This window comes from Somniosus microcephalus, unplaced genomic scaffold (assembly GCF_052327205.1).
Source record: "Somniosus microcephalus isolate GS21.2 unplaced genomic scaffold, FLI_Smic_1.0 unresolved_chr4, whole genome shotgun sequence".
NCBI classification, from domain to species: Eukaryota; Metazoa; Chordata; class Chondrichthyes; order Squaliformes; family Somniosidae; genus Somniosus; species Somniosus microcephalus.
Window position 1 is genome coordinate 21408201 of NW_028225182.1, and position 72089 is coordinate 21480289.

General features: G+C 54.0%; 1 protein-coding gene across 1 annotated transcript; it reads right to left on the bottom strand.

Moving 5' to 3' along the window:
• Positions 1-27919: 27919 nt before the first annotated feature.
• LOC147090029 (C-reactive protein-like) lies at positions 27920-52277 on the bottom strand. The gene is made up of 3 exons (XM_085977118.1): positions 52087-52277; positions 39841-39910; positions 27920-28665 (listed from the first exon to the last, which is right to left on the bottom strand). Exons 2-3 carry the CDS (start codon positions 39899-39901, stop codon positions 28070-28072), a joined length of 657 nt encoding a protein of 218 aa, XP_085833244.1. The 5' UTR covers positions 39902-39910; positions 52087-52277; the 3' UTR covers positions 27920-28069.
• Positions 52278-72089: the final 19812 nt, after the last annotated feature.

Consider the following 72089-nt stretch of genomic DNA (forward strand, 5'->3'; position numbering starts at 1 on the left):
GCTATCGGCCGTTCCGAGCCATCAGGGAATTTATGCGATAATACTGCTCCTACGCCATAAGGGGATGCATCGCACGCCAGTCTGATTGGCAGTGATGGGTTGTAATGAGCCAAAACTTCTTTGGATGTGATTAAGTCTTTGCATTTATGGAAGGCACGTTTACAGTCTTCGCTCTATTTCCAAATGATTCCTGTTTGTAGCAGTTCACTAAGAGGGTGTAGAAGAGTTGATAAGTTCGGTAAAAATTTATGATAGTAATTTATTAATCCCAGGAACGACCTTAATTGTGAAACATTTTCAGGTGCTGGGGCTTTTATGACCGCTTCAATTTTTTCAGGTGACTTATGCAACCCTTCCTTATTACTTATGTGGCCACAATATGATATTTGATTTTGGAAAAATTCGCACTTGGGGCGATTTGCTCGTAGGCCCCGTTCTCTCAGCCTAGTGAGCACCTGCTCCAAATTGGCAAGGTGCTCGTTGTCATTTTCTCCTGTTACAAGGATGTCGTCTAGGTAGCATTGAGTCCCCGGAATCCCTTGGAGGACTTGCTCCATAGCTCTTTGCCAGATAGCTGGAGCGGATGCTACTCCAAAAACCAGTCGATTGTACTGGTACAGACCTTTGTGTGTATATATCGTGAGATATTTTTTAGAGGCCTCTTCAACCTCCATCTGTAGATATGCCTGTGCCAAGTCAATTTTGGTGAAACGTTTCCCTCTGGATAGTGAGGCAAAAATATCTTCTATCCTCGGAAGAGGATACTGTACCGTGTGAAGGACCGGGTTTACAGTCACCTTGAAGTCTCCACAGATGCGAATTTTTCTCTGTTCTTCAGATTTATCATTATTCAATGCTTTCTTCATGACTGGAATGATGGGTGTTGCGCATTCGCTCCAATCTATTTTGGATAATACGCCTGCCTTTTCCAAATTCTCCAGCTCTGCCTCGACTGCTGGACGAACTGCGTATGGCAGCGGTCTTGCCTTAAAAAACTTGGGAATTGCTGTATCTTCCACTTTTATTGAGGCGGTGATGCCTTTCAAGGTTCCTAGTTTCTCTTGAAACACTTCTTTGGCGTTGACCAAGATGTCTTTTAATCGTTCAGGTATGACGTCATCATCGTTTTTTTTCTTACTGGTCACCATCAGTGCCTGAATGGAGTGCCAGTCTAAACGTATTTTTCTGATCCATTCACATCCCAACAGCGGTGGACCACCATCTTGTAGAATGTATAAATTCAACTTCTGTATTTCCTTGCCGTTGTATACAACAGGCACCCTTATTTTTCCTTTGGGGTATACTTTCTGCCCCGTATATGTTTTCAAGATAATGGATGTGTCTTTTAAAGGTATATGTGGAAATAGCCGTTCGTAATCCCGTCGATTTATGACGGTCAGAGCTGATCCTGTATCTAGCTCCATTTTAACTGGGGACCCTGCTATCGTGAGGGTAACCCAAATGGTCTGGTAATCATCTTTGGCAATTACATTATGCAATTTGAGACAGCTTAGTCTCTTGTTTTCGGAGTCGCTATCGCTCTCCTGGTCTTCGGAGCTACTGTCCGTTATCATTTGTACCTTTCTGTACTTTTCTTTATTGATTTTTTTTTTCCTGTCTGTGGACTTTTTTTGTCCGGATTGGCATACCTGTGCAATGTGTCCAATCTTTCCGCATTGCCTGCATGCTTTGTCCTTGAACCAGCAGTCCCTCTGGTCATGGGTGGATCTGCCACAGCGATAACATCTCTCGAAACCCTGTGTCATTTCATGGGTGCCGAAGTCTTGTGTCTTTTGTTGTATCTCTGCAGCTCCTCTTGCGGCTGCTTCGTATGATACAGCCATACTGAAAGCCTTGTCCAGTGTTAAATCTTTTTCAGAAAGCAGCCTTTTCTGTGTTCCTTCACTTAAGAGACCACAGACGAATTTGTCTCGAAGATAATCTGCTAGTCCTGCCCCGAGTTGGCAGTGTTTTGATAGCTTTCTTAATTCGGTGAGGTAATCAGCGTTACTTTCATTCTTGTGTTGATTTCTCTTGAAGAATTTGAATCGTTCCGCTATCAGCAGCGGTGTTGGGTTTAAGTGCTCCTGTAGGGTATCAACAATTTCTTTAAAATTCTTGTCCTTTGGTTTGGCTGAAGTGATTAAATTTCGTAACAGCCCGTATGTCTTTGCGCCCATTAGATTTAGCAGTACTGAAGCTTTTTTTTCATCTTCTATTCCATTTGCGGTGCAATATACCTCCACTCTTTCCACATATTTGGTCCAATCCTCTATCTCGTTATCAAAAGCATCAATATTGCCAGACTTAGGCATCCTAGAAATAAAATGGCGCTTCCCGCGCTTTTCTTTCTTTTCTGCAGAAAAGATATGGCGCTTCCCGCGCTTCCCCGCCGCTGCTGCCGATGACAACGCTGTTTCCCGCGGTTTCCATTCTTTTTATTTATTTATTTACAGTTGGAGACTCGTTCCCGCCGGACTCTCTCTCTAGGTCTGAACGCCGACCTGCTTGCAGCGCCGGAAGTCTCCCGAGTGCTCCTTCCCCGTCTGTTACTGCTTGCCTCTGCTTTCGCTGCTTGGCCTAGCTGTAGAGCCAGCCGCTGGAGCCCCAGCCCCATGCCCAGGAAGGATTATTGCAGTACCTGCCACCAGCTTGGCTAGCTGGTGAAACCACAGCTTTTTCTTTTTCTTGATTTTTCTTCAACTTTGGACACCAGAGGAATCGATGTCCTTGAGGTGCTGCCGAATTGCAGGTAAGTCCGTTTCCAATTCGTCGCCACTGTTGTGTCTGTGTGTTGATAGAGACACTGAAGACAGGAGTTGGTTTCATAGGTGTTTGCTAAACAAAGTCTGGAGGGGAACTAACTGATACAACACAATATACAGGCTTATATAGCCCGAGTGGCCATTACCGGCATTACAGTACACCTGGGGCTCTTAAAGGCACATACACTACAGACACCTCCCGGCACAGCGCCACCTACAGGAGGGTGAGACACCTCCCAAACAGCGCCAAAACCTACAGGAGGAGTGACATCCCGGGACAGCACCACCTACAGGAGGAGGAGAGACCGCCCGGGACAGCGCCACCTACAGGAGGAGGATTGTCCGCCCGGGACAGCACCACCTACGGTAGAAGGAGAGACCTTTCCGACAGCGGCACCTAAAGGGGAAGGAGACTCCTCCCTGGAGAGTGCCACCTACATGAGGAGGAGGGAACTCCCGGGACAACGCCACATACTGGAGTAGGAGAGACCTCCTGGACAACGCCACCTACAGGAGGAGGAGATGCCTCCACGTCAGCGCCTTCCACAGGGGAAGGAGAGTCCTCCGAGGACAGCGCCAACTACAAGTGGAGCAAAGACCTCCCCGGACAGCACCACATACAGGAGGAGGAGAGATCTCCTGGGCAAGCGCCACCTGCAGAAGGAGAGGCCTCCCGGGACAGCACCACCTACAGGAGGAGGAGAGACCTCCCGGGATAGCACCACATACAGGAGTGGGGGAGACCTACCGGAACAGCACCACATACAGAAGGAGGAGAGACCTCCAGGGACAGCGCCACCTACAGGAGGAGGAGACACCTCCCAGGACAGCGCCACCTACATGGGGCGGAGAGACCACCCAGGATAGCGCCCCCTACAGGGGGAGGAGGGACCTTCCAGACAGCGCCACCTAAAGGGGGATGTGAGTCCTCCTTGGACAGCACCGCCTACAGGAGGAGGAGAGAGGGACCGGGACAGTGCCATATCCAGTAGGAGGAGGCACCTCCCAGGACAGCACCACTGACAGGAGGAGGAGAGGCCTCCTGGCACAGCGCCACCTACAGTAGAAGGAGAGACCTTTCCGACAACGGCACCTAAAGGGGAAGGAGAGTCCTCTCTGGACAGCGCCACCTACAGGAGGAGGATGGAACTCCTGGGACAATGCCACACACTGGAGTAGGAGAGATCTCCTGGACAACGCCACCTACAGGAGGAGGAGATGCCTCCTGGGACAGCGCCACGTACAGGAGGAGAAACCTTCCGGACAGCGCCACCTATAAGAGGAGGAGACATGCCCCGGCCAGCGCAACCTACAGGAGGAGACGCCTCCCAGGACAGCGCCAGCTACAGGAGGACGAGAGACCACTCGGGACTGCGCCACCTACTGGAGGAGGAGGGACCACCCGAGACAACGCCACCTACAGGAGTAGGAGAGACTTTCCGGACAGCGCCACCTAAAGGGGGAGGAGAGGCCTCCCTGGACAGCGCTACCTACAGGAGGAGGAGGGAACTCCCGGGCCAGCACCAGCTGCTGAAGGAAACACCTCCAGGGACAGCGCCACCTACAGGAGGAGGAGAGACCTGGGGGACAGCTCCACCTAGAGGTGAAGGAGACACCTCCCGGGACTGTGCCACCTATTGAGGAGGAGAGGCCTCCCGGGACAGCGCCACCTACAGGAGGAGGACAGACCTCCTGGGAAAGCGCTACCTACAGGAGGAGGAGAGATATTCCGGACAGCGCCACGTAAAGGGGGAGGAGAGACCTCCAGGGACTGTGCCATCTGCTGAAGAGGAGAGACCTCCCGGGACAGTGCCACCTACAGGAGGTGGAGAGACCTCCCGGGACAGCGCCACCTACAGGAGGAGGAGAGAACTCCTGGGACAGCGCCACCTACAGGAGGAGAAGTCACCTCCCGGGACTGCACCATCTACAGGGGGAGGAGAGATCTTCCGGGACAGCGCCACCTATAGCAGGAGGAAAGACCTCCCAGGAATGCGAAACCTACAGGTGGAGCAGAGACCTCCCTTTATACCATGACCTACAGGAGGAGGAGAGACCTTCTGGGATAACGCCAACTATAGGTGGAGCAGATACCTCCCTGGACAACACCACCTACAGGAGAAGGAGTGACCTCCCGGACAATGCCATCTACACGAGAAGGAGAGATCTCCCAGCAAAGCGCCACCTACAGGAGGAGGAGAGACTTCACGGGACAGCGCCACCTACAGGAGGCCATGGTGTGGAGATGCCGGAGTTGGACTGGGGTGGACAAATGTAAGAAGTCACACAACACCAGGTTATAGTCCAACAGCTTTATTTGAAATCACAAGCTTTCGGAGCGCTACTCCTTCTTCAGGTGAAGTGGAGAAATGCATAAAGACACAACTTATATAGTCAGAGAATCATGTCAGATGTTTACAGGTAACCTTTCCAACTGCCATTTATCACACCTCGGCAGAGAGATAATCACAGCAGTCAAAGGTGAGGCTCCGGGAATTCTTCCACAAATCCCAATATGTCAGCAGCGAACCCAATGAGACAATCAATGATCCGGAACAGCAGACAGAGGGATCCGCAGTGCAGCAACCGAAGAAGAAAGAGTCAAATTGGACACCTCCGGAGGGTCGCTGCCCTAAGCTTGACATGTATGCTCAAGCTGTCAGGAGATGCATCAACGCCAGATTCATCAGCCGCACTCACAAGACAGTCCAGAATGTCACCCGAGCACAACGCAACGCCATCCACGCTCTCAAGACCAACCGCAACATCGTCATCAAACCAGCAGACAAAGGAGGTGCCATCGTCATACAGAACAGAACGGACTATTGCAAAGAAGTATACCGACAACTGGACAACCAGGAACACTACAAACAGTTACCCGCAGATCCGACCAAAGAACACACCCGCCAACTCAACAGACTGATCAAAACCTTCGATCCAGACCTTCAAAGCACCCTACATGCTCTCATCCCACGTACTCCCCGCGTGGGAGACTTCTACTGCCTCCCAAAGATACACAAAGCCAACACACCTGGACGTCCTATCGCATCAGGCAACGGAACCCTGTGTGAGAACCTCTCTGGATATGTCGAGGGCATCCTGAAACCCATCGTACAGGGAACCCCCAGCTTCTGTCGCGACACTACAGACTTCTTACAGAAGCTCAGCACCCACGGACCAGTTGAACCAGGAACACTCCTCGCCACGATGGACGTCTCGGCACTCTACACCAGTATCCCCCATGATGACGGCATCGCTGCGACAGCCTCAGTACTCAACACCAACAACAGCCAATCTCCAGACGCCATCCTACAACTCATCCACTTCATCCTTGACCACAATGTCTTCACCTTCGACAACCAGTTCTTTACCCAAACACATGGAACAGCCATGGGGACCAAATTTGCACCCCAATACGCAAACATCTTCATGCACAAGTTCGAGCAAGACTTCTTCGCTGCACAGGATCTCCAACCAACGCTATACACCAGATACATCGACGACATTTTCTTCCTATGGACCCACGGCGAAGAATCACTGAAAAGACTACACGATAACATCAACAATTTCCATCCCACCATCAAACTCACCATGGACTACTCCTCAGAATCAGTCTCATTCCTGGACACACGAATCTCCATCAAAGGCGGACACCTCAGCACTTCACTTTACCGCAAGCCCACGGACAACCTCACGATGCTTCACTTCTCCAGCTTCCACCCTAACCACGTTAAAGAAGCCATCCCCTATGGACAAGCCCTGCGAATACATAGGATCTGCTCAGACGAGGAGGAACGCGATGGACACCTACAGACACTGAAAGACGCCCTTGTAAGAACGGGATATGACGCTCGACTCGTCGATCGACAGTTCCGACGGGCCACAGCGAAAAATCGCATAGACCTCCTCAGAAGACAAACACGGGACACAACCAACAGAGTACCCTTCGTCGTCCAGTACTTCCCCGGAGCGGAGAAACTACGCCATGTTCTTCGCAGCCTTCAACATGTCATCGATGACGACGAACACCTCGCTAAGGCCATCCCTACGCCTCTACTACTCGCTTTCAAACAGCCGCCTAACCTCAAACAGAACATCGTTCGCAGCAAATTACCCAGCCTTCAGGAGAACAGCGACCACGACACCACACAACCCTGCCACAGCAACCTCTGCAAGACATACCAGATCATCAACACAGATACCATCATCACACGTGAGGACACCACCCACTAGGTACATGGTACATACTCATGTGACTCGGCCAAAGTTGTCTACCTCATACGTTGCAGGAAAGGATGCCCCGGAGCATGGTACATCGGCGAGACCATGCAGACACTGCGACAACGGATGAACGGACACCGCGCAACAATCACCAGGCAGGAGTGTTCCCTCCCAGTCGGGGAACACTTCAGCAGTCAAGGACATTCAGCCTCCGATCTTCGGGTAAGCATTCTCCAAGGTGGCATTCGAGACACACGACAACGCAAAATCGTCGAGCAGGAACTGATAGCCAAGTTCCGCACCCATGAGGACGGCCTAAACCGAGATCTTGGGTTGATGTCACGTTACATGTAACCCCACCTGATGCAGGGTCATCCAGACTCGAGTCGACATTGGCTTGTTCTCTCTACACAGATGCGGCCGGACCTGCTGTGATTTCCAGCCAAAAAAAATGTTTTTTGTCTGTTTTTTTGTTTTTCATACAGACCCCAGCATCTGCAATATTTGACCCCTTGTGACCCCACCTCATTGTTCTTTGATGTAATGTTTCCCTGACTGACCTGTTTGGACACCATTCACACCTTTGACTGCTGTGATTATCTCTCTGCCGAGGTGTGATAAATGGCAGTTGGAAAGGTTACCTGTAAACATCTGACATGATTCTCTGACTATATAAGCTGTGTCTTTATGCATTTCTCCACTTCACCTGAAGAAGGAGCAGCGCTCCGAAAGCTTGTGATTTCAAATAAAGCTGTTGGACTATAACCTGGTGTTGTGTGACTTCTTACATTTGACCTACAGGAGGAGAAGACACCTCCTGGGACAGCGTCATCTACAGGAGGAGGAGTGACCTTCCGGGACAGCACCACCTACAGGGGAAAGAGAGGCATCCCAGGACAGTGCCACCTACAGGAAGAGGAGAGGCATTCTGGACAGCACGAGGGAGGAGAATCCTCTGGGGACAGCGCCACATACAGAAGGAGCAGAGACGTCCTGGGATAGCTCCACATACAGGAGGAGCAGATACTTCCCTGGACAGCACCACCTGCAGGAGTAGAAGAGACGTCCCGGACAACGCCACCTACAGGAGGAGGAGAGAACTCCCGGGCCAGTGCCACCTACAGGAGGAGGAGAGTCCTCCCAGGACAGCAGCACATACAGCAGGAGGAGAGACCTCCTGGGACTGTGTCACCTACAGAAGGAGAGGCTTCCCCGACAGCGCCGCCTACAGGAGGAGAGACCTCCCGGGACAGTGCCACCTACAGGAGGAGGAGAACCTCCCGGGACAGCATCACCTACAGGGGGAGGAGAGCCCTCCCGGGGCAGCACCACCTACAGGAGGAGGAGAGTCCTCCTGGGACAGCGGCACATAAAGGAGGAGGAGACACCTCCCGGGACAGCACCACCTACAGGAGGAGGAGACACCTCCCGGGACAGCAACACCTACAGGATAAGGAGTTACCTCCAGGGACAGCGCCACCTACAGCAGGAGCAGAGACCTCCCAGGATAGCACCACCTACAGGAGGAGGAGACACTTCCCGGGACAGCAACACCTATAGGAGGAGGAGACACCTCTCGGGAGAGCGCCTACACCTGCAGCAGGAGGAGTGACCTCCAGGGACAGCGCCACCTACAGCAGGAGCAGAGACCTCCCTGGACAGCACCACCTACTGGAGGAGGAGACAGCGCCCGGGTCAGCATCACCTACAGGAGGAGGAGACAGCTCCCGGGACAGTGCCACCCACAGGAGGAGGAAAAAACTCCCGGGTCAGCGCCACCTACAGGAGGAGGAGACACCTCCCGAACAGCGCCAGCACCGACAGGAGGAGGAGACACCTCCCGAGTTGATGTCACCTACAGGAGGAGAAGTTACCTCCCAGGACAGCGGCACCTACAGGAGGAGGAGAAACCTTCCGGACAGCGCCACCAAAAGTGGGAGGAGAGTCCCCCCGGGATAGCGCCACCTACAGGAGGAGGAGAGACCGTCCGGGACAACGACACCTGCAGGAGGAGGAGAGGCCTCCCGGGCCGATGCCACCTACAGAAGGAAAGACTTCCCGGGATAGCGCCACCTACAAGAGGAGGATAGACATCCCGGGACAGCGCCAACACCTGTAGGAGGAGGAGACACCTCCCGGGACAGCGCCACCTAAAGGAGAAGACACCACTCGGGACAGCGCCACCTACAGGAGGAGGTGAGACCTTCCAGGACAGCGCCGCCTACAGGCAAAGGAGAGACCTCCCGGGACAGCGCCACCTACAGGAGGAGGAGAGACTGCCCGGGACAGCGCCACCTACAGGCGAAGGAGAGACCTCCCGGGACAGCGCCACCTACAGGAACAAAAGAGACCTCCCGGGACAGCGCCACCTACAGGAGGAGGAGAGACCTCCCAGTACAGCGCCACCTTTAGGAGGAGCAGAAACCTTCCTGGACAGCGCCAACGACAGGAGTAGGAATGACCTCCCGGACAACGCCACCTACAGGAGGTGGAGATGCCTCCCCGTCAGCGCCACCTACAGGGGGAGGAGAGCCATCCAGGGACAGCGCCACCTACTGGAGGAGGAGAGACCTCCTGGGACAGCACCAGCTACAGGAGGAGGAGAGACCTCCAGCGACAACGCGACCTATAGGAGGAGGAGAGGCCTCCCGGGACAGCGCCACCTACAGGAGGAGGAGACACCACCCGAACAGCGCCACCACCTAAAGGAGGAGGCACCTCTCGGGACAGCGCCACCTACAGGAGGAGGAGAGACCGCCCAGGACACCACCACCTACAGGAGGCAGAGAGGCCTCCCGGGCCAGAGCCACCTACAGAAGGAGAGACCTTCCAGGACAGTGCCACCTACAGCGCCACCTAGTGGAAGAGGAGAGACCGCCCGGGACAGCGCCACCTACTGGAGGAGGGGACACCTCCCAGTACAGTGCCACCTACAGGAGTAGGAGAGTCATCCCAGGACAGCGCCAACTACAGGAGATGGAGAGACCACCCAGGACAGCGCCAGCTACAGGATGATGAGAGACCTTCTGGCCAGCGCCACCTAAAGGGAGCGGAGAGGCCTCCCGGGACAGTGCCACCTAAGGAGGAGGAGCGACATCCTGGGCCAGCGCGACCTACAGAAGGAGAGAACTCCCAGAGAGCGCCATCTACAGGAGGAGGAGAGTCCTCCCGGGACAGCGCCACCTACAGGAGGAGGAGAGACCTCCCAGACAGCGCCAACTAAAGGGGGAGGAGAGTCCTCCCTGGACAACACAACCTACAGGAGGAGGAGATGCCTGCTGGGACAGCACCGCCTACAGAAAGAGGAGATTCCTCCCGGGACAGCGCCACCTACAGGAGGAGGAGTGACATCCCAGACAGCGCCACCTACAGGAGGAGGAGACACCTCTTGGGAGAGCGGCACCTAGCGGAGGAGGAGAGACCACCCGGGACAGCGCCACCTACTGGAGATGGGGACACCTCCTGAGGCAGTGCAAACTACAGGAGGAGGAGAGTCCTCCCGGGATGGCAGCAACTACAGGAGAAGCAGAGACCTCCCGAGACAGCACCAGCTACAGGAGGAGGAGAGACCCTCTGGCCAGTGCCACCTAAAGGGGGAGGAGAGTCCTCCCTGGACAGTGCCCCCTACAGGAAGAGGAGGGAACTCCCGGGACAATGCCACCTAGAGGAGGAGGAGAGGCCTCCCAGGATAGCACCACCTACAGGAGCAGGAGAGTCCTCCCGGGCCAGCCCCACCTACAGGAGGAGGAGTGACCTCCCGGGACAGTGCCTCCTACAGGAGGAGAGACCTCCCGGGAAAGCACCACCCACAGGAGGAGGAGAGGCCTCCCAGGACAGCACCACCTACAGCAGCAGGAGAGAGCTCCTGGGACAGCACCACCTACAGGATTAGGAGAGACCTCCCGGACAATGCCACCTACAGGAGGGAGAGATGCCTCCCCGTCAGAGCCACCTACAGCCGGAGGAGAGACCTCCAGGGACAGCGCCATCTACTCAAGGAGGAGAGATCTCCTGGGAAAGCACCACCAACAGGAGGAGGAGAGACATCCCGGTACAGCGCCACTTACAGGAGGAGAAGACACCTCCCGGGACAGCGCCACCTACAGGAGGGTGAGGCACCTCCCAGGACAGCGCCACCTACATGGGGAGGAGAGAGCACCCGGGAGTGCTCCTCCTACAGGTGGAGGAGGGGCCTTCCAGACAGCAGCACCTAAAGGGGGAGGTGAGTCCTCCCTGGACAGCACCACCTACATAAGGAGGAGGGAACTCATGGGACCATGCCACCTACAGGAGGAGGAGGGGCCTCCAGGGACAGCGCCACCTTCAGGAGTGTGAGACACCTCCTGAACAGCGCCACAACCGACAGGAGGAGGAGACACCTCTCGAGACAGCACCACCTACAGGAGGAGGAGAGACCGGCAGGGACAGCGCCACCTACAGGAGGAGGAGGCACCTCTGAGGACAGCGCCACTGACAGGAGGATAAGAGTCCTCCCGGGACAGCGCCACCTACAGTAGAACGAGTGACCGTTCCGACAGCGGCACCCAAAGAGGAAGGAGACTCCTCCCTGGACAGCGCCACCTACAGGAGGAGGATGGAACTCCTGGGACAACGCCATATACTTGAGTAGGAGAGACCTCCTGGACAACGCCACCTACGGGAGGAGGAGATGCCTCCCCGTCAGCGCCAACTACAGGGGGAGGAGTGTCCTGGCGGGACAGCTCCTCCCACAAGTGGAGCAAAGACCTCCCGGGACAGCGCCACCTCCAGGAGGAGGAGAGACCTTCCGGGATAGTGCCACCTACAGGAGGAGCAGATACCTCCTGGGACAGCGCCACGTACAGGAGCAGAATTCGCCCGGACAGCGCCACCTATACGAGGAGGAGCGACCTCCCAGGACATCGCCACCTACAGGAGGAGGAGACATGTCCCGGACAGCGCCACCTACAGGAGGAGGAGAGACCGCTCGGGACTGCGCCACCTACTGGAGGAGGAGAGTCCTCCTGGGACAGCGCTACCTACAGGAGAAGGAGGAACCACCCGAGACAGCGCCACCTAAAGGAGCAGGAGAGACCTTCCAGACAGCGCCACCTAAAGGGGGATGAGAGAACTCCCAGGACAGCGCCACCTACAGGAGGAGAAGTCACCTCCCGGGACTGCACAATCTAGAGGAGGAGGAGACACCTCCCGGAACAACACCACCTACAGGAGGAGCAGCGGCCTCCCACGACAGCACCATCTACAGGATTAGGAGAGACCTCCTGGGACACTACCACCTACAGGATTAGGAGAGACCTCCCGGACAATGCCACCTACAGGAGGGGGAGATGCCTCCCCGTCAGCGCCACCTACAGCGGGAGGAGAGTCCTCCCAGGACAGCGCCACCTAAAGGAGGAGGAGATGACTCCCAGCCAACGCCACCTACAGGAGGATGAGAGACCTCCTGGGACAGCGCCATCTACTCAAGGAGGAGATGCCTCCCCGTCAGCACTTTCTACAGGGGGAGGAGAGTCCTCCCGAGACAGCATCACCTACAAGTGGAGCAAAGGCCTCCCCGGACAGCACCACATACAGGAGGAGGAGAGATCTCCCGGGCAACCACCACCTACAGAAGGAGAGACCTCCCGGGACAGCACCACCTGCAGAAGGAGGAGAGACCTCCCGGGACAGCGCCACCTACAGGAGGAGGAGACACATCCCAGGCAGCGCCACCTACATGGGGAGGAGAGACCACCCAGGATTGTACCTCCTACTGGTGGACGAGGGACATTCCAGACAGCGCCACCTAAAGGGGGAGGAGAGACCACCCGGGATTGCGCCTCCAACAGGTGGAGGAGGGACCTTCCAGACAGCGCCACCTAAAGGGGGAGGTGGGACAGCACCACCTACAGGAGGAGTGAACACCCGGGACCATGCCACCTACAGGAGGAGGCGAGGCCTCCAGGGAGAGCGCCACCTACAGGAGGGTGAGACACCTCCTGAACAGTGCCACAACCAACGGGAGGAGGAGACACCTTTTCGGACAGCACCACCTACACGAGGAGGAAAGATCGACCAGGACAGCGTTGCCTACAGAAGGAGGAGGCACCTCCCAGGACAGGGCCACTGACAGGAGGAGGAGCGACATTCCGGGACAGCGCCACCTACAGGAGGAGGGGATGCCTGCCGGGACAGCACTGCCTACAGAAAGAGGAGAGTCTTCCCAGGACAGCGCCACCTACAGGAGGAGGAGAGACCTCCCAGACAGCGCCACCTACAGGAGGAGGAGACATCTCTTGGGACAGCACCACCGAGCGGAGGAGGAGAGACCACCGAGGACAGGGCCACCTACTGGAGGAGGGTACACCTCCCGGGGCAGTGCCAATTACAGGAGGAGGAGAGTCCTCCCGGGACAGCACCAACTACAGGAGAAAGAGAGACCTCCCGGGACAGCAGCAGCAACAGGAGGAGGAGAGACATTCTGGCCAGGGCCACCTAAAGGGGGAGGTGAGTCCTCCCTGGACCATGCCCCCTACAGGAAGAGGAGGGAACTCCCGGGACAATGCCACCTAGAGGAGGAGGAGAGGCCTCCCAGGACAGCACCACCTACAGGAGCAGGAGAGTCCTCCCGGGCCAGCCCCACCTATAGGAGGAGGAGAGACTTCCCGGGAGATCAGCACCTACTGGAGGAGGCCTCCCAGGACAACGCCACCTACAGGAGGAGGAGGACCTCCTGGAACAGTGCCACCTACAGGAGTAGGAGAGAACTCCCAGACAGTACTGCCTACTGGAGGAGGAGAGACCTCCCGGGACAGCGCCACCTTTAGCGGGAGGAGAGACATCCAGGGACAGTGCCATCTACTCGAGGAAGAGAGATCTCCTGGGAAAGCACCACCGATAGGAGGAGGAGAGACCTCCCGGGACAGCATCACCTACAGGAGGAGGAGCGGCCTCCCATGACAGCACCACCTACAGGATTAGGAGAGACCTCCTGGGACACTACCACCTACAGGATTAGGAGAGACCTCCAAGACAATGCCACCTACAGGAGGGGGAGATGCCTCCCCATCAGCGCCACCTACAGCGGGAGGAGAGTCCTCCCAGGACAGCGCCACCTACAGGAGGAGGAGATGCCTCCCAGTCAGTGCCACCTACAGGAGGAGGAGAGACCTCCTGGGACAGCGCCATCTACTTGAGGAGGCGATGCCTCCCCATCAGCACTTTCTACATGGGGAGGAGAGTCCTCACGAGTCAGCATCACCTACAAGTGGAGCAAAGGCCTCCCCGGACAGCACCACATACAGGAGGAGGAGAGATCTCCCGGGCAAGCGCCACCAACAGAAGGAGAGACCTCCCGGGACGGCACCACCTACAGAAGGAGGAGAGACCTCCCGGGACCGCGCCACCTACAGGAGGAGGAGACACCTCCCAGGCAGCGCCACCGACATGGGGAGGAGACACCACTCAGAATTGTGCCTCCTACTGGTGGTGAAGGGACCTTCCAGACAGCGCCACCTAAAGGGGGAGGAGAGACCACCCGGGATTGCGCCTCCTACAGGTGGAGGAGGGACCTTCCAGACAGCGCCACCTAAAGGAGGAGGAGAGGCCTCCAGGGACAGCACCACCTACAGGAGGCTGAGACACCTCCTGAACAGTGCCACAACCAACAGGAGGAGGAGACACCTTTCGGGACAGCACCACCTACACGAGGAGGAGAGACCGACCAGGACAGCGTCACCTACAGAAGGAGGAGGCACCTCCCAGGACAGGGCCACTGACAGCAGGAGGAGAGACATTCCAGGACAGCGCCACCTACAGGAGGAGGAGAGGCCTGCCGGGACAGCACCGCCTACAGAAAGAGGAGAGTCCTCCCGGACAGCGCCACCGACAGGAGGAGGAGAGACCTCCCCGTCAGCGCCACCTACAGCGGGAGGAGAGTCCTCCCAGGACAGCGCCATCTAAAGGAGGAGGAGATGACTCCCAGCCAGCGCCACCTACAGGAGGATGAGAGACCTCCTGGGACAGCGCCATCTACTCAAGGAGGAGATGCCTCCCCGTCAGCACTTTCTACAGGGGGAGGAGAGTCCTCCCGAGACAGCATCACCTACAAGTGGAGCAAAGGCCTCCCCGGACAGCACCACATACAGGAGGAGGAGAGATCTCCCGGGCAACCACCACCTACAGAAGGAGAGACCTCCCGGGACAGCACCACCTACAGAAGGAGGAGAGACCTCCCGGGACAGCGCCACCTACAGGAGGAGGAGACACATCCCAGGCAGTGCCACCTACATGGGGAGGAGAGACCACCCAGGATTGTACCTCCTACTGGTGGACGAGGGACATTCCAGACAGCGCCACCTAAAGGGGGAGGAGAGACCACCCGGGATTGCACCTCCAACAGGTGGAGGAGGGACCTTCCAGACAGCGCCACCTAAAGGGGGAGGTGGGACAGCACCACCTACAGGAGGAGTGAACACCCGGGACCATGCCACCTACAGGAGGAGGCGAGGCCTCCAGGGAGAGCGCCACCTACAGGAGGGTGAGACACCTCCTGAACAGTGCCACAACCAACGGGAGGAGGAGACACCTTTTGGGACAGCACCACCTACACGAGGAGGAAAGATCGACCAGGACAGCGTCGCCTACAGAAGGAGGAGGCACCTCCCAGGACAGGGCCACTGACAGGAGGAGGAGCGACATTCCGGGACAGCGCCACCTACAGGAGGAGGAGATGCCTGCCGGGACAGCACTGCCTACAGAAAGAGGAGAGTCTTCCCGGGACAGCGCCACCTACAGGAGGAGGAGAGACCTCCCGGACAGCGCCACCTACAGGAGGAGGAGACACCTCCCAGGCAGCGCCACCTACATGGGGAGGAGACACCACCCAGAACTGCACCTCCTACTGGTGGTGGAGGGACCTTCCAGACAGCGCCACCTAAAGGAGGAGGTGAGTCCTCCCTGGACAGCATCACCTACAGGAGGAGGAGGGAACACCCGGGAACATGCCACCTACAGGAGGAGGAGAGGCCTCCAGGGACAGCGCCACCTACAGGAGGCTGAGACACCTCCTGAACAGCGCCACAACCAACAGGAGGAGGAGACACCTTTCGGGACAGCGCCACCTACACGAGGAGGAGAGAATGACCAGGACAGCATCACCTACAGAAGGAGGAGGCACCTCCCAGGACAGGGCCACTGACAGCAGGAGGAGAGACATTCCAGGACAGCGCCACCTACAGGAGGAGGAGAGGCCTGCTGGGACAGCACCACCTACAGAAAGAGGAGAGTCCTCCCGGTACAGCGCCACCTACAGGAGGAGGAGACACCTCCCGGACAGCGCCACCTACAGGAGGAGGAGACACCTCTTGGGACAGCGCCACCTAGCGGAGGAGGAGAGACCACCCGGGACAGCGCCACCTACTGGAGGAGGGGACACCTCCCAGACAGCACCAACTACAGGAGAAGGAGAGACCTCCCGGGACAGCAGCAGCTACAGGAGGAGGAGAGACATTCTGGCCAGTGCCACCTAAAGGGGGAGGTGAGTCCTCCCTGAACCGTGCCCCCTACAGGAAGAGGCGGGAACTCCCGGGACAATGCCACCTAGAGGAGGAGGAGAGGCCTCCCAGACAGTACCACCGACAGGAGGAGGAGAGATTTCCCGGGACAGTGCCACCTACAGGCGAAGGAGAGACCTCCCAGGACAGTGCCTCCTACAGAAGGAGGAGAGACCTCCCGGGACAGCGCCACCTACAGGAGGAGGAACGGCCTCCCACGACAGCACCACCTACAGGAGCAGGAGAGACCTCCTGGGACACCACCACCTACAGGATTAGGAGAGACCTCCCGGACAATGCCACCTACAGGAGGAGGAGATGCCTCCCCGTCAGCGCCACCTACAGCGAGAGGGGAGTCCTCCCAGGACAGCGCCACCTACAGGAGAAGGAGATGCCTCCCAGTCAGCGCCACCTACAGGAGGAGGAGAGACCTCCTGGGACAGCGCCATCTACGCGAGGAGGAGAGATCTCCAGGGAAAGCGCCACCGACAGGAGGAGGAGAGAGATCCCGGGACAGCGCCACCTACAGGAGAAGGAGAGACCTTTCCGACAGTGGCACCTAAAGGGGAAGGAGACTCCTCCCTGGACAGTGCCACCTACAGGAGGAGGAGAGAACTCTGAGGACAACGCCACATACTGGAGTAGGAGAGACCTCCTGGACAAAGCCACCTACAGGAGGAGGAAACACCTCCCAGGACAGCGCACCCTACAGGAGGAGGAGAGACCTCCTGCGACAGCGTGACCTACAGGAGGAGGTGTGATCTCCAGGGAGAGCACCACCTACAGCAGGAGCAGAAACCTCCCTCGACAGTGCCTCCCACAGGAGAAGGAGTGTCCTCCCAGGACAGCGCCACCTACAGTAGAAGGAGAGACCTTTCCGACAACGGCACCTAAAGGGGAAGGAGACTCCTCCCTGGAGAGTGCCACCTACAGGAGGAGGAGGGAACTCCTGGGATAACGCCACATTCAGGAGTAGGAGAGACATCCTGGACACCGCCACCTACAGGAGGAGGAGATGCCTCCCCATCAGCACCTTCTACAGGGGGAGGAGAGTCCTGCCGGGACAGTACCACCAACAAGTGGAGCAAAGGCCTCCCCGCACAGCACCACATACAGGAGGAGAGATCTCCCGGGCAAGCGCCACCTACAGAAGGAGAGACCTCCAGGGACAGCACCACCTACAGGAGGAGGAGAGACCTCCCGGAATAGCACCACCTACAGGAGTGGGGGAGACCTCCCGGGACAGCACCACCTACAGTTGTAGCAGAGACCACCCGGACAGTGCCACCTACAGGAGGAGGAGACACCTCCCAGGCAGCGCCACCTACATGGCGAAGAGAGACCACCCGGGATTGCGCCTCCTACAGGTGGAGGAGGGACATTCCAGACAGCGCCAGTTAAAGGGGGAGGTGAGTCCTCCCTGGACAGCACCATCTACAGGAGGAGGAGGGAACTCCCGGGACCATGCCACCTACAGGAGGAGGAGAGGCCTCCAGGGACAGCGCCACCTACAGGAGGGTGAGACACCTCCTGAACAGCACCACAACCTACAGGAGGAGGAGACACTTCTCAGGACAGCGCCACCTACAGGAGGAGGAGTGACCGACCAGGACAGCACCAACTACAGGAGGAGGAGGCACCTCCCAGGACAGCGCCACTGACAGGAGGAGGAGAGACATTCCGGGACAGCATCACCTACAGGAGGAGGAGACACCTCCCAGGACAGTGCCACTGACAGGAGGAGGAGTGTCCTCCCGGGACAGCGCCACCTAAGGTAGGAGAGACCTTTCCGACAGCAGCACCTAAAGGGGGAGGTGAGCCCTCCCAGGACAGCACCACCTACAGGAGGAGGAGGGAACTCCCAGGACCATGCCACCTACAGGAGGAGGACAGGCCTCCAGGGACAGCGCCGCCTACAATAGGGTAAGACACCTCCCGAACAGCGCCACAACCTACAGGAGGAGGAGACACCTCTCGGGACAGCGGCACCTACAGAAGGAGGTGGTACCTCGCAGGACAGTGCCACTGACAGTAGGAGGAGTGACATTCTGGGACAGCACCACCTACAGGAGGAGGAGACACCTCCCAGGACAGTGCCACTGACAGGAGGAGGAGTGTCCTCCCGGGACAGCGCCACCTACAGTAGAAGGAGAGACCTTTCCGACAGCGGCACCTAAAGGGGAAGGAGACACCTCCCTGGACAACGCCACCTACAGGAGGGGGATGGAACTCCCGGGACAATGCCATATACTGGAGTAGGAGAGACCCCCTGGACAACGCCACCTACAGGAGGAGGAGAGACCTTTCCGACAGCGGCACCTAAAGGGGAAGGAGACACCTCCCTGGACAACGCCACCTACAGGAGGGGGATGGAACTCCCGGGACAATGCCATATACTGGAGTAGGAGAGACCCCCTGGACAACGCCACCTACAGTAGAAGGAGAGACCTTTCCGACAGCGGCACCTAAAGGGGAAGGAGACACCTCCCTGGACAACGCCACCTACAGGAGGGGGATGGAACTCCCGGGACAATGCCATATACTGGAGTAGGAGAGACCCCCTGGACAACGCCACCTACAGGAGGAGGAGATGCCTCCCCGTCAGCACCATCTACAGGGGGAGGAGAGTCCTCTCGGGACAGCACCTCCTACAAGTGGAGCAAAGACATCCCAGGACAGCGCCACCTCCAGGAGGAGAGACCGTCTTGGATAGCGCCACCTACAGGAGGAGCAGATACCTCCTGGGACAGCGCAATGTACAGGAGGAGAAATCTCCTGGACAGTGCCACATATAAGAGGAGGATAGACCTCCCGGGACATCGCCACCTACAGGAGGAGGAGACAACTCCTGGGACAGCGCCACCTACAGGAGGAGGAGAGATCGCTCAGGACTCCGCCACCTACTGGAGGAGGAGTGTCCTCCCGGGTCAGCGCTACCTACAGGAGAAGGAGGAACCACCCGAGACAGCGCCACCTACAGGAGTAGTAGAGACCTTCCAGACAGCGCTACCTAAAGGTGGAGAAGAGAACTCCCGGGACAGCGCCACCTACAGGAGGAGAAGTCACCTCCCGGGACTGCGCCACCTACAGGGGGAGGTGAGACCTTCCAGGACAGTGCCACCTGCAGAAGGAGGAGAGGCCGTCGTGACAGTGCTACCTAAAAGGGGAGGAGAGTCCTCCCGGGACAGCGACACCTACAGGAGGAGGAGGGACCTCCCAAGACAGCGCCACCTACAGGAGGAGGAGAGACCTCCCGGGAAAGTACCACCTACAGTTGGAGCAGAGACCTCCCATTATAGCACGACCTACAGGAAGAGGAGAGACCTTCTGGGATAACGCCAACTGCAGGTGGAGCAGATACCTCCCTGGACAGCGCCACCTACAGGAGAAGGAGAGATCTCCCGGCAAAGCGCCACCTACAGGAGGAGGAGAGACCTCATGGGACAGCGCCACCTGCAGGAGGAGAAGACACCTCCAAGGACTGCGTCACCTACAGGAGGAGGAGAGACCTCCCGGGAAAGCACCAGCTACAGTTGGAGCAGAGACCTCCCATAATAGGCATAGTGGTTGGCACTGTTGCCTCACAGCGCCAGGGACCCGGGTTCGAATCCGGCCTCGGGTGACTGTCTGTGTGGAGTTTGCACATTCTCTCCGTGTTTGCGTGGGTTTCCTCCGGGTGCTCCGGTTTCCTCCCACAGTCCAAAGATGTGCGGGTTAGGTTGATTGGCTATGATAAATTGACCCTGAGTGTTAGGGGGATTAAATACGTGGGGTTACGGGGATAGGGTGGGATATGTGTCGGTGCAGGCTCGATGGGCCGAAATGGCCTCTATCTGCACTGTGGGGTTTCTGTGATTTCTGTGTGAATAGCACGACCTACAGGAAGAGGAGAGACCTTCTGGGATAACGCCAACTACAGGTGGAGCAGATACCTCCCTGGACAACGCCACCTACAGGAGCAGGAGAGATCTCTCGGCAAAGCGCCACCTACAGGAGGAGGAGAGACGTCACAGGACAGCGCCACCTGCAGGAGGAGAAGACACCTCCCTGGACAGCGCCACCTACAGGAGAAGGAGAGATCACTCGGCAAAGCGCCACCTACAGGAGGAGGAGAGACCTCACGGGACAGCGCCACATGCAGGAGGAGAAGACACCTCCCTGGACAGCGCCACCTACAGGAGAAGGAGAGATCTCCTGGCAAAGCGCCACCTACAGGAAGAGGAGAGAACTCACAAGACAGCGCCACCTACAGGAGGAGAAGACACCTCCCAGGACTGCGTCACCTACAGGAGGAGGAGAGACCTTCCGGGACAGCACCACCTACAGGGGGAAGAGAGACCTCCCAGGGCACCGCCACCTACAGGAGGAGGAGAGACATTCCGGACAGCACCACCGAAAGGGGGAGGAGAATCCACCCGGGACAGCGCCACATACAGGAGACGAGACATCCCGGGATAGCGCCACCTACAGGGGGAGCAGATACCTCCCTGGACAGCAGCACCTACAGGAGCAGGAGAGACCTCCCAGACAACACCACCTACAGGAGGAGGAGATGCCTCACCATCAGCGCCACCCATAGGGGGTGGAGAGTGCTCCTGGGACAGCACCACCTACAGGAGGAGGAGAGACCTCCAGGGACAGTGCCACCTACTGGAAGAGGAGAGGCCTCCTGGGACAGCGCCACCTACAGTTTGAGAAGTCACCTCCCGGGACTGCGCCATCTACAGGAGTAGGAGGCACCTCCCAGGCAAGCGCCACCTACAGAAGGAGAGACCTCCCAGGACAGCGCCACCTACAGGAGGAGGAGCGACCTCCAGGAACAGCACCACCTACAGGAGTAGGAGAGAACTCCCAGACAGTACTGCCTACAGGAGGAGGAGAGACCTCCCGGGACAGCGCCACCTGTAGGAGGTGGAGAGACATTCCGGACAGCGCCACCTAAAGTGGGAGGACAGTCCTCCCAGGACAGCGCCACCTACAGGAGGTGGAGAGGCCTCCCGGGGCAGCATCATCTACAGGAGGAGGAGACACCTCCCAGGCAGCGCCACCTGCATGCATGCGGAAGAGAGACCACCCGGGATTGCGCCTCCTACAGGTGGAGGAGTGATCTTCCAGAAAGCGCCACCTAAAGGGGGAGGTGAGTCCTCCCTGGACAGCACCACCTACAGGAGGAGGAGGGAACTCCTGGGACCATGCCACCTACAGGAGGAGGAGAGGCCTCCAGAGACAGCGCCACCTACAGGAGGGTGAGACACCTCCTGAACAGCGCCACAACCTACAGGAGGAGGAGACACTTCTCAGGACAGCGCCACCTACATGAGGAGGAGTGACCGACCAGGACAGCGCCACCTACAGGAGGAGGAGGCACCTCCCAGGACAGCGCCACTGACAGGAGGAGGAGTGTCCTCCCGGGACAACGCCACCTAAGGTAGGAGAGACCTTTCCGACAGCGGCTCCTAAAGGGGGAGGTGAGCCCTCCCAGGACAGCACCACCTACAGGAGGAGGAGGGAACTCCCAGGACCATGCCACCTACAGGAGGAGGACAGACCTCCAGGGACAGCGCCGCCTACAGGAGGGTGAGACACCTCCCAAACAGCGCCACAACCTACAGGAGGAGGAGACACCTCTCGGGACAGCGCCACCTACAGAAGGAGGAGGCACCTCCCAGGACAGTGCCACTGACAGTAGGAGGAGTGACATTCCGGGACAGCACCACCTACAGGAGGAGGAGACACCTCCCAGGACAGCGCCACTGACAGGAGGAGGAGTGTCCTCCCAGGACAGCGCCACCTACAGTAGAAGGAGAGACTTTCCGACAGCGGCACCTAAAGGGGAAGGAGACACCTCCCTGGACAACGCCACCTACAGGAGGGGGATGGAACTCCCGGGACAATGCCATATACTGGAGGAGGAGAGACCTCCTGGACAACGCCATCTACAGGAGGAGGAGATGCCTCCCCGTCAGCACCATCTACAGGGGGAGGAGAGTCCTCCCGGGACAGCACCTCCTACAAGTGGAGCAAAGACCTCCCACGACACCGCCACCTGCAGGAGGAGATACCTTCTGGGATAGCGCCACCTACAGGAGCAGCAGATACCTCCTGGGACAGCGCCATGTACAGGAGGAGAAACCTCCTGGACAGTGCCACCTATAAGAGGAGGATAGACCTCCCGGGACATCGCCACCTACAGGAGGAGGAGACACGTCCCAGACAGCGCCACCTACAGGAGGAGGAGAGATCGCTCAGGACTGCGCCACCTACTGGAGGAGGAGAGTCCTCCCGGGTCAGCGCTACCTGCAGGAGAAGGAGGAACCACCCGAGACAGCGCCACCTACAGGAGTAGTAGAGACTTTCCAGACAGCGCTACCTAAAGGTGGAGGAGCGAACTCCCGGGACAGCGCCACCTACAGGAGGAGAAGTCACCTCCCGGGACTGCACCATCTATAGGGTGAGGAGATGCCTCCTGGGACAGCGCCACCTACAGGGGGAGGTGAGAACTTCCAGGACAGTGCCACCTACAGAAGGAGGAGAGGCCGTCGTGATAGTACTACCTAAAAGGGGAGGAGAGTCCTCCCGGGACAGCGACACCTACAGGAGGAGAGACCTCCCGGGAAAGCACCACCTACAGTTGGAGCAGAGACCTCCCATTATAGCACGACCTACAGGAAGAGGAGAGACCTTCTGGGATAACACCAACTACAGGTGGAGCAGATACCTCCCTGGACAGCGCCACCTACAGGAGAAGGAGAGATCTCCCGGCAAAGCGCCGCCTACAGGAGGAGGAGAGACCTCATGGGACAGCGCCACCTGCAGGCGGAGAAGACACCTCCCAGGACTGCGTCACCTACAGGAGGAGGAGAGACCTCCCGGGAAAGCACCAGCTACAGTTGGAGCAGAGACCTCCCATGATAGCACGACCTACAGGGAGAGGAGTGACCTTCTGGGATAACGCCAACTACAGGTGGAGCAGATACCTCCCTGGACAGCGCCACCTACAGGAGAAGGAGAGTTCTCTCGGCAAAGCGCCACCTACAGGAGGAGGAGAGACCTCACGGGACAGCGCCACCTGCAGGAGGAGCAGACACCTCCCTGGACAGCGCCACCTACAGGAGAAGGAGAGATCTCTCGGCAAAGCGCCACCTACAGGAGGAGGAGAGACCTCACGGGACAGCGCCACCTGCAGGAGGAGAAGACACCTCCCTGGACAGCGCCACCTACAAGAGAAGTAGAGATCTCCTGGCAAAGCGCCACCTACCGGAGGAGGAGAGAACTCACAGGACAGCGCCACCTACAGGAGGAGAAGACACCTCCCAGGACTGCGTCACCTACAGGAGGAGGAGAGACCTTCCGGGACAGCACCACCTACAGGGGGAAGAGAGACCTCCCAGGACACCGCCACCTACAGGAGGAGGAGAGACATTCCGGACAGCACCACCTAAAGGGAGAGGAGAATCCACCCGGGCCAGCGCCACATACAGGAGGAGCAGAGACGTCCCGGGATAGCGCCACCTACAGGAGGAGCAGATACCTCCCTGGACAGCACCACCTACAGGAGCAGGAGAGACATCCCGGACAACGCCACCTGCAGGAGGAGGAGAGACCTCCCAGACAACGCCAACTACAGGAGGAGGAGATGCCTCACCATCAGTGCCACCCATAGGGGGCGGAGAGTCCTCCTGGGACAGCGCCACCTACAGGAGGAGGAGAGACCTCCAGGGACAGCGCCACCTACTGGAAGAGGAGAGGCCCCCCGGGACAGTGCCACCTACAGTTTGAGAAGTCACCTCCCGGGACTGCGCCATCTACAGGAGGAGGAGGCACCTCCCAGGCAAGCGCCACCTACAGAAGGAGAGACCTCCCAGGACAGCGCCACCTACAGGAGGAGGAGCGACCTCCAGGAACAGTGCCACCTACAGGAGTAGGAGAGAACTCCCAGACAGTACTGCCTACAGGAGGAGGAGAGACCTCCTGGGACAGCGCCACCTATAGGAGGTGGAGAGACATTCCGGACAGCGCCACCTAAAGTGGGAGGACAGTCCTCCCAGGACAGTGCCACCTACAGGAGGAGGAGAAGCCTCCCAGGGCAGCACCATCTACAGGAGGAGGAGCAACCTCCAGGGACAGCACCACCTAGAGGAGCAGAGACCTCCCTGGACAGCGCCACCTACAGGAGTAGGAGAGACCTGTTCCAGTACAGTTACAACACTGGCATCTACCCGGCAATGTGGAAAATTGCCCAAGTATGTCCTGTCTACAAAAAGCAGGACAAATCCGACCCGGCCAATTACCGTCTCATCAGTCTACTCTCAATCATCAGCAAAGTGATGGAAGGTGTCATCGACAGTGCTATCAAGCGGCACTTACTCAGCAATAACCTGCTAACTGACACCCAGTTTGGGTTCCGCCAGGGCCACTCAGCTCCTGACCTCATTACAGCCTTGGTCCAAACATGGACAAATGAGCTGAACTCTAGAGGTGAGGTGAGAGTGACTGCCCTTGACATCAAGGCAGCATTTGATCGAGTGTGGCATCAAGGAGCCCTAGCAAAACTGAAGTCAATGGGAATCAAGGGGAAAACTCTCCATTGGCTGGAATCATACCTAGCACAAAGGAAGTTGGCTGTGGTTGTTGGAGGTCATTCATCTCAATCACATGACATCACTGCAGGAGTTCCTCAGGGCAGTGTGGGGGTCAATAACTAGGGGGCATAGATTCAAGGTAAAGGGCAGGAGGTTTAGAGGGGATTTGAGAAAGAACTTTTTCACCCAGAGGGTGGTTGGAGTCTGGAACTCACTGCCTGAAAGGGTTGTGGAGGCAGGAACCCTTACAACATTTAAGAAGCATTTGGATGAGCACTTGAAATGCCATAGCATACAAGGCTACGGACCAAATGCTGGAATATGGGATTAGACAGGGCTTGATGGCCGGCGCGGACACGATGGGCCGAAGGGCCTCTATCCGTGCTGTATAACTCTATGACTCTATGACTCTATAAGGTCAGAAGTGGGGATGTTCGCTGATGATTGCACACTGTTCAGCACCATTTGAGACTCGTCAGATACTGACACAGTCCATGTCCATATGCAGCAATACCTGGACAACATTCAGACTTGGGCTGACAAGTGGCAAGTAACATTCGCACCACACAAGTGCCAGGCAATGACCATCTCCAACAAGCGAGACTCTAACCATCTCCCCTTGACATTCAATGGCATTACCATCGCTGAATCCCCCACTATCAACATCCTGGGGTTTACCATTGATCAGAAACTGAACTGGACCAGCCATATAAATACTGTGGCTACAAGAGCAGGTCAGAGGCTGGGAATTCTGCGGCGAGTGTCTCACCTCCTGACTCCCCAAAGCCTTTCCACCATCTACGAGACACAAGTCAGGAGTGTGATGGAATACTCTCCACTTGCCTGGATGAGTGCAGCTCCAACAACACTCAAGAAGCTCGACACCATTCAGGATAAAGCAGCCTGCTTGATTGGCAGTCCACCCACAACCTTCAACATTCACTCCCTCCACCACCAGCGCACTGTGGCTGCAGTGTGTACCATCTACAAGATGCACTGCAGCAACTCGCCAAAGCTCCTTCAACAGCACCTTCCAAACCCGCGACCTCTACCACTTAGAAGGACAAGGGTGTGGTGTATGTAACCTATACCACCTTAAGAGACTACCTTAAGAGATGGACTACTTTCTCTTGGCTACTGTATATTGTAGTACCGGTGGTGACCACACCGGTATATAAACTCTGTGTAGTAATTTGCTAAGCAGTTCAGCCCTGACCTTCGATTAGTAAAGACCTGTTTAAGTTATTCTTGTTGTCTGTGTCCAGTGATTTAGAATAAGCATATCTGGGACATTCAGACTCAACAAAGGGCAGCAGACGCATGGGAACATCACCACCTACAAGTTCCCCTCCAAGCCACACACCATCCTGACTTGGACCTGTATCACCATTCCTTCACTGTCGCTGGGCCAAAATCCTGGAACTCCCTTCCTAACAGCATTGTGGGTGTACCTACACCATATGGACTGCAGCGGTTCAAGAAGGCGGCTCACCACCATCTTCTCAAGGGCAATTAGGGATGGGCACTAAATGCAGGCCTAGCCGGCCAGCGACGCCCACATCCCATCAATGAATTAAAAAATAGACCTCCCGGACAACGCCACCTACAGGAGAAAGAGAGACCTCCCAGACAACGCCACCTACAGGAGGAGGAGATGCCTCCTGGACAGCACCACCTACAGGAGGAGGAGACAGCTCCGGGGACAGCGTCATCTACAGGGGGAGAAGACACCTCTCGGGATAGCGCCACCTACAGGAGGAGGAGAGACAGCCTGGAACAGCGCCACCTACTGGAGGAGGAGGCACCTCCCGGGACAGCGCCACCTACATGAGGAGGAGAGTCCACCCGGGACAGCACCACCTTTAGGAGAAGTAGGGAACCTCACAGGACAGCGCCACCTAAAGGAGTAGGAGAGACATTCTGGACAGCGCCACCTACAGGAGGGGGAGGGAACTCCTGGGACAACGCCACCAACAGGAGGAGGGGAGGTCTCCCGGGACAGCGCCACCTACTGAAGGAGAGACCTCCCAGGACAGCACCACCTACAGGAGGAGGAGAGACCTCCAGGGACAGCGCCAACTACTGGAGGAGATGAGAACTCCCTGGAAAGCACCACCTCCAGGAGGAGGAGAGACCTGCTGGGCCAGCGCCACCAACAAGAGGAGAAGACACCTCCCGGGGCTGCGCCAGCTACAGGAGGAGGAGACACCTCCCGGGATACGCCAAATATAGGGGGAAGAGAGGCCACCTGGGACAGGGCCACCTACAGGTGGAGGAGAGACCTTCCGGACAGTGCCACCTAAAGGTGCAGGAAAGACCACCCGGATAACGTCACCTGCAGGAGGAGGAGAGACTTCCCGGGACAGTGCCACCTACAGGAGGAGGAGAGGCCTCCCGTCAGCGCAATCTACAGGGGGAGGAGAGGCCTCTCAGGACAGCGCCACCTACAGGAGGAGACACCTCCCGGGACAGCGCCAACTACAGGAGGAGGAGACACCTCCCGAGACAGCGCCACCTACAGGAGGAGGAGACACCTACCGAGACAGCGCCATCTACAGGAGGGGGAGAGACTTTCCAGGGCAGCGCCACCTACAGGAGAAGGAGAGTCCTACCGGACAGCGCTTCCGACAGTAGCAGGAGAGACCTCCCGGGAAAGTGCCACCTACAGCCAACACTGCCTAGTTGGGCCATTTGGCCTGATTCTCTGTTGCGACTATGTAGTTCTATGAGTGTCAGCCCATACTCCCAGTGTCCCAAGCCCTACATAGCATAGACAGGGAATGTTACACAAAACACAACAGGAAAATGGAGAGGCATTGATACATTTTATTGACTTGAACTGAGATCCATGCTGGATACAATTTTTAACTGACAGACATTCATGAGAGACTGTCTACACATCTCAATAAAACCATCAGTTGTTATGCTGATTGTATCTTCCTGAGGCATATTTCTGCAGTAACACAAGCTAATCAACTGGACCATGAACCAACACATTTCCTGTTATCTCGTATTGCATTCTTGCCCAGTCTATCACATTCCCTCTGTATCTCCGACTGCTCGTAAGCATCTCAGTGCCATGTAGCACAATATTCCACAGGTTCACATCGGTCAGTTCTCCCACATAGCTCTGGTCCTTGTTAAAGTCCCCCTTGACTCTATCCTGATCTTGTCCTAGAATCACCACCCCATTGGCCACAACATCTTTCCCCTTGCTAATAATTTTGGACACAGTCCGAAAACCATTCACCCAGGCCATTGCCCTTCCCGTCTCTGAGTCCCAGGTGACGCAGATGGGGGTCCATCCCAACGAAGGCATAGCAACTCTGAACTCAACTTGATTCTTAGCCAGGTGCAGCCTCAGACGATCGCCTGCTACCTCCAGCAGCAGCTCATTGGCATCAAATTTGGTTGCGTAAGAGAAGAGGGACATGGTTTTCCGGGAGTCGGTCAGTATCTTCATGCACAGGGTGAAAGCGTTGAGCCCCATTGATTCCGTGGGCTGCACGATGACATAACTGCTGTCCGATTGTTCTGGGAAGTTCAGGGATTGAAGCAGGAGCCCTATAGAGGCGAAGGGACAGACACTTCATCGTTAGATCAGTCTTACTACTTTGGCTTTCGACAGTGGAACATGTTGGAAAACCACTTGCCAACATTCCAAGCAAAGTAACATTGAAAACATAGAAGATAGGAGCAGGAGTAGGCCATTCAGCCCCTCGAGCCTGCTCCACCATTCAATGAGATCATGGCTGATCATCCAAACTCAGTACCCTGTCCCTGCCTTCGCCCCATACCCCTTGATCCCTTCAGCCTCAAGAAATATATCTAACTCCTTCTTGAATATATTTAATGAATTGGCCTCTACCGCCTTCTGTGGTAGAGAATTCCGCAGGTTCACCACTCTCAGGGTGAAGAAATTCCTCCTCATTTCTGTCCTAAATGGCTTACCCCTTATCCTTAGACTGTGACCCCTGGTTCTGGACTCCCCCGCCATCGGGAACATCCTTCCTGCATCTAGTCTGTCCAGTCCTGTCAGAATTTTATAAGTTTCAATCAGATCCCCTCTCATTCTTCTAAACTCCAGTGAGTATAAGCCCAATCGACCCAATCTCTCCTCATACGTCATTCCTGCCATCCCAGGTATCAGCCTGGTGAATCTTCGCTGCACTCCCTCCATGGCAAGAACATCCTTCCTCAGGTAAGGCGACCAAAACTGCACATATTACTCAAGATGTGGTCTCACCAAGGCCCTGTACAACTGCAGCAAGTAATTCTTCTGGAATCATTGAATCCTACAGGAGGCCATTCAGCCCATCGTGCCTGTGCCGGCTCTTTGAAAGAGCTCTCCAATTAGTCCCATAAGAACATAAGAAATAGGAGCAGGAGTAGGCCAATCGGCCCCTCGAGCCCGCTCCGCCATTCAATAAGATCATGGCTGATCTGATCCTAACCGCCAATCTACTATCACAGAACCATCTCCTGAATCTAACAGAATTAGACACACGAAATAGGAGCAGGATCAGGCTACACGGCCCCTGGGCCCGCTCCGCTACCCACAGGGCCATGACCGATCCGAACCTAGACTCATGTCCAAATTCCTGCCCGCTCCCCGTAACCCTTAATTCCCTTTACTTCTAGGAAACTGTCTATTTCTGTTTTAAATTTATGTAATGATGTAGCTTCTGCAGCTTTTTGGGGCAGCATATTCCATGGGCCTACCACCCTCTGAGTGAAGTAGTTCCTCCTCATCTCAGTTTTGAAAGAGCAGCCCCTTATTCTAAGACTATGCCCCCTAGTTCTAGTTTCACCCATCACCGGGAACATCTTCCCTGTATCCACCCGATCCAACCCCTTCACAATCTTATATGTTTCAATAAGGTCGCCTCTCATTCTTCTGAACTCCAATGAGTAGAGTCCCAATCTACTCAACCTCTCCTCATATGTCCATCCCCTCATTCCCGGGATTAACCGAGTGAACCTTCTTTGTACTGACTCGAGAGCAAGTATGTCCTTTCTTAAGTATGGACACCAAAACTGTACGCAGTATTCCAGGTGCGGTCTCACCAATACCTTGTACAACTGAAGCAATACCTCCCTATTTTTATATTCTATCCCCCTAGCAATGAAAGCCAACATTCCATTGGCCTTCTTAATCACTTGCTGCACCTGCATACTAACCTTTTGAGTTTCGTGCACCAGGACCCCCAGATCCCTTTGTACTTCAGTACTTTCCAGTTTCTTGCCATTAAGATAATAACTTGCTCTACGATTTTTCCTGCCAAAGTGCATAACCTCACACTTTCCAGTATTGTATTCCATCTGCCAAATCTCTGCCCACTTACTTAGCCTGTCTATGTCCCCTTGAAGGTTTTTTATGTCCTCCTCACTCACTACTATCCCCCCCATCTTAGTATCATCTGCAAACTTTGATATGTTACACTCGGTCCCCTCCTCCAAATCGTTAATATAGATTGTAAAGAGTTGGGGACCCAGCACTGACCCCTGCGGAACACCACTAGTTACTGATTGCCAGTCTGAGAATGAACCATTTATCCCAACTCTCTGCCTTCTGTTAGATAGCCAATCCTCTATCCATGCCAGAATATTACCCCCAATCCCGTGATTTTTTATCTTAAGCAATAATCTTTTGTGTGGCACCTTGTCAAATGCCTTTTGGAAGTCTAAATACACTACGTCCACTGGTTCCCCTTTATCCACCCTATACGTTACTTCCTCAAAGAACTCCAGCAAATTTGTCAAGCATGACTTCCCCTTCATAAAACCATGCTGACTTTGTCCTATTAAATTATGATTATCCAAATGTCCTGTTACTGTCTCCTTAATAATGGACTCCAAAATTTTACCTACTACAGATGTTAGGCTAACCGGTCTATAGTTTCCAACCTTCTGTCTACTGCCCTTTTTAAATAAGGGTGTTACATTAGCAGTTTTCCAGTCTGCCGGGACCATTGCCGAGTCCAGGGAGTTTTGGAAAATTATTACCAATGCATCCACAATCCCTACCGCCACTTCCCTCAAGACCCTAGGATGTAAGCCATCAGGTCCAGGTGATTTATCCGCCTTGAGTCCCATTATTTTACCGAGTACCACTTCCTTAGTGATTTTGATCGTGTTTAGCTCCTCCCCCCCTTTAGCCCCCTGTTTGTCCAGTGTTGGGATATTCTTAGTGTCTTCTACTGTAAAGACTGATACAAAATATTCATTCAGTGTTTTTGCCATCTCCATATTTCCCACCATTAATTTCCCACTCCCCTGTTCGTTCTCCATAGTCCTGCAAATATTTCAATTCCCTTTTGAAAGTTACTATTGAATCTGTTTCCACCGCCCTTTCAGGCAGCGTGTTCCAGATCACAACAACTCGCTGCGTAAAAAAAACAATCCTCATCTCCCCCTCTGGTTCTTTTGGCAATGATCTTAAATCGGTGTGGTCTGGTTACCGACCCTTCTGCCACTGGCAATAGTTTCACCTTATTTACTCGAACAAAGCCCCGCAAAATTTGAAAGCCTCTATCAAAATCTCCTCTTAACATTCTCTGCTCAAGGAGATCAACCCCAGCTTCTCCAGTCTCTCCACATGACCCTTGAAATGATTGCATGTGAGAATAAGATATCCTTCATGTTTCCCATCTCAGCTACTTCAAGAGACCTGAAGGGCTTTATTTTAATTGCACCCGGTGATACTGTGTTGAATTTGAATTGTATAGTTCATAGAATCATAGACATTTACAGCACAGAGGGAGGCCATTCGGCCCATCTTGTCCGAGCCGGCCGACAAAGAGCTCTCCAGCCTAATCCCACTTTCCAGCTCTCAGTCAGTAGCCCTGTAGGTTACGGCACTTCAAGTGTATATATAAGTACTTTTTAAATGTAATGAAGGTTCCTGCCTCTACCACCCTTTCAGGCAGTGAGTTCCAGATTCCAACCACCCTCTGGGTGAAAACACTTCTCCTCGACTCCTCTCTAAACCTCTGACCAATTACTTTAAATCTATTCCCCCTGGTTATTGACCTCTCTGCTAAGGGAAATAGGTCCTTCCTGTCCACTCTACCTAGGCCCCTCATAATTTTATACACCTCAATCAAGTCTCCCCTCAGCCTCCTCTGTTCCAAAGAAAACAACCCCAGCCTACCCAATCCCTCCTCATAGCTAAAATTCCCCAGCCCAGGCAACATCCTCGTAAATGTGTTCTACATCCCCTCTAGTCCAATCACATCCTTCCTGTAATGTGGTGACCAGAACTGTACGATGTACTCTAGCTGCGGCCTAACTAATGTTATACATTTCAAGCATAACCTCCCTGTTCTTATATTCTATGCCTCAGCTAATAAAGGCAAGTATCCCATATGCCTTCTTAACCACCTTATCTACATAAGAACATAAGAACATAAGAAATAGGAGCAGCAATAGGCCACTTGGCCCCTCGAGCCTGCTCCGCCATTCAATAAGATCATGGCTGATCTCGGGCTCAAACCCACTTCCCTGCCCGCTCCCCATAACCCTTCACTCCCGTATCCTGCAAAAATCTGTCTATCTCCACCTTAAATGTATTTAATGACCCAGCCTCCACGGCTCTCTGGGGCAGAGAATTCCACAGATTTACGACCCTCAGAAGAAATTCCTCCTCATCTCAGTTCTAAAAGGGTGACCCTTTATTCTGAAACTATGCCCCCAAGTTCCAGATTTCCCCACGAGGGGAAACATCCTCTCTGCATCTACCTTGTCGAGCCCCCTCAGTATCTTATATGTTTCAATAAGATCACCTCTCGTTCTTCTAAATTCCATTGAGTATAGGCCCAACCTGCTCAACCTTTCCTCATAAGTCAACCCCCTCATCTCTGGAATTAACCCAGTGAATCGTCTCTGAACTGCCTCCAATGCAAGTATATCCTTCCTTAAATAAGACGACCAAAACTGTACACAGTACTCCAGGTGTGGTCTCACCAATACCCTGTGCAGTTGTAGCAGGACTTCCCTGCTTTTATACTCCAACCCCTTTGAAATAAAGGCCAACATTCCATTTGCCTTTTTGATTACTTGCTGTACCTGCATGCTAACTTTTTGTGTTTCTTGCACAAGGACCCCCAGGTCCCTCTAAACTGTAGTATTTTGTAATCTCTCTCCATTTAAATAATAATTTGCTTTTTTATTTTTCCTGCCAAAGTGTATAACCTCGCACTTTCCCACATTATACTCCATCTGCCAAATGTTTGCCCACTCACTTAGCCTGTCTATATCCCTTTGCAGGTTCTTTGAGTCCTCTGCACAACTTGCTTTCCCACCCATCCAAAGATGTGCGCGTTAGGTTGATTGGCCATGATAAAAAAAATTAGCCCTTAGTGTTAGGGGGGATTAAATGCGTGGGGTTACGGGGTTACAGGGATAGGGCTTGGGTGGGATGGCTGTCGGTGTAGGGACTGGGTGCTAGGGTTTGGATGATCAGCCATGATCTCATTGAATGGCGGAGCAGGCTCGAAGGGCCGAATGGCCTACTCCTGCTCCTATCTTCTATGTTTCTATGTTTCTATCAGCAAATTTGGCTACATTACACTCGGTCCTTTCATCCAAGTCGTTAATGTAGATTGTAATTAGTTGAGGCCCCAGCACCGATCCCTGTGGCACCCCACTAGCTACTGATTGCCAACTGGAAAATGAACCATTTATCCCGACTCTCTGCTTTCTGTTAGTTAGCCAATCTGTCTACCTCTCCTGCTACCTTGGGGTTAATTGGCAAAAGAAGCAGAGAGGAATCTTATTTTACACAGTGAGTTGTTATGATCTGGAATGCACTGCCGTAAATGGTGGGACTATTTGGAGAGCTCTTTTAAAGAGCTGGAACAGGCACAATGGGCCGACTGGCCTCCTTCTGTGTTGTAACATTTGATGAGTTTGTTGTGTGTATTACAGATTACTAAATAGTGGAGATAAGATAGAGAGTGAACTCTGAAGACAGTTCATAGACAGAGGGAAGAACAAGATGGCACGTTAGATTGAAATTTTTCATTCATTCCTGAGATGTGGGCGTCACCGGCAAGGCCAGCATTTATTGCCCATCCCTAGTTGCCCTTGAGAAGGTGGTGGTGAGCCGCCTTCTTGAACCGCTGCAGTCCGTGTGGTGAAGGTGCTCCCACAGTGCTGTTAGGGAGGGAGTTCCAGGGTTTTGACCCAACGACGATGAAGGAACGGCGATATATTTCCAAGTCAGGATGGTGTGTGACTTGGAGGGGAACTTTGGGGGTGGTGGTGTTCCCATGCGCCTGCTGCCCTTGTCCTTCTAGGTGGTAGAGATCGTGGGTTTGGGAGGTTCTGTCGAAGAAGCCTTGGCGAGTTGCTGCAGTGCATCTTGTAGATGGTACACACTGCAGCCACGGTACGCCGGTAGTGGAGGGAGTGAATGTTTAAGGTGGTGGATGGGGTGCCAATAAAGGTGGTCAGAGGCGGCGAACACTTTGTAGAATGCATCTGGGGCTACTTCCTAAATCAGTGTGTTTCCAGTCCGACAAGATCAGAAATATTGTTTGATTTGTTTCTGAGAAATGGGACAAACATCTCCAGCGAGAGTAGAATAGTTGGGAGATAGCAACCACATCATAGGTAAAGAAGGAATCTGCATTTCTATCAAACATTTCACAACCTTCGGATGTCCCAACGCGCTTCACAACCAATGAAGCACCTTTGAAGGATCTTCAATGTTGTACAGTAGGAAACGCAGCAGCCAATTTTCAGAGAAACTGGGGCTGTTTTCATTCGAGCAAAGGCGGATAAGAAGAGATCAGAGAGAGGCGCTTAAATTAAGAAGGTTCTGCCAAGGTAAACAGGGATAATTATTTCCACTGGTCGGTGCTTCATACATTGAAGAACATCACCAAAAGAATGAAGGGAGAGATTAGAAAAACATATAACGCTTGTGATCGGAGGCTTCCCACAGGCGGACACCTCTGATGTGCAAAGTTTCGACAAAAATACGTGGTGGCCCAGGAGGTACAGAGGCTCACGCTCCAGTATTTGGACAGGTTGGCTGATTGGGCAGATGCATGGCAGATGCAGTATAATGTGGATAAATGCAAGGTTATCCACTTTGGTGGCAAAAACAGGAAGGCCGATTATTATCTGAACAGCAATAGATTGGGAGAAGGGGAAGTGCAATGATACCCGTGTGTCCTTGTGCACCAGTCGCTGAAGGTAAGCATGCAGGTGCAGCAGGCGGTTAAGAAGGCAAATGGTATGTTGGCCTTCGTAGCGAGAGGGTTTGAGTGCAGGAGCAAGGATGTTTTGCTGCAGTTGTACAGGGCCTTGGTGAGACCACACCATGAGTATTGTGTGCAGTTTTGGTCGCCTTATCAGAGGAAGGATGTTCTTGCCATGAAGGGAGTGCAGCGAAGATTCACCAGACTGATACCTGGGATGGCAGGAATGACGTATGAGGAGAAATTGGGTCAATTGGGCTTATACTCACTGGAGTTCAGAAGAATGAGAGGGGATCTCATTGAAGCTTCTAAAATTCTAACAGGACTAGACAGACTAGATGCAGGAAGGATGTTCCCGATGGCGGGGGAGTCCAGAACCAGGGGTCACAGTCTAAGGATAAGGGGTAAGCCATTTAGGACAGAGATGAGGATGAATTTCTTCACCCAGCAAAACATAGAAATATAGAAACATAGAAGATAGGAGCAGGAGTAGGCCATTCGGCCCCTCGAGCCTGCTCCACCATTCAATGAGATCATGGCTGATCATCCAAATTCAGTACCCTGTCCCTGCCTTCTCCCCATATCTCTTGATCCCTTTAGCCTTAAGAAATATATCTAACTCCTTCTTGAATATATTTAATGAATTGGCCTCTACTGCCTTCTGTGGTAGAGAATTCCACAGGTTCACCACTCTCTGGGTGAAGAAATTCCTCCTCATCTCTGTCCTAAACGGCTTACCCCTTATCCTTAGACTGTGACCCCTGGTTCTGGACTCCCCGACCATCGGGAACATCCTTCCTGCATCTAGTCTGTCTAGTCCTCATAGAGTCATAGAGTCATAGAGTTATACAGCACAGAAAGAGGCCCTTCGGCCCATCGTGTCTGCGCCGTCCATCAAGCCCTGTCCAATCTAATCCCATTTTCCAGCATTTGGTCCATAGCCTTGTATGCAATGGCATTTCAAGTGCTCATCCAAATGCTTCTTGAATGTTGTGAGGGTTCCTGCCTCTACCACCCTTTCAGGCAGTGAGTTCCAGACTCCAACCACCCTCTGGATGAAAAAGTTCCTCCTCAAATCCCCTCTAAACCTCCTGCCCCTTACTTTGAATCTATGCCCACTTGTTATTGACCCCCCTACTAAGGGGAAAAGTTCCTCTTTATCTATCCTATCTATGCCCCTCATCATTTTGTACACCTCAATCAGGTCCCCCCTCAGCCTTCTTTGCTCCAAGGAAAACAACCCCAGCCTGTTTAGTCTTTCTTCATAGCTGAGGCGCTCCATCCCAGGTAACATCCTGGTGAATCTTCTCTGCACCCTCTCCAAAGCAATCACATCCTTCCTATAGTGAGGTGACCAGAACTGCACACAGTACTCCAGCTGTGGCCTTACCAGCGTTTTGTACAGCTCCATCATAATCTCCCTGCTCTTATATTCTATGCCTCGGCTAATGAAGGCAAGTATCCCATATGCCTTTTTAACCACCTTATCTACCTGTTCCGCTGCCTTCAGGGATCTATGTACATGTACACCAAGGTCCATCTGACCCTCTGTACTTCCTAGGGTCCTTCCACTCATTGTGTATTCCCTTGCCTTATTTGTCCGTCCAAAATGCATCGCCTCGCACTTTTCAGGGTTAAATTCCATTTGCCACTTTTCCGCCCATCTGACCAACCCGTTTATATCGTCCTGTAGCCTGAGGCTTTCCTCCTCGCAATTTACCACCCCACCAATTTTCGTGTCATCTGCGAACTTACTGATCATACCTTTTACATTCTCGTCCAAATCATTTATGTAGATCACAAACAGCAAGGGTCCCAGCACCGATCCCTGAGGTACCCCACTGGACACAGGCTTCCAGTCACAAAAGCAACCTTCGACCATCACCCTCTGCCTCCTGCCACTCAGCCAGTTTAGGATCCAACGTGCCAAGGCACCCTGGATCCCATGGGCTCTTACCTTCTTGACCAGTCTCCTATGCGGGGCTTTGTCAAAAGCCTTACTGAAGTCCATGTATACCACATCCACAGCATTTCCAAAAATTCAATCAGATTGGTCAGACATGATTTACCCTTGACAAAGCCATGCTGACTATCCCCGATTAATCCTTGCCTCTCCAAGTGGAGACTAACTTTGTCCCTCAGAATCTTTTCCAATAATTTCCCTACCACAGATGTTAGGCTCACTGGCCTGTAATTCCCTGGTTTATCCCTGCTACCCTTCTTGAATAATGGTACTACGTTAGCTGTTCTCCAGTCCTCTGGTACATCCCCTGTGGCCAGAGAGGTTCTGAAAATTTGTGTCAGAGCCCCTGCAATCTCCTCCTTTGCCTCAAACAGCAGCTTGGGATACATCTCGTCCGGGCCTGGGGATTTATCCACTTTTTGGCCTGCTAAAACCGCTAGTACCTCCTCCCTCTCGATGCTAATATGTTCAAGTATATCACAGTCCCCTTGCCCGATTTCTATGTCTACATCGTCTTTCTCCATAGTGAACACAGATGCAAAAAATTCTTTTAAAACCCCGCCTACATCATCTGGCTCTACACACAGATTGCCACTTTGGTCCCTAATGGGCCCTACCCTTTCCCTGGTTATCCTCTTGCCCTTAACATACTTATAAAACATCTTAGGATTTTCCTTTATTTTGCTCGCCAGTGTTATTTCATGGCCCCTCCTCGCTTTCCTAATTTCTTTTTTAAGTATGCCCCTGCACTTTTTATACTCCTCTAGGGCTTCCTCCGTCTTTAATCTTTTGTAACTGCCAAAAGCCCCCCTTTTTTTCCTAATGCATTTTTGTATATCCCTTGTCATCCAAGGTTCCCTTTGCTTGTTGGTCCCACCCTTGACCTTTACGGGAACATGTTGGCATTGTACTCTCTCTATTTCCCTTCTGAAAGTCTCCCACTGCTTTGATGTGGATTTTCCTATAAGTAGCTGCTCCCAGTCCACTTTGGCCAGATCCTGCCTTATCATATTAAAATCGGCCTTCCCCCAATTTAGAACCCTTATTTCCGGTCCGTCTTTGTCTTTTTCCATGACCACCTTAAATCTCACCGAATTATGGTCACTGTCGCCAAAATGCTCTCCTACTGACACTTCCGCCACTTGCCCGGCTACATTCCCTAGAATTAGAATTTTATGAGTTTCAATGAGTAGTAACATTCAAATAGTAACTTTCAAAAGGGAAATGGATAAATACTTGAAGAGAAAACATTTTCAGGGCTACGGGGAAAGATCAGGGGGGAGTGGGGCTAATTGGAGAGCTCTTTCAAAGAGCCGGCACAGGCACGATGGGCAGAATGGCCTCCTTCTGTGCCGTATTGATTCTATAAGAGCCTGTGGAGTTTCTCCAGACCACTCTCCTTCACTGAGTTTCTCCTTCAGAGCTGAGAACTATATTTAGCACCAGAATGTCCCATGTCCCACAGCTGAGAGAGTGAAGTACTCTAACTTTAAAACGGAGATGAGGAGGAATTTCTTCTCTCAGAGGGTCGCGAATCTTTGGAATTCTCTACCCCAGAGAGTGGTGGAGGCGGAGTCATTCATTGGCCCAGAAATTCGGGTCTCCACGGGTGAGTACGCACGGGGTACTCACCTGTAGGCCCAATGGAAGTGCCGGTTTCCTGCATGCACCGCGCATGCGCGGGAAAACGGCACTTCCGTTCCCCCGAAAGAAGGGGTTCAGAGGTCGAACACGTGCGCCGGAGAGGCAGCGCGTGCGCATCGAACTTCGGGTTTTTTGCAGGTTTTCCCAGGAGGGTAAGCCTCCAGGAGTTAAACATATAAAAAGCAGTCGCAAGGCCTGCTTTTTACAAGGTAAGTGGTGAATTAATTAAAATTAAAACATTTTTTCCACAGGTTTATTATTTTTAAATACTTTAAAGCAAGGTAAGTTTATTTTTAGCCCCGTTAGAAAATAAAATAATTTTTTTCAAAAATTTTAATTATTGTTTAAAATAGATATTTAATGTAATTTATAGTTTAATTAAAAAATTTGATTTTTTAAAAAATTTACTTGACGATTTAGTAATGTTTTGGGGCTTATAGCATTTATGAGTTTGACAGCTCTTCCTGTCAAACTTATGAATGAAGCATTCCCTGCTCCGATTGGCTCCTCATGGCCCACGTGATCCCAGGGGACGCTTCGAACTAACTGCGCCCCTGGGATACGCGAACACTGCGCGCCGGCAGCTGGAGGAGGCCCAGGATCGGAATCCCACGCGGGCCCACAGCGCAACGGCCGGCGCGCTAGCTAAGTGCAGGTCGGGGGCTGACACCCGCAGGAAACACCGACCCGAATTTCTGGGCCAATATATTCAAGGTGGAGAAAGACAGATTTTTGAGCTATAGAGGAGTCGAGGGTTATGGGGAGCGGGCAGGGAAGTGGAGTTGAGGCCAAGAACAGATCAGCCATGATCTTATTGAATGGTGGAGCAGGCTCGAGGGGCCGAATGGCCAACTCCTGTTCCTATTTCTTAAGTTCTTATAAATGCAGGGAGCTCTCTCAATGATTTCACTCCTCGGCCCTTACCTCTGCTGGGGGCAGCATACGTGGTCGCACAGACAGCCAAAAGGATCAGAAGCCTCTTCATCGCCGGTTCCTGTGAGAAGCAAAGAGGAGCTGAGAGTGACTGAAGACAGAGTGCAACGTTTGCGATATCCAGCTCCCTCTCACACAGTCCAATCCGCCCCGGTCCCACCAGTCTAACAATCTCTGAATCAATCTTACGGGAATAGTGCATGCACACACACAAATCCTCCTCAAATGTTACTGTTTAGTCGCAGTCCTCGCTGAGTGCAAGCACTCTCGTCTCTGTCTCAGGAAGTCATGGGTTCAAGCCCGCCTCCAGACATTTGAGCACAAGATCCATTCTGATGCTCCTGCGTAGTACTGAGGGAGCGCCGCACTGTCGGTGGGGTAGTACTGAGGGAGCGCCGCACTGTCGGAGAGGCAGTACTGAGGGAGCGCCGCACTGTCGGAGGGGCAGAACTGAGGGAGCGCCGCACTGTCGGAGAGGCAGTACTGAGGGAGCGCCGCACTGTCGGTGGGGCAGTACTGAGGGAGCGCCGCACTGTCGGAGGGGCGGTACTGAGGGAGCGCCGCACTGTTGGAGGGGCAGTACTGAGGGAGCGCCACACTGTCGGAGGGGCGGTACTGAAGGAGCACCACACTGTCAGAGGGGCAGTACTGGGGGAGCGCCAAACTATCGGATGGGCATTACTGAGGGAGCGCCGCACTGTCGAAGGCGCAGTACTGAGGGAGCGCTGCACTGTCGGAGGGGCAGTACTGAGGGAGCGCCGCACTGTCGAAGGGGCAGTACTGAGGGAGCGCCGCACTGTCAGAGGGGCAGTACTGAGGGAGCGCCACACTGTCGGAGGGGCAGTACTGAGGGAGCACCGCACTGTCGGAGTGGCAGTACTGAGGGAGCACCGCACTGTCGGAGGGGCAGTACTGAGGGAGCGCCGCATTGTCAGAGGGGCAGTACTGAGGGAGCGCCGCACTGTCGGAGGGGCAGTACTGCGGGAGCGCCACACGGTCGGAGGGGCAGTGCTGAGGGAGCGCCGCACTGGCGGAGGGGCAGTGCTGAGGGAGCGCCGCACTGTCGGAGGGGCAGTACTGAGGGAGCACTGCACTGTCGGAGGGGCAGTACTGAGGGTGTGCCACACTGTCGGAGGGGCAGTACTGAGGGAGCGCCGCACTGTCGGATGGGCAGTACTGAGGGAGCGCCGCACTATCGGAGGGGCAGTACTGAGGGAGCGCCGCACTGTGAGAGGGGCAGTACTGAGGGAGCCCCGCACTGTCGGAGGGGCAGTGCTGAGGGAGCGCCGCACTGTCGGAGGGGCAGTACTGAGGGAGCGCCGCACTGTCGGAGGGGCAGGACAGAGGGAGCGCCTCACTGTCGGAGGGGCAGTACTGAGGGAGCGCCGCACTGTCGGAGGGGCAGTACTGAGGGAGCACCGCACTGTCGGAGGGTCAGTACTGAGAGAGCGCCGCACTGTCGGAAGGGCAGTACTGAGGGAGGTCCCACTGTCGGAGGAGCAGTACTGAGGGAGTACTGCACTGTCGGAGGGGCAGTACTGAGGGAGGCCCGCACTGTCGGAGGGGCAGTGCTGAGGGAGCGCCGCACTGTCGGACGGACAGTACTGAGGCAGCGCCGCACTGTCGGATGGGCAATACTGAGGGAGCGCCGCACTGTCGGAAGGGCAGTACTGAGGGAGTTCCCCACTGTCGGAGGGGCAGTACTGAGGGAGCACTGCACTGTCAGAAGGGCAGTACTGAGGGAGCACCGCACTGTCGGAGGGGCAGTACTGAGGGAGCACCGCACTGTCAGAGGGGCAGTACTGAGGGAGCTCCGCACTGTCGGAGAGTCAGTACTGAGGGAGCGCTGCTCTGTCAGAGGGGCAGTACTGAGAGAGCGCCGCACTGTCGGTAGGGCAGTACTGAGGGAGCGCCGCACTTTCGGAGGGGCTGTACTGAGGGAGTGCTGCACTGTGAGAGGGGCAGTACTGAGGGAGCCCCACACTGTCGGAGGGGCAGTGCTGAGGGAGCGCCGCACTGTCGGAGGGGCAGTACTGAGGGAGCGCCGCACTGTCGGAGGGTGAGTACTGAGGGAGCGCTGCTCTGTCGGAGGGGCAGTACTGAGAGAGCGCCGCACTGTCGGAAGGGCAGTACTGAGGGAGTTCCCCACTGTCGGAGGGGCAGTACTGAGGGAGCACTGCACTGTCGGAGGGGCAGTATTGAGGGAGCACTGCACTGTCGGAGGGGCAGTACTGAGGGAGCGCCGCACTGTCGGAGGGGCAGTACATAAGAACATAAGAACATAAGAAATAGGAGCAGGAGTAGGCCAATCGGCCCCTCGAGCCTGCTCCGCCATTCAATAAGATCATGGCTGATCTGATCCTAACCGCCAATCCAGTATCACAGACCCATCTCCTGAATCTAACAGAATTAGAAACACGAAATAGGAGCAGGATCAGGCTACACAGCCCTTGGGCCCGCTCCGCTACCCACAGGGCCATGACCGATCCGAACCTAGACTCATGTCCAAATTCCTGCCCGCTCCCCATAACCCTTAATTCCCTTTACTTCTCGGAAAATGTCTATTTCTGTTTTAAATTTATGTAACGATGCAGCTTCTACAGCTTTTTGGGGCAGCATATTCCATGGACCTACCAGCCTCTGAGTGAAGTAGTTCCTCCTCATCTCAGTTTTGAAAGAGCAGCCCCTTATTCTAAGACTATGCCCCCTAGTTCTAGTTTCACCCATCATCAGGAACATCTTCCCCACATCCACCCGATCCAACCACTTCACAATCTTATATGTTTCAATAAGATTGCCTCTCATTCTTCTGAACTCCAATGAGTAGAGTCCCAATCTACTCAACCTCTCCTCATATGTCCATCCCCTCATCCCTGGGATTAACCGAGTGAACCTTCTTTGTACTGACTCGAGAGCAAGTATGTCCTTTCTTAATTATGGACACCAAAACTGTACGCAGTATTCGAGGTGCGGTCTCACCAATACCTTGTACAACTGAAGCAATACCTCCCTATTTTTATATTCTATCCCCCTAGCAATGAAAGCCAACATTCCATTGGCCTTCTTAATCACTTACTGCACCTGCATACTAACCTTTTGAGTTTCGTGCACCAGGACCCCCAGATCACTTTGTACTTCAGTACTTTCCAGTTTCTTGCCATTAAGATAATAACTTGCTCTACGATTTTTCCTGCCAAAGTGCATAACCTCACTCTTTCCAGTATTGTATTCCATCTGCCAAATCTCTGCCCACTTACTTAGCCTGTCTATGTCCCATTGCAGGTTTTTTATGTCCTCCCCACTCACTATTTTCCATCCCTTCTTAGTATCATCTGCAAACTTTGATATGTTACACTCAGTCCCCTCCTCCAATTCGTTAATATAGATTGTAAAGAGTTGGGGACCCAGCACTGACCCCTGCGGAACACCACTAGTTACTGATTGCCAGTCTGAGAATGAACCATTTATCCCAACTCTCTGCCTTCTGTTAGATAGCCAATCCTCTATCCATGCCAGAATATTACCCCCAATCCCGTGATTTTTTATCTTAAGCAATAATCTTTTGTGTGGCACCTTGTCAAATGCCTTTTGGAAGTCTAAATACACTACGTCCACTGGTTCCCCTTTATCCACCCTATACGTTACTTCCTCAAAGAACTCCAGGAGATTTGTCAAACATGACTTCCCCTTCATAAAACCATGCTGACTTTGTCCTATTAAATTATGATTATCCAAATGTCCTGTTACTGTCTCCTTAATAATGGACTCCAAAATTTTACCTACTACAGATGTTAGGCTAACCGGTCTATAGTTTCCAACCTTCTGTCTACTGCCCTTTTTAAATAAGGGTGTTACATTAGCAGTTTTCCAGTCTGCCGGGACCATTGCCGAGTCCAGGGAGTTTTGGAAAATTATTACCAATGCATCCACAATCCCTACCGCCACTTCCCTCAAGACCCTAGGATGTAAGCCATCAGGTCCAGGTGATTTATCTGCCTTGAGTCCCATTATTTTACCGAGTACCACTTCCTTAGTGATTTTGATCGTGTTTAGCTCCTCCCCCCCTTTAGCCCCCTGTTTGTCCAGTGTTGGGATATTCTTAGTGTCTTCAACTGTAAAGACTGATACAAAATATTCATTCAGTGTTTTTGCCATCTCGGAGGGGCAGGACAGAGGGAGCGCCTCACTGTCGGAGGGGCAGTACTGAGGGAGCGCCGCACTGTCGGAGGGGCAGTACTGAGGGAGCGCCACACTGTCGGAGGGGCAGTACTGAGGGAGCGCCGCACTGTCGGAGGGGCAGTACTGAGGGAGCACCGCACTGTCGGAGTGGCAGTACTGAGGGAGCACCGCACTGTCGGAGGGGCAGTACTGAGGGAGCGCCGCATTGTCAGAGGGGCAGTACTGAGGGAGCGCCGCACTGTCGGAGGGGCAGTACTGCGGGAGCGTCACACGGTCGGAGGGGCAGTGCTGAGGGAGCGCCGCACTGGCGGAGGGGCAGTGCTGAGGGAGCGCCGCACTGTCGGAGGGGCAGTACTGAGGGAGCACTGCACTGTCGGAGGGGCAGTACTGAGGGTGTGCCACACTGTCGGAGGGGCAGTACTGAGGGAGCGCCGCACTGTCGGATGGGCAGTACTGAGGGAGCGCCGCACTATCGGAGGGACAGTACTGAGGGAGCGCCGCACTGTGAGAGGGGCAGTACTGAGGGAGCCCCGCACTGTCGGAGGGGCAGTGCTGAGGGAGCGCCGCACTGTCGGAGGGGCAGTACTGAGGGAGCGCCGCACTGTCGGAGGGGCAGGACAGAGGGAGCGCCTCACTGTCGGAGGGGCAGTACTGAGGGAGCGCCGCACTGTCGGAGGGGCAGTACTGAGGGAGCACCGCACTGTCGGAGGGTCAGTACTGAGAGAGCGCCGCACTGTCGGAAGGGCAGTACTGAGGGAGTTCCCACTGTCGGAGGAGCAGTACTGAGGGAGCACTGCACTGTCGGAGGGGCAGTACTGAGGGAGGCCCGCACTGTCGGAGGGGCAGTGCTGAGGGAGCGCCGCACTGTCGGACGGACAGTACTGAGGCAGCGCCGCACTGTCGGATGGGCAATACTGAGGGAGCGCCGCACTGTCGGAAGGGCAGTACTGAGGGAGTTCCCCACTGTCGGAGGGGCAGTACTGAGGGAGCACTGCACTGTCAGAAGGGCAGTACTGAGGGAGCACCGCACTGTCGGAGGGGCAGTACTGAGGGAGCACCGCACTGTCAGAGGGGCAGTACTGAGGGAGCTCCGCACTGTCGGAGAGTCAGTACTGAGGGAGCGCTGCTCTGTCAGAGGGGCAGTACTGAGAGAGCGCCGCACTGTCGGTAGGGCAGTACTGAGGGAGCGCCGCACTTTCGGAGGGGCAGTACTGAGGGAGTGCTGCACTGTGAGAGGGGCAGTACTGAGGGAGCCCCACACTGTCGGAGGGGCAGTGCTGAGGGAGCGCCGCACTGTCGGAGGGGCAGTACTGAGGGAGCGCCGCACTGTCGGAGGGTGAGTACTGAGGGAGCGCTGCTCTGTCGGAGGGGCAGTACTGAGAGAGCGCCGCACTGTCGGAAGGGCAGTACTGAGGGAGTTCCCCACTGTCGGAGGGGCAGTACTGAGGGAGCACTGCACTGTCGGAGGGGCAGTATTGAGGGAGCACTGCACTGTCGGAGGGGCAGTACTGAGGGAGCGCCGCACTGTCGGAGGGGCAGTACATAAGAACATAAGAACATAAGAAATAGGAGCAGGAGTAGGCCAATCGGCCCCTCGAGCCTGCTCCGCCATTCAATAAGATCATGGCTGATCTGATCCTAACCGCCAATCCAGTATCACAGACCCATCTCCTGAATCTAACAGAATTAGAAACACGAAATAGGAGCAGGATCAGGCTACACAGCCCTTGGGCCCGCTCCGCTACCCACAGGGCCATGACCGATCCGAACCTAGACTCATGTCCAAATTCCTGCCCGCTCCCCATAACCCTTAATTCCCTTTACTTCTCGGAAAATGTCTATTTCTGTTTTAAATTTATGTAACGATGCAGCTTCTACAGCTTTTTGGGGCAGCATATTCCATGGACCTACCAGCCTCTGAGTGAAGTAGTTCCTCCTCATCTCAGTTTTGAAAGAGCAGCCCCTTATTCTAAGACTATGCCCCCTAGTTCTAGTTTCACCCATCATCAGGAACATCTTCCCCACATCCACCCGATCCAACCACTTCACAATCTTATATGTTTCAATAAGATCGCCTCTCATTCTTCTGAACTCCAATGAGTAGAGTCCCAATCTACTCAACCTCTCCTCATATGTCCATCCCCTCATCCCCGGGATTAACCGAGTGAACCTTCTTTGTACTGACTCGAGAGCAAGTATGTCCTTTCTTAATTATGGACACCAAAACTGTACGCAGTATTCGAGGTGCGGTCTCACCAATACCTTGTACAACTGAAGCAATACCTCCCTATTTTTATATTCTATCCCCCTAGCAATGAAAGCCAACATTCCATTGGCCTTCTTAATCACTTACTGCACCTGCATACTAACCTTTTGAGTTTCGTGCACCAGGACCCCCAGATCACTTTGTACTTCAGTACTTTCCAGTTTCTTGCCATTAAGATAATAACTTGCTCTACGATTTTTCCTGCCAAAGTGCATAACCTCACTCTTTCCAGTATTGTATTCCATCTGCCAAATCTCTGCCCACTTACTTAGCCTGTCTATGTCCCATTGCAGGTTTTTTATGTCCTCCCCACTCACTATTTTCCATCCCTTCTTAGTATCATCTGCAAACTTTGATATGTTACACTCAGTCCCCTCCTCCAATTCGTTAATATAGATTGTAAAGAGTTGGGGACCCAGCACTGACCCCTGCGGAACACCACTAGTTACTGATTGCCAGTCTGAGAATGAACCATTTATCCCAACTCTCTGCCTTCTGTTAGATAGCCAATCCTCTATCCATGCCAGAATATTACCCCCAATCCCGTGGTTTTTTATCTTAAGCAATAATCTTTTGTGTGGCACCTTGTCAAATGCCTTTTGGAAGTCTAAATACACTACGTCCACTGGTTCCCCTTTATCCACCCTATATGTTACTTCCTCAAAGAACTCCAGCAAATTTGTCAAACATGACTTCCCCTTCATAAAACCATGCTGACTTTGTCCTATTAAATTATGATTATCCAAATGTCCTGTTACTGTCTCCTTAATAATGGACTCCAAAATTTTACCTACCACAGATGTTAGGCTAACCGGTCTATAGTTTCCAGCCTTCTGTCTACTGCCCTTTTTAAATAAGGATGTTACATTAGCAGTTTTCCAGTCTGCCGGGACCTTTGCCGAGTCCAGGGAGTTTTGGAAAATTATTACCAATGCATCCACAATCCCTACCGCCACTTCCCTCAAGACCCTAGGATGTAAGCCATCAGGTCCAGGTGATTTACCCGCCTTGAGTCCCATTATTTTACCGAGCACCACTTCCTTAGTGATTTTGATCGTGTTTAGCTCCTCCCCCCCTTTAGCCCCCTGTTTGTCCAGTGTTGGGATATTCTTAGTGTCTTCTACTGTAAAGACTGATACAAAATATTCATTCAGTGTTTTTGCCATCTCCATATTTCCCACCATTAATTTCCCGGTCTCATCCTCTAAGGGACCAACATTTACTTTAGCCACCCTTTTTCTTTTTATATAACTATAAAAACTCTTACTATCTGTTTTTATATTTTTTGCTAATTTACTTTCATAATCTATCTTCGCTTTCTTAATCAATCTTTTTGTTATTTTTTGCTGTCTTTTAAAGTTTTCCCAATCCTCTATCCTCCCACTAGATTTGGCTGCCTTATATGCCCTTGTTTTTAGTCGAATACTATCCTTAATTTCTTTACTTAGCCACGGATGGCTGTCTTTTCTTTTACACCCTTTTCTTCTCAGTGGAATATATATTTTTTGGAAGTTGTAAAATAACTCCTTAAATGTACACCACTGATCATGTATCGTCTTACCCTTTAATCTATTTTCCCAATCCACTCTACTCAATTCCGCTCTCATACCTTCATAGTCTCCTTTATTCAAGCTTAGCACGCTTGTTTGAGATCCAACCTTCTCACCCTCTAATTGAATATGGAATTCAACCATGTTATGGTCACTCATTCCAAGGGGATCCTTTACTAGGACATTTTTAATTAATCCTGTCTCGTTACACAGGACCAGATCTAAGGTTGCTTGCCCCCTGGTCGGTTCAGTGACATACTGCTCAAGAAACCCATCACTAATACACAATTAATATGATAGTTAAAATCCCCCATAATTATAGATGTTCCCTTATTACAAGCCTGAGCTATTTCCTGATTGATACTCCGTCCAACAGAGTTGCCACTGTTCGGAGGCCTATACACTATGCCCACTAGTGTTTTTTTCCCCTTATTATTCCTTACCTCCACCCACACTGTTTCATTATCCTGATCTTTTGACCCAATATCATTTCTCTGTATTACAGTGATTCCTTCCTTTATTAACATAGCCACCCCACGTCCCCTTCCTTCCTGCCTGTCCTTCCTGATCGTTAAATAACCTGGTATGTTTAATTCCCAGGCATTGTCACACTGCAGCCATGTTTCTGTAATGGCCACAAGATCATACCCATATGTAGTTATTTGTGCCATTATCTCGTCTATTTTGTTACGAATGCTACGTGCATTCAGATAGAGAACTTTCAAAGATGTTTTGTGACACTTAGTTCCTGCTATTGCCCTTTTTATTACTTTACCTTTTACTCCATACCTTCTGCCCCTTCCTGACACGCTCTGGTTTTTAATTTCTCCACTGCTACCTAAGTCTATGACCTTCTCTGTTGTCATTTTTATTATTTGCTCTATGGGAACCTACCCCCCACTAGTTAGTTTAAAGCCCTCTCTACTGAGGGAGCGCCGCACTGTCAGAGGGGCAGTACTGAGGGAGCCCCGCACTGTCGGAGGGGCAGTGCTGAGGGAGCGCTGCACTGTCGGTGGGGTAGTACTGAGGGAGCGCCGCACTGTCGGATTGGCAGTACTGAGGGAGCGCCGCACTGTCAGAGGGGCAGTACTGAGGGAGCACCGCTCTGTCGGAGGGGCAGTACTGAGGGAGCACCGCACTGTCGGAGGGTCAGTACTGAGGGAGCACCGCGCTGTCGGAGGGTCAGTACTGAGGGAGCGCTGCTCTGTCGGAGGGGCAGTAATGAGAGAGCGCCGCACTGTCGGAAGGGCAGTACTGAGGGAGTTCCCCACTGTCGGAGGGGCAGTACTGAGGGAGCACTGCACTGTCGGAGGAGCAGTACTGAGGGAGCACCGCACTGTCGGAGGGGCAGTACTAAGGGAGCGCCGCACTGTCAGAAGGGCTGTACTGAGGGAACGCCGCACTGTCGGAGGGGCAGTACTGAGGGCGAGCTGCACTGTCAGAGGGGCAGTACTGAGGGAGCACCGCTCTGTCGGAGGGGCAGTACTGAGGGAGCACCGCACTGTCGGAGGGTCAGTACTGAGGGAGCGCTGCTCTGTCGGAGGGGCAGTGCTGAGAGAGTGCCGCACTGTCGGAAGGGCAGTACTGAGGGAGTTCCCCACTGTCGGAGGGGCAGTACTGAGGGAGCACTGCACTGTCGGAGGAGCAGTACTGAGGGAGCACCGCACTGTCGGAGGGGCAGTACTAAGGGAGCGCCGCACTGTCAGAAGGGCTGTACTGAGGGAATGCTGCACTGTCGGAGGGGCAGTACTGAGGGCGAGCTGCACTGTCAGAGGGGCAGCACTGAGGGAGAGCTGCACTGTCGGAGGAGCAATACTGAGGGAGCACCGCACTGTCGGAGGGGTAGTACTGAGGGAGCGCTGCACTGTCGGAGGGGCAGTACTGAGGGAGCACCGCACTGTCGGAGGGGCAGTACTGAGGGAGCACCACACTGTCAGAGGGGCAGTACTGAGGGAGCGCTGCACTGTCGGAGGGGCAGTACTGATAGAGAGCCACACTGTCGGAAGGGCAGCACTGAGGCAGTTCCCCACTGTCGGAGGGGCAGTACTGAGAGAGCAGTGCACTGTCGGAGGGGCAGCACTGAGGGAGCACCGCACTGTCGGAGGGGCAGTACTAAGGGAGCGCCGCACTGTCAGAAGGGCTGTACTGAGGGAACGCCGCGCTGTCGGAGGGGCAGTGCTGAGGAAGCGCCGCACAGTCGGAGGGGCAGTACTGAGGGAGCACCGCACTGTCGGAGGGGCAGTACTCAAGGAGTTCCCCACTGTCGGATGGTCAGTACTGAGGGATCACTGCACTGTCGGATGGGCAGTACTGAGGGAGCGCCGCACTGTCGGAGGGGCAGTACTAAGGGAGCGCCGCACTGTCAGAGGGCTGTACTGAGGGAAAGCCGCTCTGTCGGAGGGGCAGCACTGAGGGAGAGCTGCACTGTCGGAGGGGCAATACCGAGGGAGCACCGCACTGTTGGAGGGGCAGTACTGAGGGAGAGCTGCACTGTCGGAGGGGCAATACTGAGGGAGCACCGCACTGTCGGAGGGGCAGTACTGAGGGAGAGCTGCACTGTCAGAGGGGCAGCATTGATGGAGAGCTGCACTGTTGGAGGGGCAATACTGAGGAAGCACTGCACTGTCGGAGGGGCAGTACTGAGGGAGAGCTGCACTGTCGGAGGGGCAATACTGAGGGAGCGCCGCACTGTCAGAGGGCTGTACTGAGGGAAAGCTGCTCTGTCGGAGGGGCAGCACTGAGTGAGCACCGCACTGTCGGAGGGGCAGTACTGAGGGAGAGTTGCACTGTCGGAGGGGCAGCACTGAGGGAGCACCGCACTGTCGGAGTGGCAGTACTGAGGGAGAGCTGCACTGTCGGAGGGGCAGTACTGAGGGAGAGCTGCACTGTCGGAGGGGCAGCACTGAGGGAGCACCGCACTGTCGGAGGGGCAATACTGAGGGAGTGCCGCACTGTCAGAGGGCTGTACTGAGGGAGAGCTGCACTGTCGGAGAGGCAGTACTGAGGGAGAGCTGCACTGTCGGAGGGGCAGTACTGAGGGAGAGCTGCACTGTCGGAGGGGCAGCACTGAGGGAGAGCTGCACTGTCGGAGGGGCAGCACTGAGGGAGCACCGCACTGTCGGAGGGGCAGTACTGAGGGAGAGCTGCACTGTCGGAGGGGCAATACTGAGGGAGCACTGCACTGTCGGAAGGGCAGTACTGAGGGAGAGCTGCACTGTCGGAGGGGCAGCACTGAGGGAGAGCTGCACTGTTGGAGGGGCAGTACTGAGGGAGAGCTGCACTGTTGGAGGGGCAGTACTGAGGGAGCGCTGCACTGTCGGAGGGGCAGCACTGAGGGAGCACCGCACTGTCGGAGGGGCAGTACTGAGGGAGAGCTGCACTGTCGGAGGGGCAATACTGAGGGAGCACTGCACTGTCGGAGGGGCAGTACTGAGGGAGAGCTGCACTGTCGGAGGGGCAGCACTGAGGGAGAGCTGCACTGTTGGAGGGGCACTACTGAGGGAGAGCTGCACTGTCGGAGGGGCAGCACTGAGGGAGCACCGCACTGTCGGAGGGGCAGCACTGAGGGAGCGCTGCACTGTCAGAGGGGCAGCACTGAGGGAAAGCTGCTCTGTCGGAGGGGCAGCACTGAGGGAGAGTTGCACTGTCGGAGAGGCAGCACTGAGGGAAAGCTGCTCTGTCGGAGGGGCAGCACTGAGGGAGAGCTGCACTGTCGGAGGGGCCGTCTTTCGGATGAGACGTTAAACCGAGGCCCCGTCTGCTCTCTCAGGCGGATGTAAAAGATACCATGGCACTATTTAAGGAAGAGCGGGGGAGATCTGCCCTGTGTCCTGGGCCAATATTTATCACTCAACCAACACCATCTAAAGCGGATTATCTGATCATCTCGATCTTTCCTTTTTGTGTGGGACCTTGCTGTGCGCAAATTGGCAGTTTTCCTGTAACATTGACAACGCGCGTTCTGTGAAGTGCTTTGGGACATCATGCGGTTGTTTGCTTGCTGCTTGACCACAGTCAGAAACAAACTACCTTCTTGTCCTGCAGAGGGGCAGATGCTGGGTTCTGAACCTTTGTTTGGCTCCGTCCCTCTCTTACACACGTTTCAGCTATATTTGGAACAGGAACACACAAAGGTACCTGATTGTGACATTCTATCACAGAAGCCACGAGAATTCAACCTGAGCAAGTCTACGGTCCCAGCATTACTGAAATCCAGTACAAGGAGAGACAAGGTTCACTTACCCCAGTGTCCAAGTTAAATCAGAATGAGAATGTCCCACGCTCAGCAGATCAGCTCTTGAATCTGCTGCTCTTTATACACAGCGGAGAAGACCTGTTGTCACTGGGAGACCAATCGGACCCAGCATGGCAACAGGCCGGCAGGTCAACTGGAATCAGATGACAGCAGAGAGTCCAGTGGACTGGGGCGGCAATCCAAGTCACAGTCACCGTCCTTGTCAAGGGTCATCGTGACCTCTTCTGCTCCAACAGCTTGATGGGACAGGCCAAAGTAAACAGGGAAACAGCGGGATGAGAACCAAGTGCTGACTGTTGCGATACTGTCGACTGCTCCGGCGAACACTCGCACTAACCATTTCATCTCCAAGAATGTGATGGATCACCGACTGAACTGCTGACACACTGAAGAGAGGCTCAGTAAATACTGACACACTCCCGGGGACCCCCTGTAGATACTGGCACACTCCCGAGGATCCCCTGTAAATAATGACACACTCCCGGAGAACCCCTGTAAATACTGACACACTCCCGGGAACCCCTGTAAATAATGACACACTCCTGGAGAACCCCTGTAAATACTGACACACTCCCGGAAACCCCTGTAAATACTGACACACTCCCAGGAACCCCTGTAAATACTGACACACTCCCGGGAACCCCTGTAAATACTGACACACTCCCGGAGAACCCCTGTAAATACTGACACACTTCCGTGCAGCCCCTGTAAATACTGTCACACTCCCGGGGAGCGCCTGTAGATACTGACACTCTCCCGGGAGCCCCTGTAAATACTGACACTCTCCCGAGGGGCCCCCTGTAAATACTGACACACTCCCGGGGACCCCCGGTAAATACTGACACTCTCCCGAGGGGCCCCCTGTAAATACTGACACACTCCCGGGGACCCCCTGTAAATACTGACACTCTCCCGGGGACCCCCTGTAAATACTGACACACTCCCGGAGAACCCCTGTAAATACTGACACACTCCCGGGGAACCCCTGTAAATACTGACACACTCCCGGGGACCCCCTGTAAATACTGACACTCTCCCGGGGACCCCCTGTAAATACTGACACACACCCGGAGAACCCCTGTAAATACTGACACACTCCCGGGGAACCCCTGTAAATACTGACACACTCCCGGGGACAACCTGTAAATACTGACACACTCCCGAGGAACCCCTTGTAAATACTGACACACTCCCGGGGACAACCTGTAAATACTGACACATTCCCGAGGAACCCCTTGTAAATACTGACACACTCCCAGGGACCCCTGTAAATACAGACACACTCCCGGGGGCCCCCTGTAAATACTGACACACTCCCGGGGGCCCCCTGTAAATACTGACACACTCCCGGGGACCCACTGTAACTACTGACACATTCCCGAGGAACCCCTTGTAAGTACTAACACACTCCCAGGCACTACTGTAAATACAGACACACTCCTGGGGACCCCTGTAAATACTGACACACTCCCGGGGGCCCCCTGTAAATACTGACACACTCCCGGGGACCCACTGTAACTACTGACACATTCCCGAGGAACCCCTTGTAAATACTAACACACTCCCAGGCACTACTGTAAATACAGACACACTCCCGGGGGCCCCCTGTAAATACTGACACACTCCCGGGGGCCCCCTGTAAATACTGACACACTCCCGGAGACCCCTGTAAATACTGACACACTTCCGGGGGCCCCCTGTAAATACTGACACACTCCCGGAGACCCCTGTAAATACTGACACATTCCCGAGGAACCCCTTGTAAATACTAACACACTCCCAGGCACTACTGTAAATACAGACACACTCCCGGGGGCCCCCTGTAAATACTGACACACTCCCGGGGGCCCCCTGTAAATACTGACACACTCCCGGAGACCCCTGTAAATACTGACACACTCCCGGGGACCCCTGTAAATACTGACACACTCCTGGGGACCCCTGTAAATACTGACACACTCCTGGGGACCCCTGTATATACTGACACACTCCTGGGGGCCCCCTGTAAATACAGACACACTCCCGGGGACCCCTGTAAATACTGACACACTCCTGGGGACCCCTGTAAATACTGACACACTCCTGGGGACCCCTGTAAATACTGACACACTCCTGGGGACCCCCTGTAAATACAGACACACTCCCGGGGACCCCTGTAAATACTGACACACTCCTGGGGACCCCCTGTAAATACAGACACACTCCCGGGGACCCCTGTAAATACTGACACACTCCCGGAGACCCCTGTAAATACTGACACACTCCCGGAGACCCCTGTAAATACTGACACACTCCCAGGGACCCCCTGTAAACACAGACACACTCCCGGAGACCCCTGTAAATACTGACACACTCCCGGGGAGCCCCTGTAAATACTGACACACTCCCGGGGAGCCCCTGTAAATACTGACACACTCCCGGGGACCCCTGTAAATACTGACACATTCCCAGGGACACCGTGTAAATACTGACACAATGCCGGAGGCCCCTGTAAATACTGAAACACTCCCGGAGACCCACTGTAAATACAGACACACTCCCGGGGACCCCTGTAAATACTGACACATTCCCGAGGAACCCCTTGTAAATACTGACACACTCCCAGGGACCCCTGTAAATACAGACACACTTCCGGGAAACCCTTGTAAATACTGATACATTCCCAAGGAACCCCTTGTAAATACTGACACACTCCAGGGGGCCCCCTGTAAATAATGACACACTCCCGGAGACCCCTGCAAATACTGACACACTCCTGGGGACCTCCTGTAAATACGGACACACTCCCATGTGTAGTGTATGTACCTTTAAGGGGAGAACTACTTTTTACAGCTCTTGTATACTGGAGTACCGGCAGTGACCACACCTGTATATAACCCTGAGTAGGGATCTGTACTGTTAGTTTTAGAGCAACCCTCATCCAGTAAACACCTGTTGATTGTTCCACTGCAGTCTCTGTCTATTGATTGAAGGACACAATACCTAAAGATTCATGGATTTAACATTGGCGACGAGTCGATTCGAACCAACCTGCAACTCTGAAGAAGAAGGCCGATTCCAGGGGCACGGGCGTTGACCATCTGGCGGAGACTCCAGCGAGACGGGCTGGCAGCAGGTGCAGCGTAGACCCTTCCCGGACGGCGGTGGCTGGAGCCGACCGACGGCACAGGGGAAGGTCGAGCAGCGTCGATGGTGTAAGAGAGAGGGTAGAGCGCACAGGGCGCAGCCGCTGTTCAGGACCGACTGGCGTCAACGAGAGAGGCGCGCATGAAAACGCGCAGAGCGTAGCCAGTGTTCAAGGGCTGAGCAGCGTCCGTGGGGAAGAAAAGAAGCACGGGAGACACCATTTGAGCCGCAGCGGAGAAGAAGGGAGAGCACGGGAGATGCCATTTTTTTTGAGCCGCAGCGGAGAAGAAGGGAAAGCGTGGGAGACGACATTTTGAGCCAGCGGAGAAGAAGGGAGAGCGGGGGAGATGCCATTTTTAGCCAGTCTAACCACACCCAGGGATGCCGAAGAGTGGCAGTGTCACAGCGTTCGACAATGATGTCGAAGATTGGGCGACATATGTAGAACGCATAGAAGTGTACTGCAAGGCGAATGAAGTGCCAGATGCCAGGAAAGCACTGGTATTGTTGAATTCCATGTGTGCATAAACGTATGGCTTACTGTGAAACCTAGTAACCCCAGAGAAGCCAGTGGAAAAGGATTTTGAAAGCATAGTGGCAATCCTACAGGACCACTTAAACCCCACACCGCTGCTGATAGCAGAAAGATTTAAGTTTCACTAAAGGAACCAGCATAAAGACGAAAGTAATGCTGAGTATTTAACGGAACTGCGCAAGCTATCGAAACACTGCCAGTTTGGAACGGGACTAGCAGATACTTTAAGGGACAAGTTTGTGTGTGGGCTTCAAAGTGAAGGAACCCAGAAACGGCTTCTATCAGAAAAGGATCTTACGCTGGACAAGGCTTTCAGCATGGCAGTATCACATGAAGCAGCTGCACGGGGCGCTGCAGAGATACAACGGAGACCGCAAGAATATGGCACAAATGAAATGTCATATGGAGCAGTGAAGTGTTATCGCTGCAGCAGAACAACACACAACCATAAGGATTGTTGGTTCAAGGACCAAGTGTGCAGACAGTGTGGAAAAGTAGGACACATAGCAAGAGTCTGCAGGTCGGGAAAGAAAACCAGCAGCAAGAAATCTCCACAGGAGAAGTACAAAAAGGTACATAAGGTGACGGAGAGTAGTTCAGATGAACAGAAAAGTGATACAGACTCCAGAAGCAAGGAGCTGGGTAGTCTGAAACTACATAATGTAATCAAAATGGAGGATCACCAAACTATCTGGGTCACGCTCAAGATAGACGGAGTCCAAGTGAAAATGGAATTGGACACAGGATCAGCCCTAACAGTCATAAACCGAAGGGACTACAAGCAGCTATTCTCACATATGCCCTTGAGAGATACAGAGATTGTCTTGAAGACGTACATGGGGCAAAAAGTCTACCCCAAAGGTAAAATAAGGGTGAACGTTGTATATAACGGCAAGGAAACACCAAAAATGGACCTATATGTATTGCCAGATGGAGGACCACCACTACTAGGGCGTGAATGGATCCGGAAGATACAGCTAGATTGGCATTCCATACAAGCACTGACTGTAGATGCCAAAAAGGATGACGACGTCACACCTGGACGACTGTCAAAAATGCTAACTGACGCACAAGAAGTGTTCCAGGAGGGACTCGGAACACTAAAAGGCATAACAGCGATGATCATACTAGAGAGAAATGCAAGCCCAAAGCTTTTTAAGGCCAGACAGGTGCCTTATGCGATCCACCCAGCCGTCAAAGCAGAGCTGGAAGGTTTGGAATGTTCTGGAGTACTGTCCAAAGTGGACTGGAGCGAGTGGGCTACACGCATCGTTCCTGTAATGAAGAGGTCATTGAGTAATTTGCCTGGGGAACCAAAGAAGGTTCACATCTGTGGGGACTTTAAGGTGACAGTGAACCCAGTCCTTCACACGGTACAATATCCGCTTCCGCGGATTGAAGATATTTTCGCCTCGCTATCTGGAGGGAAACGCTTCACTAAGATTGATCTGGCCCAGGCGTACCTGCAAATGGAGGTAGAAGAAGCCTCGAAACAGTACCTCATGATCAACACTCATAAAGGTCTCTACCAATACAACCGGCTGGTGTTCGGGGTAGCATCAGCTCCGGCTATTTGGCAAAGGGCAATGGATCAAGTCCTGCAAGGGATTCCAGGGACCCAGTGTTATTTGGATGACATCCTGGTCACGGGTGAAAATGACAGTGGTCACCTCGCCAACCTGGACCAGGTGCTCACTAGATTGAAGGAATATGGGCTCTGAGCTAATCGCCACAAATGCGAGTTTTTCCAGAAGCAGATCTCTTATTGTGGCCACGTTATTGATGAAGAGGGGTTACATAAGTCCCCTGAAAAGATTGAGGCAGTAGTCAAGGCTCCAGCACCGGAAAATGTGTCACAACTGAGGTCGTTCCTCGGGCTGGTGAACTACTACCATAAGTTCTTACCAAATTTGTCTACAATACTACACCCACTGAACACCCTACTGCAAACGGGGGTACCATGGAAGTGGAATGACGAATGTAAACGAGCTTTCCAGAAGTGCAAAGAATTGATCACATCAAAAGAGGCGTTGGCTCATTTCAACCCAGCACTACCAATTCGGTTGGCGTGTGATGCATCACCCTATGGTATTGGAGCGGTGCTGTCACACAAGTTCCCGGACGGCTTGGAGAGGCCAGTAGCCTTTGCGTCTCGGTCACTAACCTCAGCCGAGCGTAACTACGCCCAGATTGACAGGGAGGCCCTCAGCCTAGTGTGGGGAGTGAAAAAGTTCAACCACTATCTGCACGGGCAGAAGTTCACCTTGCTGACTGACCACCAACCACTTGTCTCCATCTTTAATCCAAAGAAGGGCGTTCCGGTGATGACTGCGCAACGGCTACAAAGATGATCCCTTTTTCAAAGGGCGAACCAATATGAAATAGAGTATAAGGGCACGAAACAGCATGGAAACGCTGATGGGCTATCACGCCTGCCACTGCCTACTGCGGAGGAAGCACCAGCAGTGGACCCTGTCGAAATATTTTATTCGACTATAATTGAACGCTTGCCAGTAACTAACGCGGATATAGAGAAGGAGACCCGAAATGACCCGACACTGTCTCGGGTATATGATTTGACGGTGAAGGGATGGCCAACACATGGCGGCTCACTGTTGCCAGCATTCTCATCCAGAAGAGAACAGCTGTCAGTATGCCAGGGGACCATGATGTGTGGATCCCGAGAGGTAATTCCACCCAAGTTAAGGGAGAGAGTGCTCAATGAGCTTCACGAAGGCCATCTGGGAGGGGTGAAAATGAAGAGCCTTGCTAGGGCTTATGTGTGGCGGCCGGGGATCGATCAGCAAATCGAGGACCTGACAAAGAGCTGCTCAGGATGCCAGAAGGTCCAAAATGCACCACCACAGGCCCCTCTACACCCATGGGAGTGGCCCTCCTCTCCATGGCAACGGGTGCATATTGATTTTGCTGGTCCATTTATGGACTCAATGGGGGAGAAATTGGGTGAGTAGCGCTACCTGTTAGCGCCTAAAGAGGCAGTCAGTGGCTGTAGCGCCACTGGCTGCACCTCCCGCGATATTCAGGAGGGGCGCTAATGGTGGCGTTAGCCTGTTGTGCTGCGCCACCACCGATGACGTCATCGGTGTGCACAGTACCCCATTCGCGATATTTGGTAGTGAACGGCGCAGTTGCACCACTCGCTACCCGCGCCCGGTTCACGGGGCCTTACTGTGCCGGCAGCGGCGCAAGTTAAGGTGGAGGTGCGGGGTGGCTGCTTTTTTGGCAGCCGCCTGCCAGCACCTCCGCCCCCGGCCTCCTAACCCCCCCATCCCCCGCGGCATTGCCGGCTGTTTCCCGAGAGCCCGGCACTTCTCCTTGGTGCCGGGCTCATTTGCCGGCACTCGCGATCGGGGTTCGCGCTGTTGCAGGCACCTCCCCCTTAACAGTGGGAGGAAGGCCTGCAGTACCGCAGCGTGCCGTGCCGCAGCATGTGGCGCTGCGGCACGTTGCGCTGCGATAATCAGTTTCAGCGCCCTAAGAGGGACGCGGAGCGCCTCGAGCCTCGCCCCGTGTCCCTCGAGGGGCACTGAAACTGAATTTCTGGCGATCGGTATCACTCCGATCACTGCGCTAAATCCTGCGCTCAGGCGACTTTTGCGCCACTTTGGAGCCACAACCCAATTTCTAGGCCAAAGTTTTTAATAGCTGTGGATGCGCACTCGAAATGGCCTGAGGTGATCAAAATGTCCTCCACCACCACGGAGAGAACGATTGCAGTCCTACGGACCATATTTGCCAGGAACGGCTTGCCAGAGCAGATTTGCTCTGATAACGGACCACAGTTTGTGTCCGAAGAGTTTCGGAAATTTATGAAAAGGAATGGGGTAAGGCATTACACATCCGCCCCGTATCATCCAGCCACAAATGGATTGGCTGAGAGGTTCGTGCAAACATTTAAAACGGCAGTAAGGGCCATGTGCGCTGACGACATTCCACTGCAGCATAAGGTGGACAATTTCCTGTTAGCCTACAGAAATGCGACACATGCAGTCACCAACCAGACCCCGGCCATGATGTTCTTTAACCGAAGGTTGAGATCTCGTCTGGATTTGCTCAGAAATGTACGAATAGGCAATTCCAGCACATCAATGAGAAGCCGACAAGGAGCTTCAATGTAGGGCAACTAGTCTTGGCCCGTGACTACCGAACAGAGAAATGGCAACCAGGAACGATATGCACACGGCAGGGGCCACAAATATACACAGTGGATGTTGGGGAGAACATTGTGAGATGCCATGTCGACCAGATCCTAGAGTCACAGGAACGAGTCAACCCCATGTCTCGCATACCTGGTGATGAACCCGACATACAGGTAGCATCTACCCCAGAAACAGTAGCATCGGAAGCTGATGAACCAACCGACGACAGGGGGCCAGAATCGCCTCAACACACTCCCGGGGACCCACTGTAAATACTGACACACTCATGGGGACAACCTGTAAATACTGACACACTCCCTGGGAACCCCCTGTAAATACTGATACACTCCCGGGGATCCTCCCTGTAAATACTGACACACCACTCGGAGCAGGGAGGAGCAGCGAGGAGGAGCCCGGCTTAAAAACCGGCGACCAGCGAGGCCCGAGACCACTCGGAGCAGGGAGGAGCAGCGAGGAGGAGCCCGGCTTAAAAACCGGTGACCAGCGAGGCCCGAGACCACTCGGAGCAGGGAGGAGCAGCGAGGAGGAGCCCGGTACAAAAACCGGCGACCAGCGAGGCCCGAGAACACTTGGAGCAGGGAGGAGCAGCGAGGAGGAGCCCGGCTTAAAAACCGGCGACCAGCGAGGCCCGAGACCACTCGGAGCAGGGAGGAGCAGCGAGGAGGAGCCCGGCTTAAAAACCGGCGACCAGCGAGGCCCGAGACCACTCGGAGCAGGGAGGAGCAGCGAGGAGGAGCCCGGCTTAAAAACCGGCGACCAGCGAGGCATACCAACTCAGCAGCGGGGAGAGAGGTAAAAAGTAATCAGAGTGTAACGTCACCAGGGAGCAGGTAAGTGATTGGTTGGTGAGTATTTCTCTTTTTTAAACTTTAACTCTGTAGTTTATAGTTACTAGGGTCTTTTCTGGTATAGCAGGGACTGTTGGTAGACTATACAAGCGCCTTAGAGATATCTTTAATTGGTGATAGTAAATTAATTTAAATTAATTAAAGGGAAGGTCATGCCAGGAGAGCCCAGCCCCGTGATATGCTCCTCTTGCTCTATGTGGGAATTCAGGGACACTGCCGGTGCCCCTGATGACCACGTGTGCCAGAGATGCATCCATCTGCAGCTACTAGCTGACCGCATTGAGGCGCTGGAGCTGCGGGTGGATGGGTTGTTAAGCATTCACGATGCTGAGAGGGTCGTGGATAACACATTTAGTGAGTTGATCACACCGCAGGGTAGGGCTGCACAGGAAGATAGGAAATGGGTGACCACCAGGCGGAGCAATAGAAGCAGGCAGGTAGTGCAGGAGACCCCTGTGACCATTCCCCTCTCAAACTGTTGAGGGGGATGACTCACCAGGGGAAGGCAGCAGCAGCCAACTTCCTGGCACTGGGGGTGCTCCTGCTGCCCAGGAAGGGAGGAAAAAGAGTGGGAGAGCAATAGTGGTAGGGGATTCTATAGTAAGGGGAACAGATAGGCGTTTCTGTGGCCGTAGACGTGAATCCAGGATGGTTTGTTGCCTCCCTGGTGCCAGGGTCAAGGATGTCACTGAGCGGCTGCAGGGCATTCTGGAGGGGGAGGGTGAACAGCCAGAGGTCGTGGTCCACATTGGTACCAACGACATAGGTAAAAAGAGGGATGAGGTCCTGCAGCAAGAATTTAAGGAGCTAGGTGGAAGATTAAAGAGCAGGACCTCAAAGGTTGTAATCTCTGGATTACTCCCGGTGCCACGTGCTAGTGAGTATAGGAATAGGAAGATAGAACAGATGAATGCGTGGCTAAAGGGATGGTGCAGGGGGGAGGGCTTTAGTTTCCTGGGTCACTGGGTCTGCTTCTGGGAAAGGTGGGACTTGTACAAGTCGGACGGTTTACACCTGAACCAGAGGGGGACCAATATCCTTGCGGGAAGGTTTGCTAGCACTGTTGGGGGTGGGGGTTTAAACTAACTTGGCAGGGGGATGGGATACAGAGTGGAACTATAGTAGGGGGTGATTTACAGCCAAATACGGAGGAAAAAACAAGTCAGCTGGGAAGGCAGAGCAAATATATGAAGGCAAAAGGGAATATGGCAAGGCTGGAAGGCATTTATTTTAATGCAAGGAGTCTTGCAAATAAGGTGGATGAACTGAAGTTGTTGCTGAACACATGGGAGTACGATATTGTTGCTATCACGGAGACATAGTTGAGGGAGGGTCAGGACTGGCAGCTCAATATTCCGGGGTATAGAATCTTCAGGCGAGACAGAGTGGGGTGTAAAAGGGGAGGGGGTGTTGCAATATTAATTAAGGAATCAATTACTGCTGTAAGGACGGATGATATATTAGCGGCTTCCTCTAATGAGGCCATATGGTAAGAACTTAAAAATAAAAAGGGGGCAAGCACTTTGCTGGGAGTGTACTATAGGCCCCCGAACAGTCAGGGGGAGATAGAGGAACAGATATGTAGGCAAATCTCAGAGAAGTGCGAAAATAATAGGGTAATAATAGTGGGGGATTTCAACTTCCCCAATATTAATTGGGATAGTCAGAGTGTGAAAGGCTTAGAGGGTGCAGAATTCTTAAAGTGCATCCAGGAGAGCTTTTTGAGCCAACATTTAGAAAGTCCTACAAGAGAGGGGGCGGTACTGGACCTAATTCTAGAGAATGTAGCCGGGCAAGTGGTGGAAGTGTCAGTAGGAGAGCATTTTGGCGACAGTGACCATAATTCGGTGAGATTTAAGGTGGTCATGGAAAAAGACAAAGATGGCCCGGAAATAAGGGTTCTAAATTGGGGAAAGACCGATTTTAATATGATAAGGCAGGATCTGGCCAAAGTGGACTGGGAGCAGCTACTTATAGGAAAATCCACATCAAAGCAGTGGGAGACTTTCAGAAGGGAAATAGAGAGAGTACAACGCCAACATGTTCCTGTAAAGGTCAAGGGTGGGACCAACAAGCAAAGGGAACCTTGGATGACAAGGGATATACAAAAATGCATTAGGAAAAAAAGGGGGGCTTTTGGCAGTTACAAAAGACTAAAGACGGAGGAAGCCCGAGAGGAGTATAAAAAGTGCAGGGGCATACTTAAAAAAGAAATTAGGAGGGCGAGGAGGGGCCATGAAATAACACTGGCGAGCAAAATAAAGGAAAATCCTAAGATGTTTTATAAGTATATTAAGGGCAAGAGGATAACCAGGGAAAGGGTAGGGCCCATTAGGGACCAAAGTGGCAATCTGTGTGTAGAGCCAGATGATGTAGGCGGGGTTTTAAATGAATTTTTTGCATCTGTGTTCACTATGGAGAAAGACGATGTAGACATAGAAATCGGGCAAGGGGACTGTGACATACTTGAACACATTAGCATCGAGAGGGAGGAGGTACTAGCGGTTTTAGCAGGCCAAAAAGTGGATAAATCCCCAGGCACGGACGAGATGTATCCCAGGCTGTTGTGTGAGGCAAAGGAGGAGATTGCAGGGGCTCTGACACAAATTTTCAGAACCTCTCTGGCCACAGGGGATGTACCAGAGGACTGGAGAACAGCTAACGTAGTACCATTATTCAAGAAGGGTAGCAGGGATAAACCAGGGAATTACAGGCCAGTGAGCCTAACATCTGTGGTAGGGAAATTATTGGAAAAAATTCTGAGGGACAAAATTAGTCTCCACTTGGAGAGGCAAGGATTAATCAGGAATAGTCAGCATGGCTTTGTCAAGGGTAAATCATGTCTGACCAATCTGATTGAATTTTTCGAGGGGGTGACTAGGTGTGTGGATGAGGGAAATGCTGTGGATGTGGTTTACATGGATTTCAGTAAAGCTTTTGTCAAAGTCCCGCATAGGAGACTGGTCAAGAAGGTAAGAGCCCATGGGATCCAGGGTGCCTTGGCGCGTTGGATCCTAAACTGGCTGAGTGGCAGGAGGCAGAGGGTGATGGTCGAAGGTTGCTTTTGTGACTGGAAGCCTGTGTCCAGTGGGGTACCTCAGGGATCGGTGCTGGGACCCTTGCTGTTTGTGATCTACATAAATGATTTGGATGAGAATGTAAAAGGTATGATCAGTAAGTTTGCAGATGACACGAAAATTGGTGGGGTGGTAAATTGCGAGGAGGAAAGCCTTAGGCTACAGGACGATATAAACGGGTTGGTCAGATGGGCGGAAAAGTGGCAAATGGAATTTAACCCTGAAAAGTGCGAGGTGATGCATTTTGGACGGACAAATAAGGCAAGGGAATACACAATGAGTGGTAGGACCCTAGGAAGTACAGAGGGTCAGAGGGACCTTGGTGTACATGTACATAGATCCCTGAAGGCAGTGGAACAGGTAGATAAGGTGGTTAAAAAGGCATATGGGATATTTGCCTTCATTAGCCGAGGCATAGAATATAAGAGCAGGGAGGTTATGATGGAGCTGTACAAAACGCTGGTGAGGCCACAGCTGGAGTACTGTGTGCAGTTCTGGTCACCTCACTATAGGAAGGATGTGATTGCTTTGGAGAGGGTGCAGAGAAGATACACCAGGATGTTACCTGGGATGGAGCGCCTCAGCTATGAAGAAAGACTAAACAGGCTGGGGTTGTTTTCCTTGGAGCAAAGAAGGCTGAGGGGGGACCTGATTGAGGTGTACAAAATGATGAGGGGCATAGATAGGGTAGACAAAGAGGAACTTCTCCCCTTAGTAGGGGGGTCAATAACAAGGGGGCATAGATTCAAGGTAAGGGGCAGGAGATTTAGAGGGGATTTGAGGAGGAACTTTTTCACCCAGAGGTTGGTTGGAATCTGGAACTCACTGCCTGAAAGGGTGGTAGAGGCAGGAACCCTCATAACATTCAAGAAGCATTTGGCTGAGCACTTGAAATGCCATTGCATACAAGGCTATGGACCAAATGCTGGAAAATGGGATTAGACTGGACAGGGATTGATGGTCGGCGCAGACACGATGGGCCGAAGGGCCTCTTTCTGTGCTGTATAACTCTATGGCCTAGAAATTCACTAGCCTTAGCGCTGCTTTTGAGGCGCTAGAGGGACTAGCGCCAGAATTATGGGCAGTCGAAAAATTCCCTGGGGCCCTAAAGCGGCATTGCACTGGTAGCGCTGCGCCGGCACCGATGACGTCATCGGTGTGCGCAGCGTCCCGGTTGCCATGCCGACGGGCCCCAGCGCCGAAATTCATTTTTACAATGATTTTCGCGGGCCGCGGCCGGGTGCAGGCAGCTCCTCCTTAACGGAAGGAGGAGGCCTGCACTTCCCCAGCCTGCCGCACCGCATCGGGTGCCGCAGCGCCGGAATTGCGGCGCTAAACGGCAGTTTGCGCCCTTTTCCAGGCGCTAAGACCCTTCAGTAGCGCCGGCAGCCGTTTGGGCGCGGCGCTACTGAATTTTTGGCGCGCGCAGGGGGACTTAGCGCCGGCACTAACTTCCGGCGCTAAAGCCCTGGCTAAGCCAAAACCCAATTTCTAGGCCTATGACTCTATGGCCTAGAAATTGGGTTTTGGCGCAGCGACGGCTTTAGCGCCGGAAGTTAGTGCCGGAGCTATGTCACGCTGGGCGGGCCAAAAATTCACTAGTTCTGCGCCCAAACGGCTGCCGGCGCTGCTGAAAGCTGTTTGCGCCTGAAAACTGGCGCTACGCGCTGAATTGCGGCGCTATTCCGGCGCTGCGGCGCCCGCTGCGGTGCGGCAGGTTCGGGAAGTGCAGGCCTCCTCCTTCCCTTAAGGAGTAGCTGCCTGCACCCGGCCGCGGCCCGCGAAAATCATTGTAAAAATGAGCCCGGCACCTCGGACAAGTGCCGGGCTTGCATCTGTCCCGGGGGGGGGGGATGTCCGGGGAGGGAGCTGCGGCCAGGCGGCCGGCGGGAAAGCGGCCGGCCGCCACGGGTCCTTTAATGCGCCGGCGCAAAGTCCAGTAAGGCACCTCTGCCAGAACGTTGCTTGCGGCTGCCACGGGCGAGGCGGCCGCAAGTCAATTTCGGAGTTCGGGCGGGTTACCATGGCAACCGGGACGCTGCGCACACCGATGACGTCATCGGTGCCGGCGCAGCGCTAACGGCCTAACGCCGATTTAGGGACCCACTCAATTTCCAAACTGGCCATAACTCCGGCGCTAGGCCCTCTAGCGCCTCAAAAGCAGCGCTAAGCCTACCGAATTTCTAGGCCACGACTCTATGGCCTAGAAATTGGGTTCTGGTCTTGCCAGGGCTGTAGCGCCAGAAAGTTTGCGCCAGCGGTAATGCGGCAGCGCCCGACGAAAATTCGGGTGCGCCGGGCCCAGACGGCGGCGGGCGCTAAAACCCTCCTTTAGCGCCTCAAAACGGGCGTCAACTTGGGTTTCCCGGCGCTAATCCCCCGCTGCGGCACCCGATGCGGTGCGGCAGGCGGGGGAACTGCAGGCCTCCTCCTCCTGTTAAGGAGGAGCTGCCTGCAGCCGACAACTGTCCGGCGGATTGACCCGACATCTGAGCCCGGCACCTCGGGGAAGTGCCGGGCTCGCATGAGACACTGATCAGGGCCGCGGGGGGGGAATGCAGGAGTCCGAGAAGGGAGGTGCGGGCAGGCGGCCGCCGGGAACGCGGCCGGCCGCCGCTCCACCTTTATGCGCCGGCGCACACTGGGGGAAGACTCTGTTGCCAGAGTCTTAGTTGCGCCTGCCACGGGCGAGGCGGGCGCAACTGAATTTCGGCTTGGGGCCGGGTTACCACGGCAACCGGGACGCTGCGCACACCGATGACGTCATCGGTGCCGGCGCAGCGCTACCGGTCTACCGCCGCGGAAGGGCCCCAGGCAATTTAGGAACCGGCGCTAATTGCAGCGCTAGGCCCTCTAGCGCCGCAAAATCGGTGCTAAGGGCACTGAATTTCTAGGCCTATGACTCCCGGGGACAGCCTGCAAATACTAACGCTCTCCCGGGGACCCTCCCTGTAAATACAGACATACTCCCCGGGACCCCCTGTAAAAACAGACACACTCCCGGGGACCCCTGTAAATACTGACACACTCCCGGACACACCCTGTAAATACTGACACGCTCCCCAGGGACCGCCTGTAAATACTGACACACTCACTGGGACCCCTGTAAATACTGACATACTCCCCGGGGACACCCTGTAAATACAGACACACTCCTGGGTAAAACCTGTAAATACTGACACTCTCCTGGAGACACCCTGTAAATACTGACACACTCCCGGGGACCCACTGTAAAAACTGACACACTCCCAGGGACCCACTGTAAATATTGACACACTCCCGGGGACAACCTGTAAATACTGACACACTCCCTGGGAACCCCCTGTAAATACTGACACACTCCCGGGGACAACCTGTAAATACTGACACACTCCCGGGGACAACCTGTAAATACTGACACACTCCCTGGGAACCTCCTGTAAATACTGACACACTCCCGGGGACTCCTGTAAATAGAGACATACTCCCGGGGACCCCCTGTATATACAGAGATACTCGCGGGGACCCCCTTTAAATACAGATACACTTCCGCGGACCCCTGGTTATTTCAGACACATTCCCGTGGACCTCCTGTAAATACTGACACACTCCCGGGGTCCCCCTGTAAACACTGACACACTCACGAGGACACCCTGTAAATAAAGGCACACTCCCGGGCACCCCTGCAAATACTGATAGACTCCCGGAGACCCCCTGTAAATACTGGCACATTCCCAGGGACGCCCTGTAAATACAGACACACACCCGGGCACCCCTGTAAATACTGACACATTCCCGGGGATCCCCTGTAAATAGTGACACACTCACGGGGACCCCCTGTGAATACTGACACACTCCCGGGGACCCCCTGTAATTACTGACACACTCACGAGGACACCCTGTAAATAAAGACACACTCCCGGGCACCTCTGCTAATACTGACATACTCCCGGAGACCCCCTGTAAATACTGACACACTCCCGGGGACACCCTGTAAATACAGACACACTTCCGGGGACCCCCTGTAAATACTGACACTTTCCCGAGGAACACCTTGTAAATATTGACACACTCCCGGGGGCCTCCTGTAAATATTGACACACTCCCCGGGGAGCCCCTGTAAATACAGACACACTCCCGGGGACCCGCTCTAAATAATGACACACTCCCGGGGGCCCCCTGTAAATACTGACATACCCCCGGGGACCCCCTGTAAATACAGGCACACACCCGGGGTCCCGCTGTAAATACAGACACCCTCCCGGGGTCCCGCTGTAAATATTGACACACTCCCGGGGACTCCCTGTAAACACAGACACACTCCCGGGGACTCCCTGTAAATACTGACACACTCCCGGGGAGCGCCTTTAAATACTGACACACTCCCGGGGACCCCTGTAAATACTGACACACTCTTGGGGACCTCCTGTAAATACTGACATACTCCCAGGGACCCCTGTAAATACTGACACACACCCCGGGGACCCCCTGTAAATGCTGACACAGTCCCGGGGACCCCTGTAAATACAGACACACTCCTGGAGACCCTCTGTAAATATTGACACACTCCCCGGGGACCCCCTGTAATTACTGGCACACTCAATGGGACCCCTGTAAATACAGACACACTCCCGGAGATCCCTGTAAATACTGACACACTCCCGGAGACCCACTCCGGCAGTGTGTCTGTATTTACAGGGAGGGTCCCCTGGAGTGCGTCAGCATCTACAGGCTGTCCCCGTGTGTGTGTCAGTATTTACAGGGAGGGTCCGTGGGAATGTGTCAGTATTTACATGGGGTCCCCGGGAGTGTGTCAGTATTTACAGGGGGTCCCCCGGGAGTGTGTCTGTATTCACAGGGTTTCCCCGGGGTGTGTGTCAGTATTTACAAGGGTCCCCGGGACTGTGTCTGCATTTACAGGGGTTCCCCGGGAGTGTGTCTGTATTTACAGGGGTCCCCGCGACACACCCCCGGGGACCCCCTGTAAACACTGACACACTGCCGGTGATTCCCCTGTAAATACTGACACATCCCCGGAGACCCTCCCTGTAAATACAGACACACTCCCCGGGACCACCTGTAAATACAGACACACTCCCGAGGACCCCCTGTAAATACAGACACTACACCGGGGAATCCCTGTAAAAACACACACTCCCGGGGACCCCTGTAAATACTGACACAGTCCCGGGGACCCCTGTAATTACTGACACACTCCCGGGGACCCCTGTAAATACTGACACACTCCCAGGGACCGCCTGTAAATACTGACACACTCCCGGGGACCCCTGTAAATACTGACACACTCCCGGGGACACCCTGTAAATACTGACACACTCCCGGGGACCCACTGTAAATACTGACACACTCCCGGGGACCCCTGTAAATACTGACACAGTCCCGGGGACCCCTGTAAATACTGACACACTCCCGGGGACCCCTGTAAATACTGACACACTCCCGGGGACCCCTGTAAATACTGACACAGTCCCGGGGACCCCTGTAAATACTGACACACTCCCGGGGACCCCTGTAAATACTGACACACTCCCGGGGAACCCCTGTAAATACTGACACACTCCCGGGGACACCCTGTAAATACTGACACACTCCCGGGGACCCACTGTAAATACTGACACACTCCCGGGGACCCCTGTAAATACTGACACAGTCCCGGGGACCCCTGTAAATACTGACACACTCCCGGGGACCCCTGTAAATACTGACACACTCCCGGGGACCCCTGTAAATACTGACACACTCCCGGGGACCCCTGTAAATACTGACACAATCCCGGGGACCCCTGTAAATACTGACCCACTCACGGGCACACCCTGTAAATGCAGAAAAAATCCCGGGAACCCCTGTAAAGACTGACACACTCCCGGGGAACCCCCTGTAAATACAGACACATTCCCGGGGGCCCCTTGTAAATACTGACACACCCCCGGGGACCCCCTGTAAATACTGACACACTCCTGGGGACCCCCTCTAATACTGACACTCTCCCAGGGATCCCCTGTAAATACTGACACTCTCCCAGGGATCCCCTGTAAATACTGACACACTCCCGAGGAACCACTTGTAAATACTGACACACTCCAGGGGACCCCCTGTAAATACAGACAAGCTCCCGGGAACACCTGTAAATACTGACACATTCCCGGGGACACCCTTGTAAATACAAACACTTTCCCGAGGGCCCCCTGTAAATACTGACACACTCCAGGGGACCCCCTGTGAATACGGATACACTCCCGGGCACCCCTGGAAATAAAGACACACTCCCGGGAACCCCGTATAAATACTGACACACTCCCCGGGGATTGCCTGTCAATACTGACACACTCCCGGGGACCCGCTTTAAATACAGGCACATTCCCGGGGACCCCCTGCAAATACAGACACGCTCCCGGGGACCCCCTGTAAATAAAGACAAACTCCCGGGAACCTCTGTAAATAGTGACACCTTCCCGGGAACCCGCCTTTAAATACAGACACATTCCCGGGGGCCCCATGCAAATACTGACACATTCCCGAGGAAACCCTTGTAAATAATGACACACTCCCGGCGACCCCCTGTAAATACTGACACACTCCCGGGTACCCCTGTAAATACTAACACATTCCCCGGGGACCCCCTGTAAATACTGACTCACTCCCAGGGACTCCCTGTAAATACTGACACATTCCCGGGGGCCCCCTGCAAATGCTGACACACCCCCAGGGACCCCCTGTAAACAGTGACACACTGCCGGGGATTCCCCTGTAAATGAAGACACATTCCCGGGGACCCCTGTAAATACTGACACACTCCTGGGGACCTCCTTTAAATACTGACACAATCTCGGGGACCTTCCCTGAAAATACTGACAAACTCCCGGGGACAGCCTGTAAATACTAACGCACTCCCGGGGACCCTCCCTGTAAATACAGACACACTCCCCGGGACCACCTGTAAATACAGACACACTCCCGGGGACCCCTGTAAATACTGACACAGTCCCCGGGACCCCTGTAATTATTGACACACTCCCGGAGAACCCCTGTAAATACTGACACACTCACTGGGACCCCTGTAAATACTGATACACTCCCGGGGACCCCCTGTATATACAGACACTACCCCGGGGACCCCCTGTAAATACAGACACACTCCCGGGAACCCACTGTAAATACTGACACACTCCCCGGGGACCCCCTGTAAGTACTGACACACTCCCAGGGACTCCCTGTAAATACTGACACACTCCCGGGGACCCCCTCTAAATACAGACACATTCCCGGGGGGCCCCCTGCAAATACTGACACACTCCCCGGGGACCCACTGTAACTACTGACACACGCACTGGGACAACTATAAATACAGACACACTCCCGGAGATCCCTGTAAATACTGACACACTCCCCGGGGACCCCCTGTAAACACTGACACACTGCCAGGGACCTCCTGTAAATACTGACACACTCCTGGGGACCTCCTGCAAATACTGACACGCTCCCGGGGAACCCTGCAAATACAGACATGCTGCCGGGGACCCCCTGTAAATACGGACACACTCCCGGGGACCCCTGTAAATACTGACACACTCCCGGGGACTTTCGATGTAAATACTGACACACTCCCGGGGACAGCCTGTAAATACTGACGCACTCCCGGGGACCCTCCCTGTAAATACAGACACACTCACCGGGACCACCTGTAAACACAGACACACTCCCGGGGACCCCCTGTAAATACAGACACTACCCAGGGGACCGCCTGTAAATACAGACACACTCCCGGGGATCCCCTGTAAATAATGACACACTCCTGGAGACAACCTGTAAATACTGACACACTCCCGCGGACCCACTGTAAATACTGACACACTCCCGGGGACCCACTGTAAATACTGACACACTCCCGGGGGCAAACTGTAAACACAGACACACTCCTTGGGAACACCCTGTAAATACTGACACACTCCCGGGGACTCCTGTAATTAAAGGCACAATCCCTGGGACCCCCTGTAAATACTGACACACTCCCCGGGGACACCCTGTAAATACTGACACACTCTAGGGGACGCCCTGTAAATACTGACACACTCCCGGGGAACCCCTGTAAATACAGGCACACTCCCGGGGACCCCCTGTAAATACAGACACGCTCCCGGGGAACCCCTGTAAATATTGACACATTCCCGGAGACTCCCCTGTAAATACAGACACATTCCCGGGCGCTCCTGCTAATACTGATAT

Excerpts from the sequence above, each read along its gene's own strand:
- LOC147090029 (XM_085977118.1), bottom strand. The coding sequence starts at position 39,901 with ATGAAGAGGCTTCTGATCCTTTTGGCTGTCTGTGCGACCACGTATGCT. Across the intron at positions 28,666-39,840 it reads GTATGCTGCCCCCAGCAGAG|GGCTCCTGCTTCAATCCCTG; the intron begins GTAAGGGCCGAG and ends TCGCCTCTATAG.